At 46.8% G+C, this 61877-nt stretch overlaps 8 protein-coding genes across 8 annotated transcripts; all 8 read left to right on the top strand.

Annotated features, from left to right (window-relative positions):
• Positions 1–5851: 5851 nt before the first annotated feature.
• On the top strand, positions 5852–6802 carry LOC136653806 (olfactory receptor 2D2-like). Its single transcript, XM_066630686.1, has one exon. It carries the CDS (start codon positions 5852–5854, stop codon positions 6800–6802), a length of 951 nt encoding a protein of 316 aa, XP_066486783.1.
• A 5499-nt stretch (positions 6803–12301) lies between these two features.
• Positions 12302–13252, top strand: LOC136653804 (olfactory receptor 2D3-like). Its single transcript, XM_066630685.1, has one exon. It carries the CDS (start codon positions 12302–12304, stop codon positions 13250–13252), a length of 951 nt encoding a protein of 316 aa, XP_066486782.1.
• An 8909-nt stretch (positions 13253–22161) lies between these two features.
• On the top strand, positions 22162–23112 carry LOC136653803 (olfactory receptor 2D2-like). The gene has a single exon (XM_066630684.1). It carries the CDS (start codon positions 22162–22164, stop codon positions 23110–23112), a length of 951 nt encoding a protein of 316 aa, XP_066486781.1.
• A 6555-nt stretch (positions 23113–29667) lies between these two features.
• On the top strand, positions 29668–30618 carry LOC136653802 (olfactory receptor 2D3-like). Its single transcript, XM_066630683.1, has one exon. It carries the CDS (start codon positions 29668–29670, stop codon positions 30616–30618), a length of 951 nt encoding a protein of 316 aa, XP_066486780.1.
• A 4354-nt stretch (positions 30619–34972) lies between these two features.
• Positions 34973–35917, top strand: LOC136653801 (olfactory receptor 2D3-like). Its single transcript, XM_066630682.1, has one exon. The coding sequence runs from the start codon at positions 34973–34975 to the stop codon at positions 35915–35917; it is 945 nt and encodes a 314-aa protein (XP_066486779.1).
• A 5492-nt stretch (positions 35918–41409) lies between these two features.
• Positions 41410–42360, top strand: LOC136653800 (olfactory receptor 2D3-like). Its single transcript, XM_066630681.1, has one exon. It carries the CDS (start codon positions 41410–41412, stop codon positions 42358–42360), a length of 951 nt encoding a protein of 316 aa, XP_066486778.1.
• Positions 42361–46406: 4046 nt separating this feature from the next.
• Positions 46407–47351, top strand: LOC136653799 (olfactory receptor 2D3-like). Its single transcript, XM_066630680.1, has one exon. It carries the CDS (start codon positions 46407–46409, stop codon positions 47349–47351), a length of 945 nt encoding a protein of 314 aa, XP_066486777.1.
• Positions 47352–50670: 3319 nt separating this feature from the next.
• On the top strand, positions 50671–58520 carry LOC136653798 (olfactory receptor 2G3-like). Its single transcript, XM_066630679.1, has 5 exons — positions 50671–50734; positions 50877–50950; positions 51165–51656; positions 55465–55523; positions 57563–58520. Exons 1-5 carry the CDS (start codon positions 50671–50673, stop codon positions 58518–58520), a joined length of 1647 nt encoding a protein of 548 aa, XP_066486776.1.
• The last annotated feature ends 3357 nt before the right edge of the window (positions 58521–61877 follow it).

Below are 61877 nucleotides of genomic sequence, written 5' to 3'. Positions count from 1 at the left end.
GTGTCACAAATGTGCCGTAAAGCACATTTATGCTCTAGAGTAGGCTGGACCAGTGCATAGGCCCATGGCGGCCTACTGATGCTGCAACCACATCCAGACAGGGTAAGTTCTCGCTGGCCAAGGCATACCAGTGCAGGGGGGTGGCAGGAGGGCAGAATGGAGGCGGGGGCATTTTGGGGCAGGGGAGGGCAGCTCAGGAGGCAGATTGGGCCTGGGATCAGAATTGGCTGCAGCAGTGCAGGCTGAATCCTAACCCCCTCTCCCCCCCCCCCCAAAGTGATAAGGTGCCTTGCTTGAACAAATGCTAGAAGCAAAAAGCATATTATAGCCAGGCAAGCAGCCTGCAGCCTACAAGAGAGATAAAAGCAAACAGGAAGCGAACATTCACTTTTAGACTGCCTTCTAGGCTGCAGGCTGTCTGGCTATAAACTTCTTACTTAAAGCATTTGTTCAGGCAAGACACCTTATCACTTTTCAGGAATGTAATCCTCATAAACAAAGGTAATGGGATGTGGGGGGCTGTTTGATGGGATCCCCCCTTATCCTCAGTTTCCTGTATCTGTGGGGGAGGGGGGCAGGAACATCTACCCTGCAGATACCAGGGGATGTCTGTATAACGCTACGTAATAAAGTGCTATCAGTCAGTACAGAACATTTTATTTAATGGCAAATAGTACTGTTCTTAAGCAGTCATATGAAAGACATCCATCTTGCATACTGCCACCTCTATTGTAAAGCGTGGTCTAGGAGAAGGGGGTAAAGGGAGTAATTTGTACCCGTGCCCAGGGTCAAAAAGGGGGCCCAGGAGCCAAAGGAGGGGGCCCAGAAATTTCTTGGGCTCTTACATTTTCCTGTCTACTCAGACTTGTTGCCCACACGGCATGCTGGGGACACTACCACAAGAGTGCAGCTGAAGCTTCTGCAACTACTGGCAAGTCATATATGCTGGGCCAAGGAATGGATATGACATTCCTTAACACAGTGTCAAATCCTGGAGGAAACCGACCTGCTGCAATAGCTCTTTGGCTTGTGGATCTGCTTACATTGAAGGAGTGTATAGGAGCTCAGGGACACAGCTGTGGGACCACAGTTGTTGCAGAAGCAAATTTTGGTATACATGGACACAGTATATTCTAGTGTGAGCCTAAATATGATGATACTAATTTTCCACATGATTTCCGTATTACTCTATTTAGCTGCCGATGCCACATGGGTGGGTAGACTTGGGCTACAAAGACTTTTCAAGCTGTGCCCCCTTTTCCAAAGATTTTTCCAGCTGTATCCACCTTCTCCCCCACCCTGCTTCACCCCTTCCTACCCCATTCTGCTTACCCATCACCATCCTCCCCTGCTGTTTCACCCCCCTGCTTTGCAAAGGGGCCCCCAAAAAACTTTGTACCCCCTGCTAAAATTCCTTTCAGAGGCTCTACTACAAAGGCAGCTTACACAAAGGGTAAGCAGCTTTTTTAAACACCATTTTTTGAATCAAAAAAAATGCTGCCTTGATTCCTTTGTTCCTGCCTCTTTTCTTCAAAAGTTCAGGAATCATTTCTCCAGAGGGCTTTATCAAAGCCTGACTACCCAAGGGGCTGTGCCAACAGGTAACAGGCTGTTAAGGATCCAAACACCAGAGGAATTGGAGGAATCCCCCTGTTGTGAACAGAGGATCTTTTATCAGCTGACTGAATCCCCAAAGCTTTCACAAATCAGGTGGAGAGAAAATCCAGCAGGCTTCTTGCTGAGAATAGTTAGGCAACGGAACAAGCAGAGAAGGTTTGAAGTAGAGGCTGTTTAAGAGTCTTAGCTCATTGGCAGATCACATGTTTTGCACAGCAGCTTCACTTAAACTGAGGATCTTAGGTCACAGGTGGCCCAATCCTTGGCATTGAGTGTGCCAGCACAGCACATGCTGCAGCAGTGCCTGCCTTTGCAAAAGTGCCATAAAGCTTTCTGCGACAGCATCGCAGTACCAGTGCTGGCATGAAGGCCTGCATTGGCCTGTGTGCGCCACCAGAAGGAGCAGTGCACGCCATGGAAGGTAAGAGCCACACTGAGCAGCACGGAGGCGGAATCGGGCAGGGCAAGGACAGGGAGGGGGTGTAAAGGGGCAGGGGGAAGGCAGTGATGGGGTAGGGGTTAGGTGGAGCAGGCCTGGGAGGGGGCAGGATTGGCTACATTTGTTGGTACTCTGCTGGTACTGACAGTCTGTTTTGTCCATGGACAAAATTTTTCATCCTCTTCCATTATATAATATGGCTGACTGAAACCCACTCAGCTACTGTTTGCCTTAAGTTAAACCTGTAGTGTGATAAACATATTTTGATTGCCAGCAAACAACTGGAAGAAGTATGAAAAAAGGGAAAGACTATATTCGATTACTAGCTGGTTCCCCATGCTTTGCTTCAGTATTTAACCACTTTAAATCCATTTTGATTGCTATAAACTTTCCTTTGATTGCAGTGTAGAATGTAATGAACAATTTAAATGTAACACAACTTAGCGAGACTGAACAGATTCCCATCTGCAATACATCAAGGGAGATTTTCTAAAATCCCGCATACAGATAGATTATGCTTGTTTTGTTCAGTTGAACCAGATACTTTGGATCACATCTTTCTTCGGTGCACTGTCCATCATAATCTCAGGTCCTCCTCACTTGATCCTTTTCTTTCCTCTTCCTGTCTCTCTTGCTGATCCTCTCCCAATTCTTCTTAGTGACTATTCCCCTTCTATCACCAATTTGGTGGCGGAATTTTTAGCGGTAGTTGCTAAGGCAAAGATCAGAAGCTAAAACCCCGTAAAGTTGCATTTATTTCCTGTGTTATAATGTTATTGCTTGTGGATTTCCAGTATGCCAATAAAGGTTTATCGAAGTAAGTAATGTAGCTCAACTACCCCATGTCTGGCAGGACCCTGTATAGAGGGGCCCATATACCAATGGTTCCCAAGGGCCTCACTTGCAGCACCCCCGATGACCCTATGGAAGCCATACATGGCTTCCTGGACAGATAGATTCACAGGAAAATGTTGTTCCTGCTGCTATGGATGGCTCAAGGTGATGGAGGAGGGAGCCTGCACAAAGTGCAGCTGGGCTGACTTCAGCTTATGTTGAGGGGTATGGCGTTGATGGTCTATCTGACACTCCCCGGGAGCCAGAGGGAAGCCCAAATACACCCAAGGAAACAGCCCCAGGCACTGGGGAGAGCAGGGCCCAGGTTGTAGACAAACTCCCTCCCTCCAACCTGTTTTCTCTAAGCTGAGCACCCAAGCAGGGGGCAACCCTCTCCTTGAAAGGGTTTCTCCAAGGGTTAAAAAGGGGAAAGAACCTGTACTCCAGCTCCTATCACAAGCCCATAAAGACCCAATCAACTTGCAGCTGTTACAGCCGGTTTCATTAGCCTTTCAGCCTACTTGCTTGCAGGTTTTGGCCTTTCGAGGAACTCCTTATACACTAGGGTTAGGGCTAATTTTCATGGGAAGTATGTCTTAGCTAAATGATGGCTCCAGTTTTTCAATGGGATTTCATCCAGAGTTCAGGAAACAAAGAATGTATACATCTAATTGAGGTGAGAAATTACTCTTGTTCCAGGACATGGTGAAAATGAGGAAAGTTACATGTGTTCTAGCCCGGGGCTTATGAATACTGGTACAAAATGACATTTTATTTTGCAACTCCCAAGAATGCATTGGTGAGGATAAGGGTGGTAACTTGAAAGACGTATTCAGATAAGACAACATTGGGCAATTAAAAAAAAAATTTATGTGATGTTGTCAAAGATAATGACTAGTTTGTGTTGTGGTTTACTCTAAGAAATCAAAGCATGACTTCCTAACAGGTGTCTCATTCCCAAAGAAAGACCCCTCTCTCGCTATTGTCCTTTCTCTACATATAGGAGAGCAAGATGCAGACTATGGCCTCATTCCCAAAGAAAGGTGTCTCATTCCCAAAGAAAGACCCCTCTCTCGCTATTGTCCTTTCTCTACATATAGGAGAGCAAGATGCAGACTATGGCAATGGCCTTCTCCAAGCCAGTCAACTAGTGTGGTGGGTCAGAGGGATTGTTCTGATGAATCAAGTTGTGATCTCCCTTGATCCCTGTAGGATCTGAGATCTCTTCACAGCAGCAATGGGGGGAACCTTCTGCAATCAGAGAGGCATTGATGTCATTACTGGGAGGGGGGGAATAAAACAGTGATAATGAAGTAAAAACACATAACTGCACTTTCTGCACTTCTCATTTTTGTAAAGGGCTAATTTTCATGGGAAGTATGTCTTAGCTAAATGATGGCTCCAGTATTTCAATGGGATTTCATCCAGAGTTCAGGAAATAAAGAATGGCTACATCTAACTGAGACGAGAAATTACTCTTGTTCCAGGACATGGTGAAAATGAGGAAAGTTACATGTGTTCTAGTCCGGGGCTTTTGGGCCAGGGCTAGATTTTGTATCAGACGACTAAGTGAGTCTAAGTCCAGGGCTATCAGAAGAGAGCTTTGTTCAGCTAAAATTGAAAAGCATCTACTTACAGGAGCACCTCCTCAGGCATCCAGATGCAGCTCCAGGCATGACCTGACCACGTTTCTAGACATACAACTGCACAGAGGCAACTCCATAAGCCTACAGAGTCTTCAGGTGACTCTACCGTTAATTCAGCCTGCCATTGTCCAACAAGCTCTGAGAGCTTGCTAGGCGACTCTACAGATGACACATCCTGTGTATAACTAGTCTGTGGAACTCCTTGTCATAGGAAGTAGTGATGGCATCTTGCCTAGATGCCTTTAAGAAGGGATCGGACAAATTTCTGGAGGAAAAGTCCATCACGGCTTACAAGTAATGGTAGATATGTGCAAGCTCCTGGTTTTAGAGGTAGGCTACCCCAGATTGCCAGACACAGGGCAGGGCACCAGGACACAGGTTGTATCTTGTTGTCTTGTGTGCTCCCTGAGGCATTTGGTGGCCACTGTGAGATACAGTAAGCTGGACTGGATAGCTTTTTGGCCTGATCCAGTGGAACTCTTCTTATGTTCTTGTCCTGCCAGCATCCAACAAGGTCTGAGGGCATCTGAGGGCTAAATTAGTACAAGATTATATTTTGCTAGGAGGTGCTAGGTGCTAACTGGCCCAAATATAGCGGTTGTCAGCCAATGATAGATGTGCCCAGGCTGTTGCTGGGATTCTCCCCATCTTATGAGGCCGTACACAGCTGATAATGAAAAGACACTTTGCCAAGAGACTGAGGCAAAGAAGGAAGGCCCATAGCCAGGGAGACAGACCAGGGACACACTATACTTTCTCCCAGTGTGGAAGGGATTGTCACTCCCAAATCGGCCTTTTCAGTCACACTAGACGCTGTGCCGGAACCACCATTCAGAGCGCGATACCATAGTCTTTTGAGACTGAAGTTTGCCAACAAAAATGTGGGAGAGAGTTGTCCTCTTCATTAGGGAAAAGGAGCTGCATCATAGGTGTAGCAGAATTGGCACCCAGGGCTGGGAGTGAGGAGGATAGACCTCGTTCAATACATACATCAAAACACACCACAGATTACAGAGCCAAAAATTAACAATTGTGGAAAATATGAATACTTGTACAAAATGTAATTGTATTTAGCAACTCCCAAGAATGCATTGGTGAGGATAAGGGTGGTAACTTGAAAGATGTATTCAGATAAGACAACATTGGGAAATTAAAAAAAACAAAACAACTTTCTGTGATGTTGTCAAAGATCATGACTAGTTGTGTTGTGGTTTACTCTAAAGAGATCAAAGCATGACTTCCTAACAGATGTCCCATTCCCAAAGAAAGACCCCGTCTCTCACTATTGTCCTTTCTCTACATATAGGAGAGCAAGATGCAGACTAAGAACTTGACCTCTGTCACTGAATTTGACTTTGTGGGACTCTCCAATGACCGAAACATACAGATTCTACTCTTCATTATATTCCTCACCATCTACTTGGTTACCATATTGGGAAACCTGGGGATCATTCTGCTTGTTCTTGTTGACTCACATCTCCACACTCCCATGTACTTCTTCCTTACTAACCTTTCAGGTATAGAAATCTGTTATGTCACCAGCACTGTGCCCCAGATGCTGGCTCACCTCCTGACTGGAACTGGAACCATCTCCTTCACCCGGTGTGCAGCCCAGATGTACATTGCTTTGTCCCTGGGGTGCACGGAATGTATTCTGTTGGGAGCCATGGCCTATGACCGCTACTTGGCCATCTGCGCTCCCCTACTATACGCAGGTGCCATGAACAGGGGCCGCCAGTGGCAGCTGGCCTCAGTCTCTTGGTCAGGTGGTTTCCTCATTGCAATGATAGATGTGATCTCCACACTTCAACACCCATTCTGTGGGACCAATCGCATCAACCACTTTTGTTGTGAGGTGCCAATGCTACTGAAGCTCGCATGTGGGGACACTCATTTTACAGAGTTTGCCATCTTTGTGGTGGCTGTGGTGATCCTCCTGGTTCCCCTATCTATTATCCTTACCTCCTACGGGCTCATCCTGTTCTCCGTGTTGCAAATGAAGTCAGCTGCTGGAAGAAGCAAGGCCTTCTCCATCTGTGCCTCTCACCTGCTGGTAGTCACTTTGTTCTATGGGACCATAATAACTATGTACATGAAACCCCAGTCAAGCACCTCAGGTGACTTTGACAAGCAAATGGCTGTCTTTTATATTGTGGTCACTCCCCTGCTCAATCCCATCATTTACACCCTGCGGAACAAGGATGTCCATGCAGCAGTAGCCAAGGTGCTGAGAAGAAGAGGCTCAAAACAAATGGTGAAGCTTTGACGTCTTGCCAAATGGCAATGGTCTTCCCCAAGTCAGCCAACTAGTGTGGTGGGTCGGAGGGATTGTTCTGATGAACCAAAGTTGTGGTCTCCCTTGACTCCTAAAGGATCTGAGATCTCTTCACAGCAGCAATGGGGGGAACCTGATCACTGGCTCTCCTGCAATCAGGGAGACGTTGATGTCATTACTAGAGGGGGGGATAAAACAGTGATAATGAAATAAAAACACATAACTGCAGTTTCTGCACTTCTCATTTTTGTAAAAAAATAAATAAATTTGCAAAAAAATAAAACTGTTTTATTTGGTTTTTATTTATTGTTTAATGGGAGGGCACATGGGTAATGACTTTGGCTGTATCTGCTGATATTATAGCACCTGTATCACCTACATAGTGCAGGCATGCCCCCTTATCTGTGGATCCAGTATCGGCAGTTTCAGTTTTCCACAGTACGCATATTTCCGCCCCCCCGTCACAAATTATTTAGCTGTGGCGCAATCCTAACCCCTTATGTCAGTGCTTTCCAGCACTGACATAAGGGCAATGCAGCTCTGAGATAAGGGAACAAACATTCCCTTCCTTTGAGGAGGCCTCTGTGAGTGACACACAACTGCAGGCTGCAGCACACGTCCCATTGGCACCGCTATGCCAGTGCTGGAAAGCACTGACACAAGGGGTTAGCATTGCACCCTGTGTCTCATTGCAACCTTCTGGTATCTGCTCACTTTGTACAAATATTGCCAGGATGGGTTTGGATGGCTGAAATCGGCTGTAACTCTGTGGCGTGTTTGCGTATTTTTGCCAGCAAAGTAGGTGGTGCACATTCAAGGAGATGTTCCCTTATCTGGAGAAGACCTTTGGGACTGCCCCCTCCCCCAGGATGCCACATACACTCTGGTGGGATGGCTTCTCATCAGTGGGGGTGTGATTTGGCAAGGATTGGGCTGTTAGAGTGCAATCCTATGTACTCCTTAGGCCTGAGCAAGTCCTTTGTGCCAGCCCGGGAGGGTCATAAATGTGCCATAAAGCATGTTTGCACATCCTCGGGTGTCAGCTGGGCCAGTTGAAGGATGTGCACCAGCTTAAGGAGGCTGCATCTAGCCTCCACTACATCACCAAAGGGGAGTTTGCGTTGGCTGAGCTTGGCCAGCGCAGGGTTCTGAGGGGGAGCATGGGGAGGGCAGGAAGAAGGCATTTTAGGGCCAGGGGAAGGCAGACGGGCCCATGGACAAGTGGCAGGACAGTGGGGGGTGGGACCAGGATCCAGCACTTGTGCCAGATCCTGACCCCATTTCCAAGCTTCATGGTGTGGCTCCGGGGTGTGGCTCTTGAGGTGGCACAGATCCGAGTAGACCCATTGGGTCTGCTCCAGCTTTTCCTGGGGTAAGGGGAAGCATTTCCCCTTGCCCTGGGCTGAGCCACTTGCATCCTGAAACTCACGCTGGATACGGGGCACGCCTGTTGGCCTCCCTGTTCCAGCGCAAGTTAGGGTTGCGCTGCCCGAGTCTTTGATTCCACTAATGTGGGAATCACAAAAACAAATCTGTTTTCTGGTCTATAAGTTCATCTGAGTGCTCAAGAAGTCATTTCATGGTGGCCTGTCCCATCTTGGAGGTGCTTATGTGTGACCAAAGCAGCATTCTCAACTCTTTGGATAATGAGTGGGGCAAACATGAAATCAACAAATATTAAAATTTGTGTTCCTCCATTCCCCGCCCGCCCCCCACCATGTCCAGCAATTATCCAAACTGCCTTTGGAAAATTCTATGTGATTTTTCATGTCCATGTCCCTTGTTGAAAAATCTACAGATACTTTGCCCAGGTTGCTTCATTAAAGCCTTACTATCCAAGGGGTTGTGGCCACAGATCATAGGCTATTAACAATACAGAATAAAGCATCAAAGGAATTGGAGGAGTCCCCCTAGAGACAGAGACTTTATTATCAAACAAAATTCCCAAACCTTTCACAAAGCAGGTGGAGAGGAAAAACCAGTAGGCTCTCCATCTTCTAATGATGGGACAATTAGGTGGTTGAATAAGCAGATAAGATTTTGGAAGTTGGTTGAGGGAGCATTTGTGGAAGTGGTTTAAGAATCTTAGCTCACTGGTATAGCAGTACTTGGCATGGATGAGGATCTTTGTCACTTTTAGGTAAAGGACCTTAAATCTCAGGCCTGGAAGAATGTCTGGCAGGGTCCCAGAAAACAGCTGCCTTTCAGCAGAAACAGGATCACTTGCCTAATCCAGCATAAAACAGCTTATCTCCCATCCTAGAGGCAGGAGACCTCATTGAAAAGCAGGGGGGGACTACTTCTTTCCCACATCCTTCTAAAAGGGGGTTGAATGGGTAGCCATAGGAACATCATATCTCTAACCCTATATATAGATGACCCGTAGAGTTCTATAGAGGCATGTGTTTTCAGATCTCATTATGATTTCCTGTGATCTTTAGACACTTTCGATCCATTAGATAGCTGACTGAAACCCACAAAGCAGCTGTTTGCCTTAAACTAAAGCCACTAGTATAAAAAAGAAGCTCCATATTGATTGTGGAGGAACACCTGGGAGAAGCACAGTATGAAGGTAAGATTGTATTCAGCTTTTTTGGAATTCAGATTGTGCGGGGAAGGGGGAGAGCTCACCTTGTTGTCCAGCTGATACTTTGGGCTTCAAAGGACTATCTTAGTTATTTCTGAAAGCTGAATTGTGTGTGTGTGTGTGTGTGTGTGTGTGTGTGTGTGTGTGTGTGTGTGTGTGTTTGACTAGTCGGGGCATTCAGATTTGGCTCTTGCTTCACCAAATACACATTCCACACCCCCAAAGTTCTCCCTGAAGCTGTTTCCTGCAAACAAAACTCTTTGGACCCAGCAAATAGGTGGAGGGGCAATATTTGGTGGGGAAATGGCACTTGGAGAAAAAAGCGTCATTAGGTCTGAGCACACCAGCTCTCTCTATATAAGAACTTATGAACATAAGAACAGCCCCACTGGATCAGGCCATAACCCCATCTATCTAGTCCAGCTTCCTGTATCTCACAGCGGCCCACCAAATGCCCCAGGGAGCACACCAGATAACAAGAAACCTGCATCCTGGTACCCTTCCATGCATCTGACATAACCCATTTCTAAAATCTTTCCTCCAACCCTCCATTTTCCTTTGTTTCCCCCTTCTTTCAACTGACACTTCCAAAGTTTTGTGACTTAACCATAGTCTTAAATGGTAGACTGTCTGAACTGACTGAAGGTGCAATCCTAACCCCTTATGTCAGTGCTTTCCAGCACTGGCATAGCAGTGCCAATGGGACGTGTGCTGCATTCTGCAGTTGGGTGTCACTCATGGAGGCCTCCTCAAAGTAAGGGAAAGTTGTTTCCTTACCTCAGAGCTGCATTGCCCTTACGTCAGTGCTGGAAAGCACTGACATAAGAGGTTAGGATTGCGCCCTGAATGTCTTAAGACACTTCACCCCATCTATAGGGCAGAAGCTGAGAGTGGGCCCATATCCCCTCATCCCATTCAAATACCCTCCCCAGATATGGTAGGCAGTGGCACAAAGATGAGAATTCACCTTCTCCAGAAAATGTGGTGAATTATATTTTCTTGACTCTAAACCCTCAACATTTCAGAATGCCTTGGAAGCTCCCGAATGTCTAGAAAGCTCTCAACACCGTTTGGCTGGGTTCAAGCTTTTCTCCAAACCATAGTCTCTTCCTTTTCTTCTCCAAGTCTGACGATTTCTGCATCACTAGAAAACCCCCAAAGCATGTGCTGGCAATCACTACCTTATTTTGAACATAAGAACAGCCCCACTGGATCAGGCCATAGGCCCATCTAGTCCAGCTTCCTGTATCTCACAGCGGCCCACCAAATGCCCCAAGGAGCACACCAGATAACAAGAGACCTGTATCCTGGTGCCCTCCCTTGCATCTGGCATTCTGACATAACCCATTTCTAAAATCAGGAGGTTGCGCATACACATCATGGCTTGTACCCTGTAATGGATTTTTCCTCCAGAAATTTGTCCAATCCCCTTTTAATGGTGTCCAGGCCAGTCACCATCACAACATCCTGTGGCAAAGAGTTCCACAGACCAACCACACGCTGAGTAAAGAAATATTTTCTTTTGTCTGTTCTAACTCTCCCAACACTCAATTTTAGTGGATGTCCCCTGGTTCTGGTGTTATGTGAGAGTGTAAAGAGCATCTCCCTATCCACTCTGTCCACCCCCTGCATAATTTTGTATGTCTCAATGATGTCCCCCCTCAGGCGTCTCTTTTCTAGGCTGAAGAGGCCCAAACGCCGTAGCCTTTCCTCATAAGGTAGGTAAAGGGTTTTGCTGGGACCCTGTTGTGTTTTCAGGCTGACATAGGACATGACCACCTAAATTAATAAGCCTGATGCAGTTATGGCAACCTTTGCAGACTTTGGACTAGTCTTCCCTCTTCACTGGCTGATTATTTTTTGACCCAATTGTCTATTGAGATCTTCACGTTTCCTTCAGGAAGTTACACACAGCCCATTTACTCAAAAAGGCAGAAGAGGGAATCCAAGGATCTCTCCCTCTGGGTTGTTTCAGGTGATGCTTCACTACTGGAACCTGTCCCATATGAGGTACCAATAAGCGCATGCATGCTCTGCACATGTTTAATTTCTTGGGAGCAAGACACTCTGCTTGAAAACCACTCCTTCACACCACTGGGCATTGCCACATTGGATTGCCTGGCATGCTTGCCCACCTTCTAAGGCCAAGAACAGGTAGGCAGTTGAACAAGCCAGGTGGTGATGATGACACTAGGCTTAGTACGTTTTAAGAATAGGTTAGAGGACCAACTCCCCAGATGATTGTGGGTGCTTAATGTAGTGATGGAGAACATATTTTGTAGGACTACAGGTCCCTGTCATCTCCAGCAGTAATGGACCTACCCTACTATGTTTTGCCGTCCCCCACCACCCCCCACTTACCCAGTGCCACAGAGCCTCATGCGATGTTGGGACCAACTGGGAAAGCCTTAAGAGTCTTAACCATGGTCCTAAACAGTACTTCCCGGAAACCAGAGTACTACTTCAGATCGCAACGGAAGCCTCAGAAGGCTTCCCACACAGTCTGGAGCACTTCACAGAGCCCCCCCCCCCCCGCCGCCCCTCCAGGCCTGCCACTGATCTCCAGTTACAGGATCTCAGAAAATGGGTGTCCAGAGAGACTGTGTTATGCTAAAAGGACCACTTGTCTAACTCAGTATGAAGAAGCTTCTCTCCCAAGGAAGACAACTTCTTAAAAAGTTGGGCAGAATGTTTTTTGTCCCATATCCGTCAAAGGGAGGATTTAACGACCAGCCATAGGGATGGCATATTTCTAACCCTTCATATAAATTATCCATAGACTTCTAAGGAGTGTATGTGTTTCCTGAGCCCATAACACATTCGTCAACTTGTCATAAGTTCCCGGAGAAAGTCCATACTTGTCACTGTTGCCAATGCCATTTCTCTGCAGTCAGGAGGCTATAATGGGGGCTGAGAACCACACATCTGTCACTGAGTTCATCTTGTTGGGACTCTCCAGTCACCGGAAGACACAGATCATGCTCTTCCTTGTCATTCTCATCATCTACTTGGTCACCGTATTGGGGAACCTGGTGATCATTCTGCTGGTGCAGGTTGATTCCCGTCTCCACACACCCATGTACTTCTTCCTCACAAATCTTTCAGGCCTAGAAATCTGTTATGTCACCAGCACCGTGCCCCAGATGCTGGCTCACCTCCTGACTGGAAATGGAACCATCTCCTTCACCCGGTGTGCAGCCCAGATGTACATCGCTTTGTCCCTGGGCTGCACGGAATGTATTCTGTTGGGAGCCATGGCCTATGACCGCTACTTGGCCATCTGTGCTCCCCTACTATACGCTGGTGCCATGAACAGGGGCCGCCAGTGGCAGCTGGCCTCAGTCTCTTGGTCAGGTGGTTTCCTCACTGCAATGATAGATGTGATCTCCACACTTCAACACCCATTCTGTGGGACCAATCGCATCAACCACTTTTTTTGTGAGGTGCCAATGCTACTGAAGCTCGCATGTGGGAACACCCATTTTACAGAGTTTGCCATCTTTGTGGTGGCTGCGGTGATCCTTCTGGTTCCCCTTTCTATTATCCTTACCTCCTACGGGCTCATCCTGTCCTCCGTGCTGCAAATGAAGTCAGCTGCTGGAAGAAGCAAGGCCTTCTCCACATGCGCCTCTCACCTGCTGGTAGTTACTTTGTTCTATGGGACCGTAATCACTATGTACATGAAACCTCAGTCGAGCACCTCCAATGACTTTGACAAGAAAATGGCTGTCTTTTATATTGTGGTCACTCCCCTGCTCAATCCCATCATTTACACCCTGCGGAACAAGGATGTCCATGCAGCAGTAGCCAAGGTGCTGAGAAGAAGAGGCTCAAAAAGAATGGTGAAGCTTTGACATCTTGCCAAATGGCAATGGCCTTCTCTAAGTCAGTCAACCATTGTGGTGGGCCGGAGGGATTGTTCTGATGAGCCAAAGTAGTGGTCTCCTTTGATTCCTAAGGGATCTGAGATCTCTTCACAGCAGCAATGGGGGGAACCTGATCGCTGGTACTTCTGCAATCAGAGCGGCATTGATGTCATTACTAGAGGGGGAACAAAACAGTGATAATGAAATAAAAACACATAACTGCGCTTTCTGTACCTCTCATTTTTGTAAAAAAAAATAATAAATCTGCAAAAAAAATGTTTTATTTGGTTTTTATTTATTATTTAATGGGAGGGCACATGAGTAATGGCTAATGACTGGCTGCATCTGCTGATATTATAACACCAGTATCACCTACATAGTGCTGGCATGCCCCCATATCTGCAGACCGAGTATCCTCGGTCACTCCTCTTGAAAACCACTCCTTCACACCACTAGGCATTGCCACATTGGATTGCGGACACATTTACACCTCTGCAAATACCTCTCACACATGAAAGGGAACAGAGGACCCCACCACCACAAGTAAATGTACAGTCTTTATTATCTTGTGGACATCTCAAGTCTTGTGTGAAAGATCACAGGGAGTAGACTTGTCATAAGTTGTCATAAGTTCCTGGAGAAAGTCCATACTTGTCGCTGTTGCTAATGCCATTACTCTGCAGTCAGGAGGCTATAATGGGGGCTGAGAACCACACATCTGTCACTGAGCTCATCTTGTTGGGACTCTCCAGTCACCGGAAGACACAGATCATGCTCTTCACTTTCAGAACTCTCTGTTCTCTGTCAAAGAGTCTCTGGAGAACTGCTTCCTGTCAAGACAAACTGAGCTGGGGTGGGTGGGCTGCTTGTCTGATGCACTAGGAAGAAGCTTCTCCCTCCAGCCGTGATGTCAGGAGAACTCCTTAAAAAGCAAAGCTGTGCATTATGATTTCTGTCCCATGTCCTTTCAGAATGGGACTGAGAGGCCAGCCATAGGAACATCAGATCTCTAACCCAACATCGATTATCCATAAAGTGTGTGCATCTTCAGATTTCATAATGATTGCCTGTGGTCTTCAAATACTTCTTGCCATTTTACTTCTAGCATGTTCAAGATGACAAGGAGGAGGAGGAGGAGGAGGATATTTTCTTTTCTCTTACTGCAAGAATGAGCTGAGACAGTGAGATACTGCTAGGTAAAGCAGCAGAGAGAAAATCTCTTAGGACTTTGGCTACATTTGTTGGTACTCTGCTGGTACTGACAGTCTGTTTTGTCTATGGACAAAATTTTTCATCCTCTTCCATTATATAATATGGCTGACTGAAACCCACTCAGCTACTGTTTGCCTTAAGTTAAACCTGTAGTGTGATAAACATATTTTGATTGCCAGCAAACATCTGGAAGAAGTATGAAAAAGGGAAAGACTATATTCGATTACTAGCTGGTTCCCCATGCTTTGCTTCAGTACTTTAAATCCATTTTGATTGCAATACACTTTCCTTTGATTGCAGTGTAGAATGTAATGAACAATTTAAATGTAGCACAACTACCCCATGTCTGGCAGCACCCTGTATAGAGGGGCCCATATACCCACGGTTCCCAAGGGACTTTATGGCCTCACTTGCAGCACCCCCAATGACCCTATGGAAGCCATACACGGCTTCCTGGACAGATAGATTCACAGGAAAATGTTGTTCCTGCTGCTATGGATGGCTCAAGGTGATGGAGGAGGGAGCCTGCACAAAGTGCAGCTGGGCTGACTTCAGCTTATGTTGGGGGGTATGGCGTTGATGGTCTATCTGACACTCCCCGGGAGCCAGAGGGAAGCCCAAATACACCCAAGGAAACAGCCCCAGGCACTGGGGAGAGCAGGGCCCAGGTTGTAGACAAACTCCCTCCCTCCAACCTGTTTTCTCTAAGCTGAGCACCCAAGCAGGGGGCAACCCTCTCCTTGAAAGGGTTTCTCCAAGGGTTAAAAAGGGGAAAGAACCTGTACTCCAGCTCCTATCACAAGCCCATAAAGACCCAATCAACTTGCAGCTGTTACAGCCGGTTTCATTAGCCTTTCAGCCTACTTGCTTGCAGGTTTTGGCCTTTCGAGGAACTCCTTATACACTAGGGTTAGGGCTAATTTTCATGGGAAGTATGTCTTAGCTAAATGATGGCTCCAGTTTTTCAATGGGATTTCATCCAGAGTTCAGGAAACAAAGAATGTCTACATCTAATTGAGGTGAGAAATTACTCTTGTTCCAGGACATGGTGAAAATGAGGAAAGTTACATGTGTTCTAGCCCGGGGCTTATGAATACTGGTACAAAATGACATTTTATTTTGCAACTCCCAAGAATGCATTGGTGAGGATAAGGGTGGTAACTTGAAAGACGTATTCAGATAAGACAACATTGGGCAATTAAAAAAAAAATTTATGTGATGTTGTCAAAGATAATGACTAGTTTGTGTTGTGGTTTACTCTAAGAAATCAAAGCATGACTTCCTAACAGGTGTCTCATTCCCAAAGAAAGACCCCTCTCTCGCTATTGTCCTTTCTCTACATATAGGAGAGCAAGATGCAGACTATGGCCTCATTCCCAAAGAAAGGTGTCTCATTCCCAAAGAAAGACCCCTCTCTCGCTATTGTCCTTTCTCTACATATAGGAGAGCAAGATGCAGACTATGGCAATGGCCTTCTCCAAGCCAGTCAACTAGTGTGGTGGGTCAGAGGGATTGTTCTGATGAATCAAGTTGTGATCTCCCTTGATCCCTGTAGGATCTGAGATCTCTTCACAGCAGCAATGGGGGGAACCTTCTGCAATCAGAGAGGCATTGATGTCATTACTGGGGGGGGGAATAAAACAGTGATAATGAAGTAAAAACACATAACTGCACTTTCTGCACTTCTCATTTTTGAAAAAAAAAATTAATAAATCTGCAGAAAAAGAATTGTATTTGGTTTTTATTTCTTATTTAATGGGAGGGCGCATGAGTATTGGGTAATGACTGTGGCTGCATCTGCTGATATTATAGCACCTGTATCACCCACATAGTGCAGGCATGCCCCATATCTGCGGACCCAGTATCCTCTGTTTCAATTTTCTGCAATTTACATATTTCCGCCCCCCCCCCCATCGCAAATTATTTAGCTGTGTCTCATTGCGACCTTCCAGTGTCTGCTCACTTTGTGTAAACATTGCCTGGAAGGGTTTGAAAGGCTGAAACAGGCTGTGCTGCTGGGATGTGTTTGTGTATTTTTGCCACAAAGTAGCTGGGCAGGCGGTAGGAGTGTGGGGGTGGCGCCAGGACCCGGCACTTGTACCGGATCTTGACCCCATTCCCGAGCAGCGTGGTGTGACTCCAGGTCTCTTGAGGTGGCGCAGATCCGAGTAGACTCATTGGGGCTGCTGTGGCTCTGCCCAGGGTAAGGGGAAGCGTTTCCCCTTGCCCCGGGCTGAGCTGCTTGCATCCTGAAACTCACGCTGGATGTGGGGCAGGTCTGCTGTTCCAACGCAAGTTAGGATTGCACTGCACGAGTCTTTGATTCCACTGACGTGGAAGTCACAAAACCAAATCTGTTTTCCGGTCTTAAGTTCACCTGAGTGGTCCACAATAAGTCATTTCATGGTGGCCTGTCCCATCTTGGAGGTGTTTATGTGTGACCAAAACAACGTTCTCATCTCTTTGGATAATGAGTGGGGCAAACATGAAATAAACAAATATTAAAATTTGAGTTCCTCCATTCCCCCCCCACCACACACACACACACCATGTTCAGCAATTATCCAAATTGCATTTCGAACATTCTATGTGACTTTTCATTTCCATGTCCTCTGTTGAAAAATCCACAGACACTTTTCCCAGGATGCTTCATTAAAGCCATACTACTCAAGGGGTTGTGGCCACAGATCATAGGCTATTAACAATACAGAATAAAGCACCAAAGGGAGGAGTCTCCCTAGAGACAGAATCTTTATTTATTATCTAACCAAATTCCCAAACCTTCCACAAAGCACTTGGAGAGGAAACACCAGCAGGCTCTCCATCTTCTAATGATGAGACAGTTAGATGGTTGAATAAGCAGATAAGATTTTGGAAGTTGGTTGAGGGAGCATTTGTGGAAGTGGTTCAAGAATCTTAGCTCACTGGTATAGCAGCGCTTGACATGGATGAGGATCTTTGTCACTTTTAGTTAAAGGCTCTTAAATCACAGGCCTGGAAGGATGCCTGCCAGGGTCCCAGAGAACGACTGCCTTTCAGCAGAAACAGGGCTCACTCAAGTGGATCACTTGCCTAATCCAGCATAAAACAGCTTATCTCCCATCCTAGAGGCAGGAGACCTCCTTGAAAAGCAGGGGGGGACGACTTCCTTCCCACATCCTTCTAAAAGGGGGTTGAATAAGCAGCCATAGGAACTTCATATTTCTAACCCTTAATATAGATGGCCCGTAGAGTTCTATAGAGGGCTTGTGTCTTCAGTTCTCATTATGATTTCCTGTGATGTTTAGACAGGTCCTGCCATTTTACTGCTCACACATTCAAGGTGTTTTCTGTTCTCCTACTGCAGCCATTTTCAACTACTGTGACGTAGCACACTGGTGTGCCGCAAAGGGTTATCAGGTGCCGCGAAAATTTGCAAGAGGGTCATTTATCATTAGGGCCACTTTGGGATGCGAACTCCCCATTGACAGCTCCGTGGCCTTGTCATGGTCAAAAAGCTGATTGGTGTGCCTTGACCCTTTTATCGCCTTGCCAATGTGCCATGAGATGAAAAGGGTTGGTAATCACTATCCTACTGTAACAGAGAACCACTAGGGGTCAAATTAAGATCCAGCTAGGGGAAGCAGCAGAGAGACAAATACTAACAGGAGCTCTCTTCTAAGGCACTGTGTGCATTGTTCTCGCTTCCTGACGTCCTTTAACCACTGTGAAGGGATTTCATCATCCTCCATCAGATAGCTGACTGAAACCCACAAAGCGGCTGTTTGCCTTAAACTAAAGCCACTAGTATAAGAAAGAAGCTCCATATTGATTGTTGAGGAACACCTCTGAGAAGCACAGTATGAAGGTAAGATTATATTAAGTTTTTTGGAATTCAGATTATGAGGGGAAGGGGGGAGACCTTGTTGGCCAGCTGTTATGTCGGACCTCAAAGGACCATCTTAGGGTGCAGTCCTAACCCCTGACATAAGCACTGACATAAGGGCAATGAAGCTCCAAGGTAAGGGAACAAACATTCCCTTATTTTGAGGAGGCCTCCATGCGTGACACCCAACTGTAGGATGCAGCACATGCCCCACTCGTACCAGTATGCAGGTGCTGGAAAGCAGTGACATAAGAGTTATGATTGCACCCTTAGTTATATCTGAAAGCTGAATTTGTGTGTGTGTGTGTGTGTGTGTGTGTGTGTGTGTGTGTGTGTGTGTGTGTGTGTGTGTGTTTGTGTGTGTGTTTGTGCGTGTGTGTTTGACTAGACAGGACATTCAGGTTTGGTTCTTGCTTTACCGAATACTCACTCCACACCCCCAAAAGCTCTCACTGAAGCTGTTTCCTGCAAACAGATTCTTTGGAGCCAGCAATTAGGTGGAGGGGCAATATTTGGTGGGGAAATTGCACTGGGGGAAAAAGAGTCATTAGGTTTGAACACAACAACTCTCTCATTCCGCCATCCCTCCATTTTCCTTTGATTTTTCCCACTCTTCCAACTGACACCTCCAAAGTTTTGTGACTTAAGTATAGTCTTAAATGGTATACTCTCTGAACTGACTGAATGTCATCCCTTAGAACACTTCACCCCATCTGCAGGGCAGAAGCTGAGAGTGGTCAAACAGATCCCCTCATCCCACCCACATGCCCTCCCCAGATACAGTAGGCAGTGACACAAAGACAGGAATTCTCCTTCTCCAGAAAATGTGGTGCAATATATTTTCTTGACTCTAACCCTCAACATTTCAAAATGCCTTGGAAGCTCCCAAATGTCTAGAAAGCTCTCAACACCATTTGGTTGGGTTCAAGCTTTTCTCCAAACCAGAGTCTCTTCCTTTTCTTCTCCAAGTTGGTTGATTTCTGCATCACTAGAAAAACCCCAAAGCACATGCTGGCAATCACTGCCTTATTTTGCTGGGACCCTGCTGTGCTTTCAGGCTGACATAGGACATGAACACCTAAATTAATAAGCCTGATGGCAGTTAATAATAAGCAGTTTTAATGAATAAATTAATAAGCAGTTATGGCAACCTTTGCAGACTTTGGAATAGTCTTCCCTCTTAACTGGCTGGTTATTTGTTGACCCAATTGTCTATTGAGATCTTCACATTTCCTTCATGAAGTTACACACAGCCCATTTACTCAAAAAGGCAGAAGAGGGAATCCAAGGATCTCTCCCTCTCGGCTGTTTCAGGTGATGCTTCACTCCTGGAACCTGTCCCATATGAGGTACCAATGAGCTCATGCATGCTCTGCACATGTTTAATTACTTGGGAGCAGGTCACTCCTCTTGAAAACCACTCTTTCACAGCACTGGGCATTGCCACATTGGATTGCGGACATATTTACACCTCTGCAAATACGTCTCACACATCAAAGGGAACAGAGGACCCCACCATCACAAGTAAATCTACAGTCTTTATTGTATTGGCAACCTTCAGTCTCGAAAGACTATGGTATCGCGCTCTGAAAGGTGGTTCTGGCACAGCGTCTAGTGTGGCTGAAAAGGCCAATCCGGGAGTGACAATCCCTTCCACACCGGGAGCAAGTGCAGTCTGTCCCTGGTCTGTCTCCCTGGCTATGGGCCTTCCTTCTTTGCCTCTTAGCCTCAGACTGTTGGCAAAGTGTCTCTTCAAACTGGGAAAGGCCATGCTGCACAGCCTGCCTCCAAGCGGGCCGCTCAGAGGCCAGGGTTTCCCACTTGTTGAGGTCCATCCCTAAGGCCTTCAGATCCCTCTTGCAGATGTCCTTGTATCGCAGCTGTGGTCTACCTGTAGGGCGCTTTCCTTGCATGAGTTCTCCATAGAGGAGATCCTTTGGGATCCGGCCATCATCCATTCTCACGACATGACCGAGCCAACGCAGGCGTCTCTGTTTCAGCAGTGAATACATGCTAGGGATTCCAGCACGTTCCAGGACTGTGTTGTTTGGAACTTTGTCCTGCCAGGTGATGCCGAGGATGCGTCGGAGGCAGCGCATGTGGAAAGCGCTCAGTTTCCTCTCCTGTTGTGGGCGAAGAGTCCATGACTCGCTGCAGTACAGAAGTGTACTCAGGACGCAAGCTCTGTAGACCTGGATCTTGGTATGTTCCGTCAGCTTCTTGTTGGACCAGACTCTCTTTGTGAGTCTGGAAAACGTGGTAGCTGCTTTACCGATGCGCCTGTTTAGCTCGGCATCGAGAGAATGAGTGTCGGAGATCGTTGAGCCAAGGTACACAAAGTCATGGACAACCTCCAGTTCATGCTCAGAGATTGTAATGCAGGGAGGTGAGTCCACATCCTGAACCATGACCTGTGTTTTCTTCAGGCTGATTGTCAGTCCAAAATCTTGGCAGGCCTTGCTAAAACGATCCATGAGCTGCTGGAGATCTTTGGCAGAGTGGGTAGTGACAGCTGCATCGTCGGCAAAGAGGAAGTCACGCAGACATTTCAGCTGGACTTTGGATTTTGCTCTCAGTCTGGAGAGGTTGAAGAGCTTTCCGTCTGATCTGGTCCGGAGATAGATGCCTTCTGTTGCAGTTCCAAAGGCCTGCTTCAGCAGGACAGCGAAGAAAATCCCAAACAAGGTTGGTGCAAGAACACAGCCCTGCTTCACTCCGCTTCGGATGTCAAAAGGGTCTGATGTGGAGCCATCGAAGACAACAGTGCCCTTCATGTCCTTGTGGAAGGATCTGATGATGCTGAGGAGCCTGGGTGGACATCCAATCTTGGGGAGAATCTTGAAGAGGCCGTCTCTGCTGACCAGGTCGAAAGCCTTTGTGAGATCTATGAAGGCTATAAAGAGTGGCTGTCGTTGTTCCCTGCATTTCTCCTGCAGTTGTCTAAGGGAGAATACCATATCAGTGGTGGACCTGTTGGCTCGGAATCCACAGTCTTTATTATCTTGTGGATATTGCAAGTCTCCTGTGAAAGATCACAGGGAGTAGAAAAGCTGGCATGCTGTCCACCTTCAAAGGCCAAGAACAGGTAGGCAGTTAAACAAGCCTGGTGGTGGTGGCACTAGGCTTAGTTCGTTTTAAGAATAGGTTAGAGGATCAACTTTCCAGATGATTATGGGTGCTTAATGAAGTGATGGAGAACATACTTTGTAGGACTACAGGTCCCTGTCATCTCCAGCAGTAATGGACCTACCCTACTATGTGGTGCCATCCCCCACCACCCCCCACTTATCCAGTGCCACAGAGCCTCATGCGATGTTGGGACCAACTGGGAAAATCTTGCGAGTCTTCCCTTTGGTCCTAAACAGTACTTCTGGGAAACTAGAGTACTACTTCAGATCGCATCAGAAACCTCAGAGGGCCTCCCACACAGTCTGGAGCACTTCACAGAGGCCCCCCTACCCCCCCTCCAGGCCTGCCACTGATCTCCAGTTAAAGGATCTCAGAAAATGGGTGTCTAAAGAGACTGCGTTATGCTAAAAGGACCACTTGTCTGACTCAGTATAAAGAAACTTCTCTCCCAAGCAAGACAACTTGTTGAAAAGTTGGGCAGAATGTTTTTTGTCCCATATCCGTCAAAGGGGGGATTTAATGGCCAGCCATGGGGATGGCATATTTCTAACTCTTCATATAAATTATCCATAAACTTCTATGGAGTGTATGTGTTTCCTGTGCCCATAACGCATTCATCAACTTGTCATAAGTTCCTGGAGAAAGTCCATACTTGTCACTGTTGCCATTTCTCTGCAGGCAGGAGGCTATAATGGGGGCTGAGAACCACACATCTGTCACTGAGTTCATCTTGTTGGGACTCTCCAGTCACCGGAAGACACAGATCATGCTCTTCCTTGTCATTCTCATCATCTACTTGGTCACCGTATTGGGGAACCTGGTGATCATTCTGCTGGTGCAGGTTGATTCCCGTCTCCACACACCCATGTACTTCTTCCTCACAAATCTTTCAGGCCTAGAAATCTGTTATGTCACCAGCACCGTGCCCCAGATGCTGGCCCACCTCCTGACTGGAAATGGAAGCATCTCCTTCACCCGGTGTGCAGCCCAGATGTACATCACTTTGTCCCTGGGATGCACGGAATGTATTCTGTTGGGAGCCATGGCCTATGACCGCTACTTGGCCATCTGCACTCCCCTACTATACGCTGGTGCCATGAACAGGGGCCGCCAGTGGCAGCTGGCCTCAGTCTCTTGGTCAGGAGGTTTCCTCATTGCATTGATAGATGTGATCTCCACACTTCAACACCCATTCTGTGGGACCAATCGCATCAACCACTTTTGTTGTGAGGTGCCAATGCTACTGAAGCTCGCATGTGGGAACACTCATTTTACAGAGTTTGCCATCTTTGTGGTGGCTGCGGTGATCCTTCTGGTTCCCCTTTCTATTATCCTTACCTCCTACGGGCTCATCCTGACTTCTGTGTTGCAAATGAAGTCAGCTGCTGGAAGAAGCAAGGCCTTCTCCACATGTGCTTCTCACCTGCTGGTTGTCACTTTGTTCTATGGGACCATAATCACTATATACATGAAACCCCAGTCAAGCACCTCAGGTGACTTTGACAAGCAAATGGCTGTCTTTTATATTGTGGTCACTCCCCTGCTCAATCCCATCATTTACACCCTGCGGAACAAGGATGTCCATGCAGCAGTAGCCAAGGTGCTGAGAAGAAGAGGCTCAAAACAAATGGTGAAGCTTTGACATCTTGCCAAATGGCAATGGCCTTTTCCAAGCCAGCCAACTATTGTGGTGGGTCGGAGATATGGTTCTGATGAACCAAAGTTGTGGTCTCCCTTGATTCCTAAGGGATCTGAGATCTCTTCACAGCAGCAATGGGGGGAACCTGATCGCTGGCACTTCTGCAATCAGAGAGGCATTGATGTCATTACTAGAGGGGGGATAAAACAGTGATAATGAAATAAAAACACATAACTGTGCTTTCTGCACTTCTCATTTTTGTAAAAAAAAAAAAATCTCCAAAAAAAAACCTGTTTTATTTGGTTTATAGTTATTATTTAATGGGAGAGCGTATGAGTAATGGGTAATGACTGTGGCTGCATCTGCTGATATTATAGCACCTGTATCACCTACATAGTGCAGGCATGCCCCCATATGTGCGGATAGAAATAGAAATAGAAATAGAGAATTTATTTGTCATTGTACCCGTATACACAAGTACAATGAAATTAGGTGCCTTCGCAAGGTAAAACAAGACAAGATCCACACAAAACAACAATACAACAAAGTCAGGCAAGCTACATATACAGTCACCACATTGCTAAAACTCTGTTCAACATGTCACTGTACCACTGCATTTAATCTAGACACTGCACTGGGATAAAAACTGTTCTTTAATCTACTCGTTCTTGTTCTTATCACCCTATATCTTCTTCCTGATGGCAATAGTTCAAAAAACTGATAACCAGGATGCGGAGGATCTCTCAGAATTTTTAAGGTTTTCGACATACACCTTGTGCTATAAAGCTCCTCCAAAGAAGGGAGGGAACAGCCAATAATCTGAGCAGTGTTGATAACCCTCTGGAGCGCTTTTCTCTCTGCCACTGTACGACTCGCAAACCAAACACAGAGACAATAAGAAAGAATGCTCTCTATGTAGATGCGATAAAAAATTACCAACAGTGTCTCAGACAGTTTTTGTCTGCTGAGGAGTCTCAAAAAGTACAATCGTTGTTGGGCCTTCTTGACCAGAGCCACGGTGTTTGCACTCCATGTCAAATCCTTCTTCATGATGATCCCCAGAAACTTACCCTCGCCCACCTGCTCTACACAAACGCCCTCAATACACAAGGGCCGAATATCAGATTTTCTTTTCCGATAGTCCACAATAAACTCCTTTGTCTTATTGATGTTAAAAATAAGGTTCTTGTTTTTACACCATAAAGATAGCTGTTGTACCTCTTCACGATATGCAGACTCATCATCTTCAGAGATGAGCCCCACTAACGTGGTGTCATCCACAAATTTAATGATCTTATTGCTGGGATAAATATTGGTGCAATCTGAAGTATAGATGGTAAACAGTAGTGGACTCAACACACAGCCCTGTGGGGTACCCGTATTGAGAGTCCTGGCAGAAGAAACAAAGTCCCTTAATCTCACCCTCTGAGGGCGATTTGAAAGAAAATCCAAGGTCCACATACAAATTGGATCTGGAAACCCAAGATCTTTAAGTTTAGATATCAGTTTGTACGGTATAATTGTGTTGAATGCAGAGCTAAAATCCACGAAGAGCATTCTTACATAGGTCCCCCGCTGCTCTAAATGAGTTAAAGCAGTGTGTAAGACGGTGTTTATAGCATCTTCTGTTCATCTATTTGCCCTATATGCAGACTGATATCTATCAAATGAGTCTGGAAGACAAGAGATGATGTACTGTGGAACTAATTGTTCAAAACACTTCATAATAATAGAAGTGAGTGCCACTGGTCTATAATCATTGAGGCTACTTATAAAGGACTTATTTGGCAATGGAACAATGGTGGAAACTTTCAGACACGATGGAACAATGGCTTGGGATAGAGACCGATTAAAAATCTTAGTCAAAACCCCAGCCAACTGGTCTGCACAGTCTTTTACCAGCGGGCCGGAAATGCCATCAAGTCCGGCGGCCTTCCTTGAATTTACCACTTTCAGTGTCTTCCTCACATCATGCTCTCCCACAACAAGGAGGGAGCCGTGCTGAGTTAATAACTGCAGTGTGGTGACTTCAGATTGATTTACCTCAAACCGGGCAAAAAGGTTATTCAGCTCCTCCGCCAACAGAGCATCTCCATCCGTGGGCACAGCAGTTTTTGTTTTATAATTAGTAATTTGCTGAACCCCTTGCCACACCTGCCTCATATTATTACTAGAAAAGTAATCCTCAATCCTCCTCTTATAATCAGCCTTGGCTTGCCTAATACCCTTCTTCAAATCAGCCCTAAACGATGCTGTACTTCATCTCATCACTTGATTTAAAAGCCTTATTTCTCACATACAGAAGATGTCTGACCTCTCTAGCCATCCACGGTTTCTGGTTAGGGTAAATCCGAATGCATTTATCTACCGTTAACAGTGTCTACACAGTGAGTGATATATCCTAAAACCGATGCAGTATACTCCTCTAAAACAGGATGCTCAAAGATATCCCAGTTCGCCTCTTCAAAACAATCCTGCAGCCCTGAAATGGCCCCCTCAGGCCAATGTTTCACAGTCTTAATTATTGTTCCAGCTTGCTTCCTTAAAGGGATATACTCTGGTGCTAACAGCAGAGACATATGATCAGACTGGCCTAAATGAGGTAGTTGCACAACCCTATAGACATTTTTGATATTAGAATATAATTTATCCAGAATGTTCAGTCCCCTGGTGGCACATTTTATGTGCTGATGGAATTTAGGGAGATTGACCCACAAATCAACATGATTAAAATCCCCTGCAATAATGTGTACTGCGTCAAGGAACCTATTTTGTTGACAGTTGACGGCATCACTCAAGTAACCCAAAGCAGAATCAGTATTTGCATCCGGGGGGGGGGGATATAAACAGCAGTGATAACAACTACACTAAACTCTCTTGGGAGGTATATGGGTCTGCATCTGCGGATCCAGTATCCTCGGTTTCAGTTTTCTGCAATTCGCATATTTCCGCCCTCCCCATCGCAAATTATTTAGCTGTGTCTCATTGCAACCTTCCTGTATCTGCTCACTTTGTGTAAACATTGCCTGGAAGGGTTTGAAAGGCTGAAACAGGCTGTGCTGCTAGGATGTGTGTGTGCATTTTTGCCACAAAGTAGCTGGGCAGGTGGCAGGAGTGTGTGGGGGGGGGGACCCTGCACTTGTACTAGATCTTGACCCCATTCCCAAGCAGCGTGGTGTGACTCCGGGCCTCTTGAGGTGGCGCAGGTCTGAGTAGACTCATTGGGGCTGCTGTGGCTCTGCCCAGGGTAAGGGGAAGCGTTTCCCCTAGCTCCGGGCTGAGCTGCTTGCATCCTGAAACTCGCGCTGGAAGCGGGGCAGGTCTGCTGTTCCAACGCAAGTTAGGATTGCACTGCCCGAGTCTTTGATTCCACTGACGTGGAAGTCACAAAACCAAATCTGTTTTCCGGTCTTAAGTTCACCTGAGTGGTCCACAATAAGTCATTTCATGGTGGCCTGTCCCATCTTGGAGGTGTTTATGTGTGACCAAAGCAACATTCTCATCTGTTTGGATAACATGAAATCAACAAATATTAAAATTTGAGTTCCTCCATTACCCCCCCCCCCCCCAATGTCCAGCAATTATCCAAATTGCCTTTGGAAAATTCTATGTGATTTTTCATTTCCATGTCCTCTGTTGAAAAATCCAGACACTTTTCCCAGGTTGCTTCATTAAAGCCATACTACTCAAGGGGTTGTGGCCACAGATCATAGGCTATTAACAATACAGAATAAAGCACCAAAGGGAGGAGTCTCCCTAGAGACAGAATCTTTATTTATTATCAAACCAAATTCCCAAACGTTCCACAAAGCACTTGGAGAGGAATCACCAGCAGGCTCTCCATCTTCTAATGATGAGACAGTTAGATGGTTGAATATGCAGATAAGATTTTGGAAGTTGGTTGAGGGAGCATTTGTGGAAGTGGTTTAAGAATCTTAGCTCACTGGTATAGCAGCACTTGGCATGGATGAGGATCTTTGTCACTTTTAGTTAAAGGATCTTAAATCACAGGCCTGGAAGGATGTCTGGCAGGGTCCCAGAGAACGACTGCCTTTCAGCAGAAACAGGGCTCACTCAAGTGGATCACTTGCCTAATCCAGCATAAAACAGCTTCTCTCCCATTCTAGAGGCAGGAGACCTCCTTGAAAAGCTGGGTGTTCTGACTTCCTTCCCACATCCTTCTAAAAGGCAGGTTGAATGGGCAGCCATAGGAACATCATATCTCTAACCCTTCATATAGATGCGCCGTAGAGTTCTATAGAGGGCATGTGTCTTCAGATCTCATTATGATTTCCTGCGATCTTTAGACACACTCGATCCATTAGATAGCTGACTGAAACCCACAAAGCAGCTGTTTGCCTTAAACTAAAGCCACTAGTATTAAATAAACTCTATATTGATTGTGGAGGAACACCTGGGAGAAGCACAGTATGAAGGTAAGATTGTATTCAGCTTTTTTTGAAATTCAGATTGTGGGGGGAAAGGGGGAGCTTGTTGTCCAGCTGATACTTTGGGCTTCAAAGGACTATCTTAGTTATTTCTGGAAGCTGAATTGTTTGTGTGTGTGTGTGTGTGTGTGTGTGTGTGTGTGTGTGTTGGTGTTTGACTAGTCAGGGCATTCAGATTCGGCTCTTGCTTTACCAAATACTCACTCCACACCCCCAAAAGCTCTCACTGAAGCTGTTTCCTGCAAACAGATTCTTTGGAGCCAGCAAATAGGTGGAGGGGCAATATTTGGTGGGGAAATGGCACTGGGGGAAAAAGAGTCATTAGGTTTGAACACAACAACTCTCTCATTCCTCCATCCCTCCTTTTTCCTTTGATTTTTCCCACTCTTCCAACTGACACCTCCAAAGTTTTGTGACTTAAGTATAGTCTTAAACGGTAGACACTCTGAACTGACTGAATGTCATCCCTTAGAACACTTCACCCCATCTGCAGGGCAGAAGCTGAGAGTGGTCGAACAGATCCCCTCATCCCACCCACATGCCCTCACCAGATACAGTAGGCAGTGACACAAAGACAGGAATTCTCCTTCTCCAGAAAATGTGGTGCACTATATTTTCTTGACTCTAACCCTCAACATTTCAAGAATGCCTTGGAAGCTCCCAAATGTCTAGAAAGCTATCAATACCATTTGGTTGGGTTCAAGCTTTTCACCAAACCAGAGTCTCTTCCTTTTCTTCTCCAAGTTGGTCGATTTCTGCATCACTAGAAAACCCCCAAAGCACGTGCTGGCAATCACTGCCTTATTTTGCTGGGACCCTGTTGTGCTTTCAGGCTGTCAAAGGACATGAACACCTAAATTACGTAATAAGCCTAATGCAGTTATGGCAACCTTTGTAGACTTCAGACTAGTCTTCCCTCTTCACTGGCTGGTTATTTGTTGACCCAATTGTCTATTGAGATCTTCACATTTCCTTCATGAAGTTACACACAGCCCATTTACTCAAAAAGGCAGAAGAGGGAATCCAAGGATCTCTCCCTCTCGGCTGTTTCAGGTGATGCTTCACTACTGGAACCTGTCCCATATGAGGTACCAATGAGTGCATGCATGCTCTGCACATGTTTAATTACTTGGGAGCAGGTCACTCCTCTTGCAAACCACTCCTTCACACCACTGGGCATTGCCACATTGGATTGCGGACACATTTATACCTCTGCAAACACGTCTCACGCACCAAAGGGAACAGAGGGACCTACCACCACAAGTAAATCTACAGTCTTTATTATCTTGTGGACATCTCAAGTCCTGTGTGAAAGATCACAGGGAGTAGCAAAGCTGGCATGCTGCCCACCTTCTAAGGCCAAGAACAGGTAGGCAGTTGAACAAGCCTGGTGGTGACGGCACTAAGCTTAGTACGTTTTAAGAATAGGTTAGAGGACCAACTTCCCAGATGATTGTGGCTGCTTAATGTAGTGATGGAGAACATACTTAGTAGGACTACAGGTCCCTGTCATCTCCAGCAGTAATGGACCTACCCTACTATGTTTTGCCGTCCCCCACCCCCCACATACCCAGTGCCACAGAGCCTCATGCGATGTTGGGACCAACTGGGAAAGCCTTATGAGTCCTAACCATTGGTCCTAAACAGTACTTCCTGGAAACCAGAGTACTACTTCAGATCGCAACGGAAGCCTCAGAAGGCTTCCCACACAGTCTGGAGCACTTCACAGAGCCCCCCTCCTGCCGCCCCTCCAGGCCTGCCACTGATCTCCAGTTAAAGGATCTCAGAAAATGGGTGTCCAGAGAGACTGTGTTATGCTAAAAGGACCACATGTCTGACTCAGTATAAAGAAGCTTCTCTCCCAAGGAAGACAACTTCTTAAAAAGTTGGGCAGAATGTTTTTTGTCCCATATCCGTCAAAGGGAGGATTTAACGACCAGCCATAGGGATGGCATATTTCTAACCCTTCATATAAATTATCCATAGACTTCTAAGGAGTGTATGTGTTTCCTGAGCCCATAACACATTCATCAACTTGTCATAAGTTCCTGGAGAAAGTCCATACTTGTCATTGTTGCCAATGCCATTTCTCTGCAGTCAGGAGGCTATAATGGGGGCTGAGAACCACACATCTGTCACTGAGTTCATCTTGTTGGGACTCTCCAGTCACCGGAAGACACAGATCATGCTCTTCATTGTCATTCTCATCATCTACTTGGTCACCGTATTGGGGAACCTGGTAATCATTCTGCTGGTGCAGGTTGATTCCCGTCTCCACACACCCATGTACTTCTTCCTCACAAATCTTTCAGGCCTAGAAATCTGTTATGTCACCAGCACCGTGCCCCAGATGCTGGCCCACCTCCTGACTGGAAATGGATCCATCTCCTTCACCCGGTGTGCAGCCCAGATGTACATTGCTTTGTCCCTGGGCAGCAGTGAAGCTCTTCTACTGGGAGCCATGGCCTACGACCGCTACTTGGCCATTTGTCACCCTCTGCTCTACGCGGTGGTCATGGGCAAGTGGCGCCAACTGCAGCTGGCCTCTGTGTCCTGGGCAGGTGGCTTCCTCCTCTCCATAATGAATGTGGGCTGCACCTTTCAACTGCCCTTCTGCGGACCCAACCGTGTCAACCACTTCTTCTGCGAGCTGCCAGTTGTGCTGAAACTTGCATGCGCTGACACCCACTTTACAGAGGGTGTCATATTTGGGGCTGCTATTCTCATCCTCCTGGTTCCCCTGTCTGTTATCTTGGCATCCTATGGACTCATTCTGTCTTCCATATTTCAAATGCAGTCAGCTACTGGAAGGAGCAAGGCCTTCTCTACCTGTGCCTCTCATCTAGCAGTTGTCACCTTGTTCTACGGCACGGTCATCTCTATGTACATGAGACCCAGGTCAAGCACAGCTCCTGATTTTGAGAAAAGAATTGCAGTCTTTTACATTGTGGTCACTCCCCTGCTCAACCCGATCATTTACACCCTGCGGAACAAGGATGTCCACTTGGCTGTGGCCAAGGTACTGCAGAGAAGGGGCTTGCAAGGAAAGGTTGAACTTTGAGGTCTTGGCGAATTGATCTGAATCTTGCCCAGTGACCATCAGTCACCTGTGGATATTATGTCAGGTGATCGGCACATTGAATTTGGACATGGAAGCTGAAGTAGTCTCTCCCGAATCTTGATGTTGATCCAGTGCCCATTGGAGGGAACAGTCTCTTAAATCCTGTTCATTCAACATGTTCCCCCAACACTTTCAGCAAACACATGAGGAGAGAGTGAGATTTCACCCATTAACCCAGGCTCTCTGAAAATGATGTGCTTCCTGGCCATGCTGCTCCTGCAAGAGACGGATAATGGGAGCTAGGATGGTGTTGTGTTTCAGGACTTGGACTTAGAAGATCCAAGTTCAAATTCCCACTCAGCCACAAAGGCTTCCTGGCCAGTCACTAGCTCTCAGCCTCACCTACCTCACAGGGTTGTTGTGAGGACAAAGGGAGGGGAGGAACTGTATACACCATCCTGAGCTCCTTGGCAGTATAAAAATGTGAAAAATAAAGAAATGGAAGCTTCCTCCATGTGCTACAGAACCCTGATATTTCAGAGAACGCAGTTGTGGGTGGTCACCTTGTTCAGTGACATTCCTTGTCTACATAATTGTATCCCGTGTCAGGAATGGCTCCTGATTTTGACAAGCAGCTTGCCGTCTTTCACATGGTCATCACCCCCTTACTCAATCCGGGCATTTGTACTCTGAGGAACAAGACTGTCCATGGACAGTGGCCAAGGTGCTATAGTGATGGGGACTGAAACAATGGAACTAACGCAGCATGCAAGCAGTCCCCTCTCCCTCGGAGACATGCCGGGCAGTGGGAGCAAAGGGGATGCATCCCACTGCCTGAAATTGCTCCAGTATGCATGGGCGCCTCTCCCACTCCTTTGGAGCCATGCCAGGCAGTCGTAGCAATGCCTCTGTTTTACTCCCACCACCCGGAATGGCTCTGAAAGTGAGGACAAGGGGCCGCTTGCATGTTGCTTGGCCAAGGTGCCAATGTGATGGGACACACACATGGACAGTGTGCCAATAGTGATGGGAACTGAAACAATGGAACTAACGCAGCAAGCAAGCAGTCCCCCCCCTTCGGAGACATACCAGACAGTCGGAGCAATGCCTCTGTTTTACTCCCACCACCCGGAATGGCTCTGAAAGGGAGGACGAGGGGCCGCTTGCATGTTGCGGTGAGGCTCCCTGCAAAACTTAGTGCCTTGCACCCCCTCTTGCTATGCCACTGCTCTGCGGTTTCTTTCTAGCATTTGTGATCCCCCAAGAGGTTGAGGTAACAAGCAAGAAGCCGTTAATGGTCCAGAGAAAAGCACCAAAGGGATTAAAGCAGTTTCCTTGGAGTAGATGCACAGGCTTTATAGTCTTACCGAATCCTCTACTAACCAGTGGCAAAGCATGGGGGGGAAAGAGCATGCAGTCAGTCTTCCAATGCTGAAAAAAGTCAGGTGGTACAACGCAGGTCGCATCGATCCTTGTCATTAAAGCCTATCAGAATCCACAGGAAAAGAATCTGTCAAGGTAGCTGATGAAACAGAGCTTAGAAGCAGAGAACATCCTTTACATGTCTGACGGCTCCATCCTACGCTTTCCCCTGCCACCGATGCAGCAACGTCAAAATGGCTAGCGCTGCATCCTGAAGAGAGGGGGGCAGTTGCAGGGGTCTCCTCTGGGTAAGGGAACATTCATTCCCCTAACCGGGGTAAGCCTCTACGGTGTGGAGGGGTCCATTCTGATGTGCGCTAGTGGATTTTCTGAAGCAGGTCTGCGTGGACCTGTGCCACAGGTTAGGGTCTGGGAAGGGGGATGCAGTGGCCGAAGCTCCTGCCAAACCTGACCCTTCCTGGACCTGATCCCAAACCTCTGCCCTCCCCTATTTCGCTCAGTGTCCTGCCTGCCTTGGCAAGTCCCCCAGGATCTGCTGGTGTGTCCAGGAAGGCTCCAGCCTTCTCACTGATGCCCCTACAACTCTGTGCTCTGCAGGAGTCATCCTTAGGATTGCCACAAAGGAAGCAGACCACGTGTTCTGCTGTCAGCTGGCCCAGGTAGGTTTGAGCCATCTGATTAACATGAGCCAGTGGCATGAAAAACATCTTGTTGCTAAGGAACATCTGGGTGAAGCATAATGGTAAGGCATTTTTTTTCTTCTATAAATTGAAATTAAATGGTAGAAGGGGAAGCTCTCCTGATTTTAGCTGATTTTCAAGAGATGGTTTGCAGCTTCTCTGCTGGATCACACTAAGGGTGCAATCCAAACCCACTTTCCAGCACTGGCATAAGGGCAATGCAGTTCCCAGGTGAGTAGACAAACATTCCCTTACTTTGAGGAGGGTTCCGTGAATGCCATCCAACTGCAGGACGAAGCATGCATTCCATTGGCACAGCTATGCCAGTGCTGGCAAGTGGGTTAGGATTTGGGCCTAAAGCGCTGATATTGGGGGCACTGTTTGTCCTGAAAAATTATTCATTTCCATTACTGTGATGCATTCAGAGGATATTTGATGCTTTGCTTCCTTCTTGAAAGAAGTTTGTTTCGTTAACTAATGCATGTAGACATTACTCTAATGCATACATGCAGATAGAGGAGTCACTGCATTCTGGAAGCAAGCTTACCATCTCTCTCTCTCTCTCTCTCTCTCTCTCTCTCTCTCTCTCTCTCCTGCCTTTAGGGCCCCACGAGCTTACCACAGAAAAATAAAACAATCACAAGAATAAAATACAAATGATGCAGACATCAAATCATATTAAAAATCAAACACACCAAATAAAAACCAGGCAGTCAGGGAGAAGGACTGCATTTGACAATCAATCAAATCAACAAATGCCTACTGAAGGAGAAGTGCCTTCACAAGGCATTTAAAACCTAAATCAAGGAGGGGGCTAGCGAGACCTCGAGGGGCAAGGAGGTCCAGTCAGTCCACTGGACCTGGAAGGGAGAAAATTGAAGGTTCATTGATTCCAAGACATGCTATCAAAGCTTGGGTCCTGCAACTGAGAATGCTCTATCCAAGATCATATCCAACTGTACTTCCAGTTGGTGGGGACCCATGGCGAAGAGCCTCCAAGATGGTGAGCAGACTCTTTGTTGGGGAATGGCCACAATGACTAGTATTCATCCGTTGAGCATTTAGTTCTTTAAAGTGAAATTGTAGGTGGTCCCTTTAATGGTCATTGTAAAGGGTGTGTCTTTTCCTGATTCCTTTTTGAGTATATATAGCTTCCTGTTTGCTGACTTTTGCATTACAGAAGAGTGTACCTTAGTCTCTGTTTTTAGCTATTGTTTTTATCACACCTGCATGCATCCAGGGGCAGCTATTTAGGGCTCCTGGTTTTCCAGTGTCAAGAATCTTGATGTGAGTAAAGTGTTTGTGTAAGCTTGCAGCAGATTGAGAGTAAACTCCCTTTTAGCCTTAATTTTTTGGTGTGAGTTTTTGTGCCTTGGTTTGCGAGCAGCCTGGGTAGAAGAGTAATAACCCTTTGCCTTAACCCAACACTCTTATGGTATGAGATTGTCTTTCTAGTGACCTGATCTTGAGCCGTTTAAGACTTTAAAAGTCAACACCACATCTTGAATTGAGCACAGAGACAAACTGGTAACCAGTGCAGATGGAACAAAAGTTGACGTCACATGCTCCCAAACGTGGGCCTCTGTCAGAAACTCAGGTTGCTGTATAGGTCAGTAGAAGCCTCCGATCTCCTGATCCACCATCATAAGTCCCAGTTTGGTGGTGCAAAAGCTGCACCACTGTTGTGCGCATCAGGGACGATCACTGTGATTTGAAGTAGGCTTGCAAACTATGGCATATGCAAACCAGGGTTAAGTGTTACACGTAAGCTGTGTAAACCATGGGAAAGGCCTTTACTCCGACCTTCCAATATTGTGCACAAGGTTAGAAGTCAGTGTTGTTGGCATAGATCTGACTTCCTGGGAAAGATAATACAACTCAGCAAGCTTATGCTCCTGGGCAAGAAGTGAAATGTAAGAAAATGATGGTTTTATTATAGAATGGGAATGCAGATCAAAGTCAAGGGTAGAATCTGTGTTTATTGCCAACCATGCTTCAGTGTTTGTTTCTACACTGGGCCGTTTGGAAAATAAGGAACTTTTTGAGTATAGCCCATGAGTCATGGAGGTCAAATAAGGGGTATTCTGCATACTTAGAGACCCTTGTCTGTGAATTACTGGGCAAGCAAATGGTGATTTTTGCTAAAGTTTCATCTGACATCATGACCTTGATTTTAATGAGGTCATGTTATTTCAAGGAGAAGGACAATGCTTGATTTAAGTTCAATCCACTAATAGCAAGTGGCACTGTCTTTCTCACTGCTGCTGTTTCTCTGCAGGCAGAAGACCAGGATGGGGGCGGAGAACAAAACCTCTGCCACTGAGTTCATCTTGGCAGGACTCTCCAGCCACCGCAGGACCCAGTTGCTGCTCTTTCTTGTGATCTTCCTCATTTATATTCTCACCCTTGTCAGGAACCTGGTGATCATCACCCTGGTGCGGCTTGACCCCAGACTTCACACACCCATGTACTTCTTCCTGACTCACCTCTCCATCCTGGAGATCTGTTACACCACCAGTACTGTTCCCCAGATGTTAGCTCACCTCTTCTCTGGGAAAGGAGCCATCTCGCTCGCCCGTTGCGCCATCCAGATGTACACGACGATGACGCTGGGTGGCACCGAATGCTTTCTGCTGGCTGTTATGGCCTATGATCGCTACTTGGCCATCTGTCACCCCCTGCTCTACGCCGTTACCATGGGCAGGGCGCGCCGCTGGCTGCTCGCCATGGGATCCTGGGCAATCTGCTGCCTCATTGCTGCATTAAATATAGGTTGCACCTTTCATCACCCCTACTGTGGCCCCAACCATGTCAACCACTTCTTCTGTGAGCTGCCACTGGTGCTGAAACTTGCTTGTGCAGACACCCGTGTCACAGAGGTGATTGTTTTCTGGACATCTGTCCTGGTTCTCCTGGCTCCCCTTTCTGTTGTCTTGACCTCTTATGGGCTCATTCTGTCCTTTGTGTTACAAATGGGGTCTGGCGCTACCTGGCGCAAGGCCTTCTCCACTTGCGCCTCGCACCTGGCGGTTGTCACCTTGTTCTACGGCACCCTCATCTTTATGTACCTGAAACCCCAGTCTGACACAGCTCCTGACAGCGGCAAGCAAATTGCAGTCTTCTACATTGTGGTCACCCCGCTGCTCAACCCGATCATTTACACCCTGCGGAACAAGGAGGTTCATGGGTCGGTGACCAAGGTGCTGAAAAAGTTGGGCACTGGACAGAATCGTTGATCATTGACATCCTGCTTAACTGATCCTATGGTGAGCATCTTCTCCTGGTTGCTTACTGTACAGATGGGACTTGAGTGACTCACTGGTTGAGTTTGAATATGGGAGAATTATCTGCGCATCCAAGAAGATAATTCAGCTGTATTGCACTTTCACTGTTGCTCAACCTGTTCTACGCCTTTAGGGTAGTAATTGGGGAGAGATCATGTTATAACCCCCTGTGAATTCTTTGCACTTTTAGTCCAGTACCAGATGTCTGATGTTCAGATGCAGCCTATATTGTAAAATCTCCAGTACACATAGACCCAGATCACATGGTCTCAAGCCTAACCCAAATTTAAGTGGCATCTGAGGCAGTGCCCTAATTATGCATACATTTCTCACACCTACCACTCAGGTTGACTTTCACACAATCAGGCTGAGTAGAGTGTGCTGAGAGTAGAGACCTCTTCCATCCCCCCATGCTAAGCCCAACATGTTTGTTTGAAGACATAGCTGGGTGGGAACAAGCTCAAGGGAGGAGAGGTAAAAGTAAGGTAGGTGAGATGGTTGCTCAACCTCCTTCTAGACTACCTGGCTGCAACAAGGTGGGGGTGCAACAGGAAGTGAAGGCAGAGTGATCCCATTTCGATCCCTCTCCTGTAAGGGGTGCTATTAGGATAGACCACCCCAGTGCCCCGCTCCTTTTTTTTTCTCCAGCATCGCCGCCACCATTCCAGCTCACTTGCAGCAAGCGGGAAGAATATCAGAGCATTGTTGATTCTGTCCCATTCTGATTCTTGGGTTGGCATTGATTATCATTAGGCATTAATTATCATTGATTATCATCATTATCATTATTGAAGCTGTGATTGTCATTGGTTATCATTAGGTTAGAGCAGTGATTTTCAACCTTTTTCATCTCACAGCACCCTCGCATGGGAATAAAATGGTCGAGGCACACCATCAGCTTTTTGGCAATTGACAAGCCACACTGTGCTGTCAATGGGGGCTCACATCCCCCAGTGGTCCTATTGATAAATGGCCCTCTCCCAAATTCCTGCAGCACACCTGGGGACCATTCGTGGCACACCAGCCACGGCACAGTGGTTGAAAATGGCTGGGTTAGAGCCAGGATGAGATGCCTTGGGGGGAAGAGGCAGCAACTTTCTTTTCCTTGCCCCCCCCCCTTTGAAAGGAACCTCTGCTAAAGGAAGATGGAGTTTGGTTAGTATTCGAACCACTGCATGTATTTGATCAATAAACTATGGCCCTTCTAACTCAATCTTACTTGTTGTTTGCTTTTGGGGGGTATGTGAAGGCAAAAGGGTGAACTGGTTAGGGAGGTATTGGCTCCAGGGAAAGCTGCTGGGGGTGTTTGCATCACATTTTCTTGACCCCCCCATCACTTTGTGCTCTTTGCTATCATGTAATAAACCTCCTTACAGTCATACCTGGATCCCCACTGCATTCCTGATTAGGGATAGGAAAAGGAGGGCAGCGAAACATCAAAAATCAAAAGAGCAAGCATTGAGACAACTTGCTCTTGAGAAACCAAAAGCTCTTGTAAGCCTCAAGAGGAATTTTTCATGCTTCTGACAGAGACATTGCAAAAAAGTGTGGGGCAACGTAAATCCTCTTCGCTACATTCCGCAATGTTCGCACATTTTTGAGGTTTCACTGTCCTTTTTTTCCTACTCTGTTGCCACTTTCATTTCTTGGGACGTTAAGGGCTGAGACAGGAAGTCTCTGATGGCCCAATCCTATTCAATACTAGGGCTGGCGGAGGGCGCACTCCAGTTGGATAAGCCGTGGCAAAAGTTCTGAAAAGCAGTTTGCAATGGCTTGCCTGTTTGCAGCACCTGTGGGAAGGCCAGAGCCTTCTCGCTAACCCCAGTATACTGAGTTGTACCCATCAGAGCAGGTAAGTCCAGCTCTGTGAAGCATGGGGGAAGGGAGAAGATCTGGGAGAGGGGAGGGTATGACCATGAAGGAGTGCATAGGAGCTCAGGGACACAGCTGGGGGACCACAGTTGTAGCAGAAGCAAATTTTGGTATACAAAGACACAGTATATTCTAGTGTGAGCCTAAATATGATGATGCTAATCTTCCACATGATTTCCGTATTACTCTATTTAGCTGCCGATGCCACATGGGTGGGTAGACTTGGGCTCCAAAGACTTTTCAAGCTGTGCCCCCTTTGCCAAAGATTTTTCCAGCTGTATCCACCTTCTCCCCCACCCTGCTTCACCCCTTCCTACCCTATTCTGCTTACCCATCACCATCCTCCCCCGCTGTTTCAACCCTCCTACTTTGCAAAGGGGCCCCCTAAAAAGGGGGTGATGTTGTTCTGTGATGTGGTCAAAGATCATGACTAGTTGTGTTGTGGTTTACTCTAAAAGAGATCAAAGCATGACTTCCTAACAGATATCTCATTCCCAAAGAAAGACCCCGTTTCTCACTATTGTCCTTTCTCTACATATAGGAGAGCAAGATGCAGACTAAGAACTTGACCTCTGTCACTGAATTTGTCTTTGTGGGACTCTCCAATGACCAAAACATACAGATTCTACTCTTCATTGTATTGCTCTTCATTGTATCTACTCTTCATTGTATCTACTTGGTTACCAGGTTGCATCATTAAAGCCTTACTACTCAAGGGGTTGTGGCCACAGATAATAACAATACAGAATAAAGCACCAAAGGGAAGAGTCTCCCTAGAGACAGAATCTTTATTATCAAACCAAATTCCCAAACCTTTCACAAAGCACATGGAGAGGAAAAACCAGCAGGCTTTCCATCTTCTAATGATGAGACAGTTAGATAGTTGAATAAGCAGATAAGATTTTGGAAGTTGGTTGAGGGAGCATTTGTGGAAGTGGTTTAAGAATCTTAGCTCACTGGTATAGCAGTGCTTGACATGGATGAGGATCTTTGTCACTTTTAGTTAAAGGATCTTAAATCTCAGGCCTGGAAGAATGTCTGGCAGGGTCCCAGAGAACGACTCCCTTTCAGCAGAAACAGGGCTCACTCAAGTGGATCACTTGTCTAATCTAGTATAAAACAGCTTCTCTCCCATCCTAGAGGCAGGAGACCTCCTTGAAAAGCTGGGTGTTCTGACTTCCTTCCCACATCCTTCTAAAAGGGGGTTGAATGGGCAACCATAGGAACATCATATCTCTAACCCTTCATATAGATGGCCTGTAGAGTTCTATAGAGGACTTGTGTCTTCAGATCTCATTATGATTTCTTGCAATCTTTAGACACATTTGATCCATTAGATAGCTGACTGAAACCCAAAAAGCAGCTGTTTGCCTTAAACTAAAGCCACTAGTATTAAATAAACTCTATATTGATTGTGGAGGAACACCTGGGAGAAGCACAGTATGAAGGTAAGATTGTATTCAGCTTTTTTGAAATTCAGATTGTGGAGGGAAGGGGGAGAGCTCACCTTGTTGTCCAGCTGATACTTTGGGCTTCAAAGGACTATCTTAGTTATTTCTGAAAGCTGAATTAATTGTGTGTGTGTGTGTGTGTGTGTGTGTGTGTGTGTGTGTGACTAGTCAGGGGCATTCAGATTTGGCTCTTGCTTTACCAAATACTCACTCCACACCCCCCAAAAGCTCTCACTGAAGCTGTTTCCTGCAAACAGATTCTTTGGAGACAGCAAATAGGTGGAGGGGCAATATCTGGTGGGGAAATAGCACTGGGGGGAAAAAGAGTCATTAGGTTTGAACACACCAACTCAGTCATTCCTCCATCCCTCCATTTTCCTTTGATTTTTGCCCCCTCTTCCAACGGACACCTCCAAAGTTTTGTGACTTAAGTATAGTCTTAAATGGTAGACTCTCTGAACTGACTGAATGTCATCCCTTAGAACACTTCACCTCATCTGCAGGACAGAAGCTGAGAGTGGTCGAACAGATCCCCTCATCCCACCAACATGTCCTCACCAGATACAGTAGGCAGTGACACAAAGTCAGGAATTCTCCTTCTCCAGAAAATGTGGTGCATTATATTTTCTTGACTCTAAACCCTCAACATTTCAGAATGCCTTGGAAGCTCCCAAATGTCTAGAAAGCTCTCAACACTATTTGGTTGGGCTCAAGCTTTTCTCCAAACCATAGTCTCCTCCTTTTCTTCTCCAAGTTTGTCGATTTCTGCATCACTAGAAAACCCCCAAAGCACATGCTGGCAATCACTACCTTACTTTGCTGGGACCCTGTTGTGATTTCAGGCTGACAAAGGACATGACCACCTAAATTAATAAGCCTGATGCAGTTATGGCAACCTTTGCAGACTTTGCACTAGTCTTCCCTCTTCACTGGCTGGTTTTTTGTTGACCCAATTGTCAGATCTTCACATTTCCTTCGGGAAGTTACACACAGCCCATTTACTCTTAAAGGCAGAAGAGGGAATCCAAGGGTCTCTCCCTCTCAGCTGTTTCAGGTGATGCTTCACTACTGGAACCTGTCTCATATGAGGTACCAATGAGTGCATGCATGCTCTGCACATGTTTAAGTACTTGGGAGCAGGTCACTTCTCTTGCAAACCACTCCTTCACACCACTGGGCATTGCCACATTGGATTGCGGACACATTTACACATCTGCAAACACGTCTCATGCATCAAAGGGAACAGAGGACCCCACCACCACAAGTAAATCTACAGTCTTTATTATCTTGTGGATATCTCAAGTCCTGTGTGAAAGATCACAGGGAGTAGCAAAGCTGGCATGCTGCCCACCTTCTAAGGCCAAGAACAGGTAGGTAGTTGAACAAGCCTGGTGGTGGTGGCACGAGGCTTAGTACGTTTTAAGAATAGGTTAGAGGACCAACTTCCCAGATGATTGTGGGTGCTTAATGTAGTGATGGAGAACATACTGTGTATGACTACAGGTCCCTGACACCCCCAGCAGTAATGGACCTACCCTACTATATGGTGCCGTCCCCCACCACCCTCCACTTACCCAGTGCCACAGAGCCTCATGCAATGTTGGGACCAACTGGAAAAACCTTATGAGTCTTAACCATGGTCCTAAACAGTACTTCCCGGAAACCAGAGTACTACTTCAGATCTCATTGGAAGCTTCAGAAGGCTTCCCACACAGTCTGGAGCACTTCACAGAGGCCCCCCCTGCCCGCCCTCCAGGCCTGCCACTGATCTCCAGTTAAAGGATCTCAGAAAATGGGTGTCCAGAGAGACTGTGTTTGCTAAAAGGACCACTTGTCTGACTCAGTATAAAGAAGCTTCTCTCCCAAGCAAGACAACTTCTTGATAAGTTGGGCAGAATGTTTTTGGTCCCATAGCCGTCAAAGGGGGGATTTAATGACCAGCCATAGGGATGGCATATTTCTAACCATATAAATTATCCATAGACTTCTATGTGTTTCCTGAGCCCATAACACATCCATCAACTTGTCATAAGTTCCTGGAGAAAGTTCATACTTGTCACTGTTGCCAATTTCTCCACAATTTCTCCACTGTTGCCATTTCTCCACAGGCAGGAGGCTATAATGGGGGCTGAGAACCACACATCTGTCACTGAGTTCATCTTGTTGGGACTCTCCAGTCACCGGAAGACACAGATCATGCTCTTCGTTGTCATTCGCATCATCTACTTGGTTACCATATTGGGGAACCTGGTGATCATTCTGCTGGTGCAGGTTGATTCCCGTCTCCACGCACCCATGTACTTCTTCCTCACAAATCTTTCAGGTCTAGAAATCTGTTTTGTCACCAGCACCGTGCCCCAGATGCTTGCTCACCTCCTTACTGGAAATGGAACCATCTCCTTCACCCGGTGTGCAGCCCAGATGTACATTGCTTTGTCCCTGGGCAGCAGTGAAGCTCTTCTACTGGGAGCCATGGCTTACGACCGCTACTTGGCCATCTGTCACCCTCTGCTCTACGCAGTGGTCATGGGCAAGTGGCGCCAACTGCAGCTGGCCTTTGTGTCCTGGGCAGGGGGCTTCCTCCTCTCCATAATGAATGTGGGCTGCACCTTTCGTCTGCCCTTCTGCGGACCCAACCGTGTCAACCACTTCGCCTGTGAGCTGCCAGTTGTGCTGAAACTTGCATGCGCTGACACTCACATTACAGAGGGTGTCATATTTGGGGCTGCTATTCTCATCCTCCTAGTTCCCCTGTCTGTTATCTTAGCATCCTATGGACTCATTCTGTCTTCCATATTTCAAATGCAGTCATCCACTGGAAGGAGCAAGGCCTTCTCTACCTGTGCCTCTCATCTAGCAGTTGTCACCTTGTTCTACGGCACGGTCATCTCTATGTACATGAGACCCAGGTCAAGCACAGCTCCTGATTTTGAGAAGAGAATTGCAGTCTTTTACGTTGTGGTCACTCCCCTGCTCAACCCGATCATTTACACCCTGCGGAACAAGGATGTCCACTTGGCTGTGGCCAAGGTACTGCAGAGAAGGGGCTTGCAAGGAAAGGCTGAACTTTGAGGTCTTGGCGAATTGATCTGAATCTTGCCCAGTGACCATCAGTCGCTTGTGGATATTATGTCAGGTGATTGGCACATTGAATTTGGACATGGAAGCTGAAATAGTCTCTCCTGAATCTTGATATTGATCCAGTGGCCATTGGAGGGAACAGTCTCTTAAATCCTGTTCATTCAACATGTTCCCCCAACACTTTCAGCAAACACATGAGGAGAGAGGGAGATTTCACCCATTAACCCAGGCTCTCTGAAAATGATGTGCTTCCCGGCCATGCTGCTCCTGCAAGAGACGGATAATGGGAGCTAGGATGGTGTAGTGTTTCGGGACTTGGACTTAGAAGATCCAAGTTCAAATCCCCACTCAGCCACAAAAGTTTCCTGGCCAGTCACTAGCTCTCAGCCTCACCTACCTCACAGGGTTGTTGTGAGGACAAAGGGAGGGGAGGAACTATGTACACCATCCTGAGCTGCTTAGCAGTATAAAAATGGGAAAATAAAGAAATGGAAGCTTCCTCCATGTGCTACAGAACCCTGATATTTCAGAGAACGCAGTTGTGGGTGGTCACCTTATTCAGTGACATTCCTTGTCTACATAATTGTATCCCATGTCAGGAATGGCTTCTGAATTTGACAAGCAGCTTGCCGTCTTTCACATGGTCGTCACCCCCTTACTCAATCCGGGCATTTGTACACTGAGGAACAAGAATGTCCATGGACAATGGCCAAGGTGCTATCGTGATGGGGACTAAAACACTGGAACTAACGCAGCATGCAAGCAGTCCCCTCCCCCTCGGAGACATGCTGGACAGTGGGAGCAAAGGGGATGCATCCACCTCCATTTTGCTCCCACTGCCTGAAATGGCTCCAGTATGCATGGGCGCCTCTCCCACCCCTTCGGAGCCATGCCAGGCAGTCGGAGCCATGCCTCTGTTTTACTCCCACCACCCAGAATGGCTCTGAAAGGGAGGACGAGGGGCCGCTTGCATGTTGCGGTGAGGCTCCCTGCAAAACTTAGTGCCTCGCACCCCCTCTTGCTATGCCACTGCTCTGCGGTTTCTTTCTAGCATTTGTGATCCCCCAAGAGGCTGAGGTAACAAGCAAGAAACCGTTAATGGTCCAGAGAAAAGCACCAAAGGGATTAGAGCAGTTTCCTTGGAATAGATGCACAGGCTTTATAGTCTTACCGAATCCTCTACTAACCAGCGGCAAAGCAAGGGGGGGAAAGAGCATGCAGTCAGTCTTCCAATGCTGAAAAAAGTCAGGTGGTACAATGCAGGTCGCATCGATCCTTGTCATTAAAGCCTATCAGAATCCACAGGAAGAGAATCTGTCAAGGTAGCTGATGAAACAGAGCTTAGAAGCAGAGAACATCCTTTACATGTCTGACGGCTCCATCCTACGCTTTCCCCTGCCACCGATGCAGCAACGTCAAAATGGCTAGCGCTGCATCCTGAAGAGAGGGGGGCAGTTGCAGGGGTCTCCTCTGGGTAAGGGAACATTCATTCCCCTAACCGGGGTAAGCCTCTACGGTGTGGAGGGGTCCATTCTGATGTGCGCTAGTGGATTTTCTGAAGCAGGTCTGCGTGGACCTGTGCCACAGGTTAGGGTCTGGGAAGGGGGATGCAGTGGCCGAAGCTCCTGCCAAACCTGACCCTTCCTGGACCTGATCCCAAACCTCTGCCCTCCCCTATTTCGCCTCGCTCAATGTCCTGCCTGCCTTGGCAGGTCCCCCAGGATCTGCTGGTGTGTCCAGGAAGGCTCCAGCCTTCTCACTGATGCCCCTGCAACTCTGTGCTCTGCAGGAGTGGTCCTTAGGATTGCCACAAAGAAAGCAGACCACGTGTTCTGCTGTCAGCTGGCCCAGGTAGGTTTGAGCCATCTGATTAACATGAGCCAGTGGCATGAAAAACATCTTGTTGCTAAGGAACATCTGGGTGAAGCATAATGGTAAGGCTTTTTTTTCTTCTATAAATTGAAATTAAAAGGTAGAAGGGGAAGCTCTCCTGATTTTAGCTGATTTTCAAGAGATGGTTTGCAGCTTCTCTGCTGGATCACACTAAGGGTGCAATCCAAACCCACTTTCCAGCACTGGCATAAGGGCAATGCAGTTCCCAGGTGAGTAGACAAACATTCCCTTACTTTGAGGAGGGTTCCGTGAATGCCACCCAACTGCTGGACGAAGCACGCATTCCATTGGCACAGCTATGCCAGTGCTGGCAAGTGGGTTAGGATTTGGGCCTAAAGCGCTGATATTGGGGGCACTGTTTGTCCTGAAAAATTATTCATTTCCATTAATGTGATGCATTCAGAGGATATTTGATGCTTTGCTTCCTTCTTGAAAGAAGTTTGTTTCGTTAACTAATGCATGTAGACATTACTCTAATGCACACATGCAAACAGAGGACTCACTGCATTCTGAAAGCAAGCTTACCATATCTCTCTCTCTCTCTCTCCTGCCTTTAAGGCCCCACAAGCTCACCACAGAAAAAATAAAACAATCACAAAAATAAAATACAAATGATGCAGACATCAAATCATATTAAAAATCAAACACACCAAATAAAAACCAGGCAATCAAGGAGAAGGGCTGCATTTGACAATCAATCCAAACAACAAATGCCTACTAAAGGAGTAGTGCCTTCACAAGGCATTTGAAACCTAAATCAAGGAGGAGAGGGCTAGTGAGACCTCGAGGGGCAAGGAGGTCCAGTCAGTCCAGTGGACATGGAAGGGGGAAAATTGAAGGTTCCTTGAATCCAAGTCATGCTATCAAAGCTTGGGTCCTGCAACTGAGAATGCTCTATCCAAGATCATATCCAACTGTACTTCCAGTTGGTGGGGACCCATGGAGAAGAGCCTCCAAGATGGTGAGCAGACTCTTTGTTGGGGAATGGCCACAATGACTAATATTCATCCGTTGAGCATTTAGTTCTTTAAAGTGAAATTGTAGGTGGTCCCTTTAATGGTCATTGTAAAGGGTGTGTCTTTTCCTGATTCCTCTTTGAGTATATATAACTTCCTGTTTGCTGACTTTTGCATTACAGAAGAGTGTACCTTAGTCTCTGTTTTTAGCTATTGTTTTTATCACACCTGCATGCATCCAGGGGCAGCTATTTAGGGCTCCTGGTTTTCCAGTGTCAAGAATCTTGATGCGAGTATTTGTGTAAGCTTGCAGCAGATTGAGAGTAAACTCCCTTTTAGTCTTAATTTTTTGATGTAAGTTTTTGTGCCTTGGTTTGCGAGCAGCCTGGGTAGAAGAGTTATAACCTTTTGCCTTAACCCAACAGTCTTATGGTATGAGATTGTCTTTCTAGTGACCTGATCTTGAGCTGCTTAAGACTTTAAAAGTCAACACCACATCTTGAATTGAGCACAAAGACAAACTGGTAACCAGTGCAGATGGAAGAAAAGTTGAAGTCACATGCTTCCAAATATGGGCCTCCATCAGAAACTCAGGTTGCTATATACTGGGTCAGTAGAAGCCTCCAATCTCCTGATCCACCATCATAAGTCCCGGTTTGGTGGCGCAAAAGCTGCACCACTGTTGTGCGCATCAGGGACAATCACTGTGATTTGAAGTAGGCTTGCAAACTATGGCATATGCAAACCAGGGTTAAGTGTTACACGTGAGCTGTGTAAACCATGGGAAAGGCCTTTACTCCAGCCTTCAAATATTGTGTACAAGGTTAGAAGACATGTTGTTGGCATAGATCTGACTTCCTGGAAAGATAGTATAACTCAGCAAGCTTATGCTCCTGGGCAAGAAGCGAAATGTAGGAAAATGATGGTTTCCTACATTATTTGATGGAGGTCAAATAAGGGGTATTCTGCATACTTAGAGACCCTTGTCTGTGAATTACTGGGCAAGCAAATGGTGATTTTTACTAATGTTTCATCTGACATCATGACCTTGATTTTAACAAGGTCATGTTATTTCAGTGAGAAGGACAATGCTTGATATAAGTTCAACCCACTCATAGCGAGTGGCGAGGAAAGACATAGTGACTGTCTTTCTCACTGCTGCTGTTTCTCTGCAGGCAGAAGACCAGGATGGGGGCAGAGAACAAAACCTCTGCCACTGAGTTCATCTTGGCAGGACTCTCCAGCCACCGCAGGACCCAGTTGCTGCTCTTTCTTGTGATCTTCCTCATTTATATTCTCACCCTTGTCAGGAACCTGGTGATCATCACCCTGGTGCGGCTTGACCCCAGACTTCACACACCCATGTACTTCTTCCTGACTCACCTCTCCATCCTGGAGATCTGTTACACCACCAGTACTGTTCCCCAGATGTTAGCTCACCTCTTCTCTGGGAAAGGAGCCATCTCGCTCGCCCGTTGCGCCATCCAGATGTACACGACGATGACGCTGGGTGGCACCGAATGCTTTCTGCTGGCTGTTATGGCCTATGATCGCTACTTGGCCATCTGTCACCCCCTGCTCTACGCCGTTACCATGGGCAGGGCGCGCCGCTGGCTGCTCGCCATGGGATCCTGGGCAATCTGCTGCCTCATTGCTGCATTAAATATAGGTTGCACCTTTCATCACCCCTACTGTGGCCCCAACCATGTCAACCACTTCTTCTGTGAGCTGCCACTGGTGCTGAAACTTGCTTGTGCAGACACCCGTGTCACAGAGGTGATTGTTTTCTGGACATCTGTCCTGGTTCTCCTGGCTCCCCTTTCTGTTGTCTTGACCTCTTATGGGCTCATTCTGTCCTCTGTGTTACAAATGGGGTCTGGCGCTACCTGGCGCAAGGCCTTCTCCACTTGCGCCTCGCACCTGGCGGTTGTCACCTTGTTCTACGGCACCCTCATCTTTATGTACCTGAAACCCCAGTCTGGCACAGCTCCTGACAGTGGCAAGCAAATTGCAGTCTTCTACATTGTGGTCACCCCGCTGCTCAACCCGATCATTTACACCCTGCGGAACAAGGAGGTTCATGGGTCGGTGACCAAGGTGCTGAAAAAGTTGGGCACTGGACAGAATCGTTGATCATTGACATCCTGCTTAACTGATCCTATGGTGAGCAACTTCTGGTTGCTTACTGTACAGATGGGACTTGAGTGACTCACTGGTTGAGTTTGAATATGAGAGAATTATCTGCGCATCCAAGAAGATAATTCAGCTGTATTGGACTTTCACTGTTGCTCAACCTGTTCTACGCCTTTAGGGTAGTAATTGGGGAGAGATCATGTTATAACCCCCTGTGAATTCTTTGCACTTTTAGTCCAGTACCAGATGTCTTATGTTCAGATGCAGCCTATATTGTAAAATCTCCAGTACACATAGACCCAGGTCACATGGTCTCAAGCCCAACCCAAATTTAAGTGGTATCTGAGGCAGTGCCCTAATTATGCATACATTTCTCACACCTACCACTCAGGTTGACTTTCACACAATCAGGCTGAGTAGAGCGTGCTGAGAGTAGAGACCTCTTCCATCCCCCCATGCTAAGCCCAACATGTTTGTTTGAAGACATAGCTGGGTGGGAACAAGCTCAAGGGAGCAGAGGTAAAAGTAAGGTAGGTGGGATGGTTGCTCAACCTCCTTCTAGACTATCTGGCTGCAACAAGGTGGGGGGTGCAACAGGAAGTGAAGGCAGAGCGATCCCGTTTCGATCCCTCTCCTGTAAGGGGTGCTATTAGGATAGACCACCGCAGTGCCCCGCTCCTTTTTTTTTTCTCCAGCATCGCCGCCACCATTCCAGCTCACTTGCAGCAAGTGGGAAGAATATCAGAGCATTGTTGATTCTGTCCCATTCTGATTCTGGGGTTGGCATTGATAAGCTGTGATTGTCATTGGTTATCATTAAGTAAGAGCAGTGATTTTCAACCTTTTTCATCTCAGGGCACACTCGCATGGGAATAAAATGGTCGAAGCACACCATCAGCTTTTTGACAATTGACAAGCCACACTGTGCTGTCAATGGGGGCTCACATCCCCCAGTGGTCCTATTGATAAATGACCCTCTCCCAAATTCCCGCAGCACAACTTGCTATTGAGAAACTGAAAGCTCTTGTAAGCCTCAAGAGGCATTTTTCATGCTTCTGACAGAGACATTGCAAAAAAGTGTGGGGCAACATAAATCTTTTTCTCTACATTCCGCAATGTTCGCACATTTTTGAGGTTTCACTGTCCTTTTTTTCCTACTCTGTTGCCACTTTCATTTCTTGGGAAGTTAAGGGCTGAAACAGGAAGTCTCTGATGGCCCAATCCTATTCAATACTAGGGCTGGCGGAGGGCGCACTCCAGTTGGATAAGCCATGGCAAAAGTTCTGAAAAGCAGTTTGCAATGGCTTGCCTGTTTGCAGCACCTGTGGGAAGGCCAGAGCCTTCCCGCTAGCTCCAGTATACTGAGTTGTACCCATCAGAGCAGGTAAGTCCAGCTCTGTGAAGCATGGGGGAAGGGGGAAGAGCTGGGAGAGGGGAGGGTGTGAAGCAGGGTGGCAGATCAGGCCCAGGATGGGACAGAATCAGTGGTGTTGGCATGCACCTTATCCTTTTCCCTTTCCCAGACTTGATTCATCAATATGGATCAACATGGACTTGTACTAGCTAGTCAACTGGCATAGGTCCGAGTTGACCCATTGTGCCTGCTGAGTTTACCCCAGGACAAGGGACAACATTTCTCCTTACCTCAAGGAGATGTCCAGCATGCAAAATTCCCCCATGGGATGCAGTGGAATCCATGCCAACTGCATCAATGCGAGGAACTTAGATAGCATTGGGCTGAGAGTCGTATGCCTCCTGGACAATATACTGTCCCCTACTCTCCTGCATGCAGTGTTGTTTCTACTTTCCAACGCATTCTACTCATTTCACCAAAATATGACAACTTATTTGGAAATCTACCTAATACTTGAAGCAAATGAAAAATAAAGAGAGTCCAACCAAGAACTAATTAACTTTTGTTTTCTACTTTGTTATATTGGCTTCAGGGACTTGAGAAGCAGAGGTAACACAGCACACTTCCAATGATCCAGAGAAAAATACCAGAGGGATCAGAGCAACCCTCGTGGAGTTAAGACACAGTCTTTATTATGTGAACTTATTATCAAACTTTCAACAAACCACGCATTGCTGAGATCAATGGATGTGTTCTGTCGGTCTCCTAGGGCTGAGAGCATTTCTAAAAGTGGACAAGAAAGCTGTGGTGACCCTCCTCTTTGAAAACTTTACACAATGGTTGGAGGTGCATCTTTTGATGTGATTCAGCAATCATAGCTTAGTAGTAACATATTTACCAAGGAAAATAAAATCTCTGGCACTTCCAGTTAAAGGATCTCAGATAAGGAAGACCATCTACCTTGGACCATGGAGAGCTGTTGCCCATCTAAAGAGATAGACTAGATGGTACTTTGGCCTGACTCAGGATAAGGCAGTTTTTCTCCCAGTACTAGAGGGATCTCCTTGACAAACCATGATTTCTCTTGACTTCAGCTTTTGGAGGTTTTGAAGGCATAAAATGGCAAGCTGAGCAGCATGACTCTAAGCTTGAAGAATCATGACCCTCAACTTTCTGAAGTATGAGTGTGTTCCCAAAGCTTTCCCCTAATTCCAGCAGATATTCAGAACTTGCAGTTTCACAACTCAGAGACACAAGGTGCTCTCCTGCAAAAGGAACAAGACATGAAGCTTTAGAACACCATGGTCCTGTCACAGACTGACTTCTCCAAGTAGGAAAGGAAAATGCTCCACCTGTAAAGTCTCTGCAGTTTTCCCATGAAATATTTCCAGGGAACTTGCATAGAGGTTTTTGATGTCTTGCAAGAGAAACACCTTCTGAGTTGCTGTCAGATACACAGAAGAGGCAACAAAGAAGGTAAAATGATGCTCCGTGAGTTGGAATTCAGACCGAATGTGTGTGGTGGCTGAAGAAAGTGCTTTTGTGATTTGGATTAGTGCTGAATGGAGACCCTAAGGCAGGAACTGGTGTGTTGCCTGTCCCCTTTCTGCCATGCAAAATACCCCAAACACCACCCCCTTCTCCTTAGCTTTTCCGTCTTAAGCCATTTCTGCCCAACATTGCATATATACAACAGGGATCAAATTTGTATACCTGTTGGCTGGGCAGAACCTCTCCTGATTCTGACATGATTACCATCTCAACAAACTTCATGATTGGTGTCAGGGTGCTCACCTCTCCCCACTCCACTGGTCCATCCCCCAGGAAGTGGAGAGGCACCATCATTACTATTTGGAAAGCAACCATAATACTAATGGTTGTATTCGTTGGCCCACTGAAGACAGAGGATCTATCAATCTGCTGTTGTGAATGGCCCTGCAATGAGACAAACATTACACCACGGAGATGAATCCGCTGGTGGAAATGGCGAGTGGCTCAGTGTGCTCATCAGACTTGCCCACTGGCACAGGTAAGATGGTGGAGGGGACAGCTTATGTTCAGTTTGGGGGAGGATCAAAGAGGATAGGAGGTGGGGAGTTTGTTGGAGGGGGAGATCTTGGCAGCAAAGGCACATGCCATATCCTAGCCACAATTTTTTAACTTCCCCACAGCTCTCCTCTCCTCAAAATTAAGCCAGCAAAAGAACTGTTGTGGGTCCATTGTCAACAAAGTGGCCTACTGGGAGGTAGGGGGAAGGATTGGGCTGTTTGTTTACCGATTATCATGAGACTAAGGGCGCAATCCTGTTACAGGTTGTTACAGGTTGAATTGAGATACTAATGTGAACTTTCACTACGTTTGACTGATTCATGTAGGGTTTCCCTAGAATTGCAGGGCTTGTTTGAGGATGTTACTTTTACCAAAGTCACTAGCTTTCCATATTGCCCTTTTCTCTGCAGGCTCGGAACAGGATGAAAACTGAGAATGAAACTCTGATCAGAGAGTTCATCTTGGTGGGACTCTCCAATGATCGCAGGATACAGATTCTTCTCTTTGTGATCATCTTCATGGTCTACTTGCTAACCATGGTGGGGAACCTGATGATCATTGGGTTGGTGCAGTCTGACTCCCGTCTGCACACACCCATGTACTACTTCCTCACACACCTCTCAGGCCTTGAGATCATTTATGTCACTAGCACCATGCCCCAGATGCTGGTGCACCTCCTGTCTGGAAATGGAGCCATTTCCTTTATCCGTTGTGCAGCCCAGATGTACATCGCCATGTGCTTGGGCAGTGTGGAATGCTTTCTGCTGGCTGCCATGGCCTACGATCGCTATATGGCCATTTGCAGCCCCCTGGGCTATGCCCTTGCCATGGGCAGGTGGCGCCAAACGCAGCTTGCTGCAGCCTCCTGGACTGGCGGTTTCCTTCTTGCATCGATAAATGTGGTAAGCACGCTTTGCCTTCCCTTCTGCACCTCCAACCGCATCAATCATTTCTTCTGTGACTTGCCAGTGGTACTGAAGCTCACATGCGCCAATAGGCGTGTTACCAAGCCACTCATTAGTGTCATCGCTGCATCGATTATCCTGATTCCCTTTGTCATTATCCTGACCTCATATGGCCTCATATTGTTTTCCGTGTTGCAAATTCGGTCGGCTGCAGGATTGAGCAAGGCCTTCTCTACATGCTCCTCCCATCTCATGGTGGTCTCCTTGTTATATGGCACCCTCATCTTTATGTACATGAGACCCTGGTCAGGAACATCCCCTGATCGTGAGAAGCACATTTCTGTCTTTTATGTGGTGGTCACCCCTCTGCTCAATCCTGTTATCTATACTCTGAGGAACAAGGATGTCCATGGGGCGGTAGTCAGACTTGTCCAAAGGTGGAGCTTGGGACAAAAGAGTTGAGCACTGACTTCTTGTTTAATTGGTCCAGAGATAAATTCTGAGATGGAGACAGCTGTTTTTGACTGGATTTAAAAGGTTTGGACAACTGTGCTTGACCAGGTCACTGTTTATTAAGTCCAATAAACTTCATTGTAAGTAATTTGTCTGCTTCTTTGTATATATCTCCAGTGTTCTGTGTAAAGACTAGCTTGGGATCATTAGAAAAGGTATTGAGAATCAGATAGCTAATATTATAATGCCATTGTACAAATCAATGGTAAGGCCACACTTGGAGTATTGTGTCCAGTTCTGGTCCCCGCATCTCAAAAAGGATATAGTAGAAATGGAAAAGGTGCAGAAGACAGCTACCAAAATGATTTCTGGTCTGGGGTACCTCTCTTATGAGGAAAGGCTAGAGCATTTAGGGCTCTTCAGTGTAGAAAAGAGGCACTGAGGGGGGACATGATATACACATACAAAATTATGCAGGGGACCGATAGAATGGATAGAGAGACACTCTTTTCCCTCTCACATAACACCAGTACCAGGGAACATCCACTAAAAGTGAGTGATGGGAGAGTTAGGAAAGACAAAAGAAAATATTTCTTTACCCAATGTGTAATTAGTCTGTGGAACTCCTTGCCGCAGGATGTAGTGACGGCATCTTGCCTAGAGGCCTTTAAGAGGGGATTGGACAAATTTCTGGAGGAAAAGTTCAGCATGGGTTACAAGTCATGGTAAGTATGTACATGCATAGTCTTTCGAGACTGAAGGTTGCCAACCAACCAGGTATGTGCAAGCTCCTAGTTTTAGATGCAGGCTATCTCAGATTGCCAGATGCAGGGGAAGGGACCAGGATGCAGGTTTTGTCTTGAAGCATTTGGTGGGCCACTGTGAGATACAGGAAGCAGGACTAGATGGGTCTTTGACCTGATCCAGCCGCAGCAGGGCTCTTCCTATGTTCTTATGACGATATCCCTCACAATGGAGCTAGAAGTATATTCAATACAGAGAAGGAACTGCTTCTCCTCCACATGTCTGAGTTTTGAAAACCATCTTTGCTTACAATATGACCATTACAGTCAGGCTGGGGCCATAGGTCCAGCTTCGATCTCTAGGATCTGCAGACAGAGCTAGGAAACACCTACCTGAAACCCTGGAGCATCTCTGCCAATCAGTGTTAACAATACACAGCTAGGTAGACCAATGGTTTAACTCAGTATAAGGCTATTTTCAAGAGGCTGGTTTGTTTCCGCACTGTCCAATGAACACTTGAGACAACAGATATGGGAGAAAAGGGCCACTTTATTTCACATTAGCAAGAGAAGCAGAGGCTGAGACCTGCAGCATCCGAGGCAGCGAAAGCCCCTGTGGTGCGGGGAGGGACCTCTGGGCGGTACCAGAAACCTCTGCCCCCAGCCGGGCATGCACCCGACTCCAAGTCGCGCCCCGCTGCTGGGCGGCGCGTCTCATCCATGTCTATCCCTTAAGGGGAAGGCAGCCGGACTGCGGACTGCGCCACCTCGAGCTGCTGAGCCTCTGAGGTGTGCCCCGCGGTCCCAGCCAGGGCCCTGTCTATGTCCTTGTGCCGCCAAGCCCCTGAGGACTGCAATAGGGTTCCGCCCTGCCTATGCCGCCTGAAGGTGCATGCCAAAAAGTCCCATTCACGCCTCCTAACCCGCACCACCTGCCCTCTTAAAGTGACCAATGGCAGCTTACAAACAGGGGGGGGTGTAACCCCCTGGCCCATAACAGTCTGGGGTAGGCGAAAAAATTGCCTGCCCCTCGGCCAATCTTGGCAGGCAGCAAAAAATTCCTACTCGGCCCCGAACGGCGACCAGTTAAACTCAGACTGCCTCTAGGGCAGGCGGGCAGGTATTCCCACGGTGCCCATTGCAAAAGGAGGAAGAGGGCTGGGTCTCGTGCCCTTTTAAAAGGTCCGCTGTAGCTGCCAGACCCAGCCCCCTTCCCCTCCCCCTTGGGGAGGGACTCTCGTGTCCCGGCCAGGCCAAACAAACTCTGATCACCTCTTTAATTAGGCGATCGGGATTCTAATACTTCCCCACTCATTGACAGGCAGCCCAATCTTGAGCTGCCCGGTGCGCTGGGCCGCTACAGTGCCAGTATGGCTGCCATGCCATCCTGAGCACACAGGGCTTGGCGGAGGCTCCTCGGGAGCAGGGGGCATTCATCTCCTTACCCTGATTAAGGAAAGTAGCCCCACAATGGGGATACTTGACTATGCTGGCTATTTAGCTGGCGCAGAGTAACAGAGTCCTGGGTCAGGCTGAGTTTATAACATTAATCCACATTTAGAAATACAACAGGGATGAAGTTGCCACTTTTATTCCTTTTAGCAATAGCATTAGGTGAATTGGGTTATAAGGCAAGCTAAAAGTGTGGGCCATCTCTCTTCCTTTCCAGGCTATTTTGTGGCTAGATCAGAGAAATTATAAAGTAAGTGAATCCTTGATGAGCTCCTAAAGGCTCCATCTTGCTATTTCTCCCCTGGAACCCAAAAGCTGTCATATTAGTTACAACTCAGATAATATTTTGAGTTTTTTTTGATAAAGTGCATACAATGTGGGTACTCTACAAATCTGATGGGAGATTAGAGGAAATATGAAGAAGTTACTAAGCTGGGATACAAAGAAAGGGACAAATCTCAACTGCCTTTTCTTCCATTCTTCTTTGTTGTCAAGATCTTGTACAGTCTTGAAGACCTGCATCCTGGGAGTAACTGCGTGACGCAATGCTCAGGCTCACTTGCAAATATTCTCAAATTTGCTGAAGTTACTATTACTCCCCTGAGATATGCAAGAAGTTGATGCTTGAAACAACAAGATGATGCAGAGGACAGCATGGGAAAGTGGGTATTCCCCTGGAGGCATTTCTCTGGAGGTGATTCAAGTCTTCATTATCTTCTTGGATACTCAGAGTGATGGGCAGCCAGGGAGAAGGATACAGCCAGCATTCTGTCTGTTCTCTGAAACTGAGAATAGGCCAGCAGTTAAGCAAGCCAGGTCTTTTTAATCTTAAAAAAGTTAACAGTGTATGGAAAGGGATCTATCTGAGGCTCCTGAGATCTGCTGCTTGTAACCCATCATGGCTTGTAACCCATCATGGATTTTTCCTCCAGAAACTTGTCCAATCCCCTTCTAAAGGCATCCAGGCCAGATGCCGTCACCACATCCTGTGGCAAGGAGTTCCACAGACCGACATTATATATATATATATATAAAACGGCATTATAATTTCTAATCAACTCTGTACTGTCCAGGGACCTTCTCTTATGATTTCTTCAAAACTTGCCTTAGAAAGAGGGCTGAAACCTGCAAAGCTCCTGCTCATCTTAACTGTGTAGAGTGTTGGCATGAAAAGACCCTCGTTTGCTGGTGAAGAAGATGTGAATGTCACATTAAGGTAAGATTAGATCACACAATTTAGAATTCAGAATGTGGAGGGAAGAAATCATCTTTTTTTCTTTGGTGTTTTCTTTCTTAACTGTCTTGATACTGGCTGCCCAAATGTCTTCAGGGGCATATCTAGGGAAAATGTCATCCATGGCAAGCACTAAAATTGCACTCTTTTCAGAGAAGGGGAGATCATGGGGTGGGAAGCCAGCCCTGGCCATCACACCAAGTGAATTTATTCAACAACCTTCACAGAGAGGGGGAGAACATGGGGTGGGAAGCCTGCTCTGACCATTCCACCAAGTGAATTTATTCAGCAGGCTGCACTGAGAGGGGGAGATCATGGGGTGGTCAGCAAGCCCTGTCCATCCCACCAATTTATTCAGCATGCTACACAGAGAAGGGGAGATGGGGAAGAAGCCAGTCTTGTCCCACCAAGTGAATTTATTCAAATATCTGTGGATGCAAAACCTCTCCTAAAAAAAAGAAATGAAAAATAGTGTTCATTTACCTCTTTTTGGAAGTCCCGGGAAACTGGTGCAAAAATGCACTATTGTCTGTGGTACAGAAGCACACCAGTGGTAGAATATGGGTAAGTCTGTGCCACCACCCCCTTCAAGTGGCACCTAGGGCAGATGTCCCCACTTGCCACACCCTAGTTATGACACTATGGGTGAAATCCTAACCACTTATGTCAGTACTTTCCAGCACTGGCATAGCGGTGCCAATGGGATGTGTGCTGCATCCTGCAGTTGGGTGTCACTCAAGGAGGCCTCCTCAAAGTAAGGGAATGTTTGTTCTCTTACCTCAGAGCTGCATTGCCCTTATGTCAGTGCTGGAAAGGGGTTAGGATTGCACCCTATATATCTCAATGACTACCAGGCCAGCAACATTCAATGCAACATCACCCCTGAACATTTCATTTTCTCCTCTCCATTCCCACTGCCTTTCATTATGGGAGCCATTCTTAGAACACACCTAAGCTATAGGAAGGGATATGTGTATTTTCAGTATCCTATGTATATTATCATGTTCATATTATCCAGGGGGTGGACACTGCAATCCTAACCTTACTGACACAGCCAGGCTGCATGTCATGGCCTGCACTGTAAGTAACGAGGGCCCAATCCTACTCAGCATGTGCCACACACTGCCAGCGCTGGTGAAGCACCGGAGCTCTGCCACTCAGCGGACGTGTGGACCGCTGGGCAGCGGAGAGGTAGGTGGGGGCATGTGGGGAGGTGAGGAATAGGCATTGTGGGACAGGGGGAGGCAGAAGGAGAGCAGGGAGGAGGTGTGCCGGGGGAGGGAGTGGGGCAGAGGGGAGGTGGAACCGGTGGAGTTGGCCACCCAAGATGGAGGCTTTTCATTCTATGCCGAACTTAGGGTCGACGTAGAATTGAGTAGCTCCATTTTCAGGGCTACTTGGTTTACCCGGAGAAAGGGGACAAAAGTCTTTTTCTCCTGAGGAGGAGGTGGCAGCTGCCTAGAGTGCACTGGATGCAGTGGCAGCCACTTTCAGCACCGCTGCAGCCCTGGGCGCCGGGCAGCTCAGGATTGGGCTGTGAGTATGTCAGTAAGTAAAGAGGATATATTTCTCACCATCTCAGGCAGGGGATAGGGTTGAGCTGCCAAAAGACATAGCTAGATTCCATGAGGAGAGCTGGTCACTGTTTCTGCTCTGAGCTGAAATCAGACTATGAAGACAGGCAATCCACAAAAAGATCTGTCCGATCTGCCATGTGACCTTTTGGGTGTCAGGGAAGTATCCTTGGACCTGCAACATCTAAGAATCCTCTGGGGGTTGGAAGTATCCAAAATAGAGGGGAGGGAGCCGAGAAAAAGAGAGTGATTTGGGATCTCCACCTGGGTGTATTTCGATACTATGGAATCCAGTTGAGAGACTGAACACTCGTAATTCCAGTAGGTTTGGTCTATGATTGAGATACTGAATTTGTCCATTTGGGTTTGGGAGATTGCCATGGCTTATTGTAGAGTTGTCTGATCCTCAGAGAAAGTCACTGTCTCTAATTACTGCTCTTTCAACAGGCATGAGCCCATGGTGGGGGCTGAGAACCTCACCTCTGTCACAGAGTTTATCTTAATGGGACTCACCAACCACCGGAAGACACAGATTCTTCTCTTTGTCATAATCCTCATCATTTATGTGCTTACGGTAGTGGAAAACCTGCTCATCATCATGCTGGTGAGAACTGACTCCCGCCTCCACACACCCATGTACTTTTTCCTCACTCAGCTTTCCAGTGTAGAGCTCTGTTTTGTCACCAGTACTATGCCCCAGATGCTGGCATACCTTCAGTCTGGGAACGGAGCCATCTCCTTCAACCGCTGTGTCACACAGATGTACATTGGTGCAAGTATGGGTGGTGTTGAATGTATTCTGTTGGCCGTGATGGCCTATGACCGCTACTTGGCCATCTGCCATCCTCTACTCTATACCATTATCATGGGCCAATGGCGCCAACTGCAGCTTGCCATATTCGCCTGGGTAGGAGGCTTCTTCATCGCTGCGATAAATGTTGGCTTCACTCTTCGCCACCCGTTCTGTGGACCCAACCGCATCAATCACTTCTGCTGTGAGCTTCCCATGCTTTTGAAACTCACATGTGCCGATACGCACATCACAGAAGCCATCATTTTTGCAACATCTGTAGTGGTCCTTGTAGGCCCTCTTTCTGTCATCTTGACATCCTACGGGTTCATTCTGTCCTCGGTATTACGGGTTCGGTCAACCACTAGCCAGCACAAGGCCTTCTCCACCTGCACCTCCCATTTGGTCGTGGTCACCATGTTCTATGGCACTGCCATCTCTATGTACCTGAGACCCCAGACGGGCACATCCCCTAATGAGAACAAAGAAACGTCTGTGTTTTACATTGTGGTTACTCCCCTTCTTAACCCTATCATTTACACCCTACGGAACAAGGATATTCATGGGGCAGTGGCCAAAATTTTACAAAGAAGAGTCTTAGAACACAAAAACTGAGCATAGAGATCCAATTGGTTGAGACGTTGCCAGAGAACTGAACTTTGTCTACAATGAATGCTGTGTTGGTGTGACTAGGCTGCTGTGTCTGGGTTAGTGAGAAGAAGACATGAAGATATTCAGCATTCTTGCCATTCAGAGAACCATCAGCCATCAGCAGACATGGATGGATCACCTTGGCTGTTGTCCCCATTAACTTATCTTCCTGATTCATACATAATCAAATTACCAGCACCCGTAGTCACTCTTCCTCCTCCTTCCCTCTTTAATCTGTGTGCCAGACTTTAGACTAGGAATGTTTAGCTATAGTTTCTCTGGTTTAAATAGATACCTGGAGGTGAGCACATGCAGTTAGCCAAGCCATCAAAGAAGTCCAAGAAGAAGTGAAATTGCCGCTTCTGCTCAGCTCTCCTCTTGGAGGTTTGGGGAATTAGTGAAGAGTCTTATGATGAGAAACTAGTGAAGTGAAATGCTTTGCAGTTCTTTTTTTCAGGGGGGGAGGGGGTGGCGGCTCACTCCTGGCCTATAGCTGCTGCTTCAGGCTAAAATAGATCCAAGCCCTGGCCGCAGTTGAAGTCAACTTTTCTGTTTTTCTCCTCTCATTCACTCAGGTTAGAAAACCGAACTCTTCCTAACGTGGTGGAGGCAGAATATTCTGCAAACTATGCTAGTCTCTTTCTACCCGAACCTCCAACCTTCCTTAGACACCTTCTTCCTTCTTCTCCTTGCCATAAAAATTCAGCCACTGAAGTACTGCCACTTGATAATGCATTTTAGTTCTTATACCCCCTCCCTTGTATTGTGTACTGTCCCTCTAATAAATATTGTGTGTAGGACCTGATATTGTGTCTCTTCTCTTTCGCAAAATGCCAATATCCATTGGGTGGGCCATGAGCCGACAGCTCAAATTCCTGAGTTGCATGCAGGTTGCATGCACATGCATGTCTTCTTGAGCATGTATGGTAACAGTGCTTACTGTGGGTATCAACAAACATTTCCCCATATGCCTGGGATCCACAAATATATTTTGTGATCTGCCCGCAAACACAGAATGTTCCCCTTTAGCAATGGGCAGCTTCCATTTAACCCAGCCATTTTCAACCACTGTGCCGTGGCTCATTGGTGTGCCGCGAGTGGTCCACAGGTGTGCCACAGGAATTTAAGAACATAAGAACAGCCCCACTGGATCAGGCCATAGGCCCATCTAGTCCAGCTTCCTGTATCTCACAGCGGCCCACCAAATGCCCCAGGGAGCACACCAGATAACAAGAGACCTCATCCTGGTGCCCTCCCTTGAATCTGACATAGCCCATTTCTAAAATCAGGAGGTTGCACATACACATCATGGCTTGTAACCCATAATGGATTTTTCCTCCAGAAACTTGTCCAATCCCCTTTTAAAGGCATCTAGGCCAGTCGCCATCACCACATCCTGTGGCAGGGAGTTCCACAGACCAACCACATGCTGAGTAAAGAAATATTTTCTTTTGTCTGTTCTAACTCTCCCAGCACTCAATTTTAGTGGATGTCCCCTGGTTCTGGTGTTATGTGAGAGTGTAAAGAGCATCTCCCTATCCACTCTGTCCATCCCCTGCATAATTTTGTATGTCTCAATCATGTCCCCCCTCAGGCGCCTCTTTTCTAGGCTGAAGAGGCCCAAATGCCATAGCCTTTCCTCATAAGAAAGGTGCCCCAGCCCTGTAATCATCTTAGTCACTCTCTTTTGCACCTTTTCCATTTCCACTATGTCTTTTTTGAGATGCGGCAACCAGAACTGGACACAATACTCCAGGTGTGGCCTTACCATAGATTTGTACAACAGCATTATAATATTAGGCGTTTTGTTCTCAATACCCGTCCTAATGATCCCAAGCATAGAATTGGCCTTCTTCACTGCCGCAGCACATTGGGTTGACACTTTCATCGACATGTCCACCACCACCCCAAGATCTCTCTCCTGATCTGTCACAGACAGCTCAGAACCCATCAGCCTATATCTAAAGTTTTGATTTTTTGCCCCAATGTGCATGACTTTACACTTACTGACATTGAAGCGCATCTGCCATTTTGCTGCCCATTCTGCCAGTCTGGAGAGATCCTTCTGGAGCTCCTCACAATCACTTCTGGTCTTTACCTCTCAGAAAAGTTTGGTGTCATCCGCAAACTTTGCAACCTCACTGCTCAACCCTGTCTCCAGGTCATTTATGAAGAGGTTGAAAAGCTCCGGTCCCAGGACAGATCCTTGGGGCACACCGCTTTTCACTTCTCTTCATTTTGAAAATTGCCCTTTGACACCCACTCTCTGTTTCCTGGCCTTCAACCAGTTCTCAATCCATGAGAGTACCTGTCCTCTAATTCCCTGACTGTGGAGTTTTTTCAGTAGCCTTTGTTGAGGGACGGTGTCGAACGCCTTCTGAAAGTCCAGATATATAATGTCCATGGGTTCTCCCGCATCCACATGCCTGTTGACCTTTTCAAATAATTCTATAAGGTTCGTGAGGCAAGACTTACCCTTACAGAAGCCATGCTGATTCTCCCTCAGCAAGGCCTGTTCGTCTATGTGTTTTGAGATTCTATCTTTGATGAAGCATTCCACCATCTTACCCGGTATAGATGTTTGGCTGACTGGCCTATAGTTTCCCGGGTCCCCCCTCTTTCCCTTTTTAAAGATAGGCATGACATTTGCTATCCTCCAATCTTCTGGCACCGTGGCCGTTTTGAGGGACAAGTTGCATACCTCAGTCAAGAGATCAGCAACTTCATTCTTCAATTCCTTAATAACTCTTGGGTGGATGCCATCAGGGGCTGGTGACTTATTGATCTTTAATTTATCAATGAGGTCTGAAACATCTTCTCTTTTAACCTCTATCTGACTTAACTCCTCAGTGAGGAGGGGCTGTTCAGGCAGCGGTATCTGCCTGAGGTCTTCTGCCATGAAGACAGATGCAAAGAACTCATTTAATTTCTCTGCCATCTCTAAGTCTCCTTTTATCTCCCCTTTCCCTCCCTCACCATCTAGAGGGCCAACTGCTTCTCTGGCGGGTTTCCTGCTTCTAACATATTTGAAGAAGCTTTTATTATTCCCCTTAATGTTGCTGGCCATGCATTCCTCATAGTCTCGCTTGGCCTCCAGTATCACCTTCTTACATTTCTTTTGCCACAGTTTATGTTCCTTTTCATTCTCCTCATTAGGGCAAGACTTCCATTTACGGAGGAAGTTTCCTTGCCCTTTACAGCCTCTCTAACTTGGCTTGTTAGCCATGTGGGTACCCTCCTGGATTTAGTGGGAAGGTCATTATTTAAGAGGGCCAATGGGAATTATAGGCCCCCACAGGCAGCATGGTGTGCCTTGTCAAT

The sequence above is a fragment of the Tiliqua scincoides genome, chromosome 5, assembly GCF_035046505.1.
Source record: "Tiliqua scincoides isolate rTilSci1 chromosome 5, rTilSci1.hap2, whole genome shotgun sequence".
In the NCBI taxonomy this organism is placed as follows: Eukaryota; Metazoa; Chordata; class Lepidosauria; order Squamata; family Scincidae; genus Tiliqua; species Tiliqua scincoides.
The sequence above is the reverse complement of the archived record's forward strand: the minus strand, read 5'-3'. Positions and strand labels throughout refer to the sequence as shown.

What these genes read in the sequence shown, in the direction of transcription:
- LOC136653806 (XM_066630686.1), top strand. Translation starts at nt 5,852, where the DNA reads ATGCAGACTAAGAACTTGACCTCTGTCACTGAATTTGACTTTGTGGGA.
- LOC136653804 (XM_066630685.1), top strand. Translation starts at nt 12,302, where the DNA reads ATGGGGGCTGAGAACCACACATCTGTCACTGAGTTCATCTTGTTGGGA.
- LOC136653803 (XM_066630684.1), top strand. Translation starts at nt 22,162, where the DNA reads ATGGGGGCTGAGAACCACACATCTGTCACTGAGTTCATCTTGTTGGGA.
- LOC136653802 (XM_066630683.1), top strand. Translation starts at nt 29,668, where the DNA reads ATGGGGGCTGAGAACCACACATCTGTCACTGAGTTCATCTTGTTGGGA.
- LOC136653801 (XM_066630682.1), top strand. Translation starts at nt 34,973, where the DNA reads ATGGGGGCGGAGAACAAAACCTCTGCCACTGAGTTCATCTTGGCAGGA.
- LOC136653800 (XM_066630681.1), top strand. Translation starts at nt 41,410, where the DNA reads ATGGGGGCTGAGAACCACACATCTGTCACTGAGTTCATCTTGTTGGGA.
- LOC136653799 (XM_066630680.1), top strand. Translation starts at nt 46,407, where the DNA reads ATGGGGGCAGAGAACAAAACCTCTGCCACTGAGTTCATCTTGGCAGGA.
- LOC136653798 (XM_066630679.1), top strand. Translation starts at nt 50,671, where the DNA reads ATGAATCCGCTGGTGGAAATGGCGAGTGGCTCAGTGTGCTCATCAGAC. An exon ending in TTCTTGCATCGATAAATGTG is followed by an intron (nt 51,657 to 55,464) that starts GTAAGCACGCTT and finishes TTAACTGTGTAG; the next exon opens with AGTGTTGGCATGAAAAGACC. An exon ending in GATGTGAATGTCACATTAAG is followed by an intron (nt 55,524 to 57,562) that starts GTAAGATTAGAT and finishes CTCTTTCAACAG; the next exon opens with GCATGAGCCCATGGTGGGGG.